The 64,631-nt window shown below is 41.7% G+C and overlaps 3 protein-coding genes across 5 annotated transcripts in view; all 3 read left to right on the forward strand.

Moving 5' to 3' along the window:
* LOC144528455 (uncharacterized) overlaps positions 1–8,641 on the forward strand; it is a 16,273-nt gene extending 7,632 nt beyond the window's left edge. The window contains exons 2-3 of one of the 2 annotated variants that reach the window (XM_078267032.1): positions 5,383–5,541; positions 7,865–8,641. In XM_078267032.1, coding sequence (XP_078123158.1) covers positions 5,383–5,541; positions 7,865–8,229 — 524 coding nt within the window. In that variant the 3' untranslated portion in view covers positions 8,230–8,641. The other variant, XM_078267031.1, reaches the window with a different exon arrangement.
* Positions 8,642–13,747: 5,106 nt separating this feature from the next.
* LOC144528453 (uncharacterized) lies at positions 13,748–20,902 on the forward strand. 2 transcript variants are annotated; one of them, XM_078267028.1, is made up of 5 exons: positions 13,748–13,913; positions 15,702–15,822; positions 16,250–16,481; positions 18,442–18,759; positions 19,250–20,902. In XM_078267028.1, exons 3-5 carry the CDS (start codon positions 16,394–16,396, stop codon positions 20,371–20,373), a joined length of 1,530 nt encoding a protein of 509 aa, XP_078123154.1. In that variant the 5' UTR covers positions 13,748–13,913; positions 15,702–15,822; positions 16,250–16,393; the 3' UTR covers positions 20,374–20,902. The 2 variants fall into 2 exon arrangements, with proteins under 2 accessions (XP_078123154.1, XP_078123153.1); XM_078267027.1 differs by lacking the exon at positions 16,250–16,481 and adding an exon at positions 14,015–14,449 and having other exon boundaries at positions 13,750–13,913.
* Positions 20,903–24,903: 4,001 nt separating this feature from the next.
* Positions 24,904–57,584, forward strand: LOC144529234 (uncharacterized). The gene is given in 10 exon segments (XM_078268239.1): positions 24,904–25,202; positions 25,304–25,361; positions 30,336–31,339; positions 36,071–36,224; positions 39,237–41,015; positions 43,104–43,375; positions 43,378–44,191; positions 49,748–49,951; positions 54,515–57,109; positions 57,498–57,584. Coding segments are annotated over 8 exon segments (5,157 nt in total). The 5' UTR covers positions 24,904–25,202; positions 25,304–25,321; the 3' UTR covers positions 55,405–57,109; positions 57,498–57,584.
* Positions 57,585–64,631: the final 7,047 nt, after the last annotated feature.

Consider the following 64,631-nt stretch of genomic DNA (forward strand, 5'->3'; position numbering starts at 1 on the left):
ATTGTAGTGGATAAACATGTTATTGTAACCCTGATGGCTGGGCCATTGTGCCACCGCCCGACACAGGAGGACACCTGTGATCCAGTGCACAGCCCACATCCGGAGCATAATCCCTCCGCCCCGGCAGTCACCTGATCCCGCACATCGGACCAGCAAGCTGCGGCGTTATATGGCGAGTTCAACCGAAGGAACGTTTGCGTTTGTGGCAGAAAAACATTCTGACAAGAGGATTGTAAAATCAGTAGAGAGCATACGCAGCACCAATACAGACTTTTGCTCCGTGCACCCCTGCACCACTTATACAATAATAAGCTACTCTTTTAATGTCTGTGTCTTAATCAGTTGCATGTTTTCATACAAAAGGAGGTTTTCTATGAAGTCACGATTATGTCATATCTCGCAAATGCTATAAAATATGCTCATTAGCAAATTATATAATTACACACGCGTAGATGTTGTCCTTCACGCACCGATTCAACAATCGAGAGTTGAACAGGCAGCTGTGAGCGTTAAAACAAAAACATAGGGAGAAGGAAAGAGCCTAAGCAGCACGCGTACAGAGCAGCCACCACGCGCCACAGTGTGTCCGCTCTGCGAGCGCTGGAAGGCATACATATTCTCGCAGGTAAACTCTGCTCTCCAAGTTGATTTCTGCGCGTGTGAATGAAATTGACTTTTGACACTTTGGCGGTGGAAACCAAGGAGGCACTGGCCCTCCTATGATTGTTCACTTTCAAGGCGATCTAACCCACGGACCTCTGTAGTTTACCTTGATTGACAGATGTTGGTTGCAAAATGCGAGCATTTGGTCGCAGTCTGGAGCCCTGCTGTCTGATCCGGTGCAGCAAAGTTATCTTATCTTCCAGTTCGGAGATTTTCTCAGACAGACCACGACAGCTTTTACAGCCGGAGCCGGGTGGAGGCATGAGTTGTTTTTTTAAGGGTTTTGTATGATGATCTTTGGGGACCTGGGATGAATCGGTAGCCTGACGTCATCATACTCAGATTCTAGTCAGAATATGAGTCTGATACAACTCTATTGGGCTGTGATTATGGGGCGTGTTTTAACCGAACCAAGAAAGAAAATGCCTCTGCACTCAATTGGATAGACCTACAACCAATCAGAGCAACGGCGTTGTCAACAGAACTCAACACCAATGAGACGAGACAAGACGGTGTATCATCTCCATAGCAACCACTGTTTGCACTTCCGTCCTAACTTCCGACTTTTAGACTTTTTTGTAGCTGGATATGTCATTTGTTTCGTGTAAATATGAATGTGAATACGTTAGTGATAGTGAGATGCTTGCTACAGTTGCATTTGTAGTGATGAATCGGCGAAAACACGTTTTATTTCTCAGATTTACGGCTTTGTTTTAACGCCGCTTTGCGCTCTCTCTCTTCAGTCACTCTCTATCTCTCACGACCATATAACGTTACGGTGCTTTCAGGCGGTCGTTGAGGCTCCGTCTAAAACATAAAAATAAAATGGATTATTGATAATTTTATTTCTATAGTTTATTGCTGACTTTACCAGCTGACTTATCTATTGACTGTTGAAACAGGAGAAGTCTCTTACGTTCTAAAACCAGCTTCTGCGACTTGAACAGCTGAGTCGCAGTGACACCATCAACTGGTTTGAGTCGAGCTGAGACGGGCCGGTTGAGGATTTTAAAATGAATGCGCTGTCGATATCTTCTGTAACAGACGCAATGGCGGAATCTTCACATCTCAATTTTCCACCGGCAGCCCTCTTTGTTGTAAACAAATTCAACCCAAGCGCTCTTTGGTGACGAGGTTGATTAGGTTACTGTTGATCATCTGTCCATCGTATAAAGCCCGCCCTGACAATGTGATTGGTCCGAATAGCTCTGGTTCAAGCATAGTTGCTCCACAACGGATCAAGTCCAGCCCGAACTTCCCGACCTCAAATGTTGTGGGGCAGGCTAATAAATCGGATGATTTCATTATGAAGCTGCGTCATAATCACAGTGAAATCAGCTAATTAGGAAAGTATTGTTGAGACTGATATTTAATGTATGTCTGTCTGTGTTTCAGCTTTACCTCCAGACGTTGTGGAAGTGATTGTTGGTGAAGAAGAGCAGCAGGAGTGTAGCTCCAGTGTGGACCAGCAGGAGCCAGAGTCCCCCCCACACATTAAAAAGGAACAGGAGGAACTGTGGAGCAGTCATGAGGGAGAGCAGCTTCAAGCGCTGGAGGAGGCTGATATCACCAAGTTCCCATTCACTCAGTGTGGAAAAATATTTGGATTCAAGGGAAGTCTGAATAGACACATGATAACTCACAACGGAGAGACACCTTTTAGATGCTCAGTCTGTAAGAAATCTTTTACACAGAGAGGAGAGTTACAGAGACACATGTTGATTCACACAGGAGAAAAGCCTTTCAGCTGCTCAGTCTGTAAGAAATATTTTACACAGAGTGGACATTTACAGTCACACATGGTAGTCCACACAGGAGAGAAAAGATTCAGCTGCAGTGTTTGTAACAAAAGATTTGTCTGGCGTTCTGATGTCAAAACACATAAATGTGTTGGTCCGATGGAAACAGAAGCTGATGGAGAGGACTGTGGAGGACCAGAACCAGCCAGGAATTCACATCTACTTTTACAACCAGAGACTGAAGACCAGACTAGAGACTCTTCTGAACCTGAGACTGATGACAGTGCTGATTGGAAGGAGACCAGAGAACCTCAGTCAGCTTTAAACTCTCTGAAACATGATTCAAGATGTAAGAAAACATTCAGCTGCTCGGAGTGTGGGAGAAGATTTGGAACAAAGCAACACCTACAGAGACACATGATAACTCACACAGGAGAAAAACCTTTTATCTGCTCTGAGTGTGGTAAAGCTTTCTCTGATAGTGGAACCCTGAAGAAACACATGATAACTCACACAGGAGAAAAACCTTTCAGCTGCTCAGTTTGTAAGAAATATTTTACACAGAGTGGAAATTTACAAAAACACATGAGAATCCACACAGGAGAAAAGCCCTTTGGCTGCTCTGAGTGTGGTAGAGCTTTCACTGATAGTGGAAACCTGAAGAACCACATGATGACTCATTCTGGAGAAAAACCTTTCAGCTGCCCAGTCTGTAAGAAATCTTTGACACAGAGTGGAGCTTTAAAGATGCACATGAGAATCCACACAGGAGAAAAACCTTTCAGCTGCTCAGTTTGTAACAGAAGATTTGCCCAGCGGTCTAATTTCAAAAAACATAAATGTGTTGGTCAGATGGTAACAGAAGCTGATGGAGAGGACTGTGGAGGACCAGAACCAGCCAGGAACTCACATCCATTTTTACAACCAGAGACTAAAGACCAGACTGGAGACTCTTCTGAACCTAAGGCTGGTGACATGGAATAATGTTTGTGCCTATTAGTCCAAGCAAAACTTCTCAAGTATCAAACAAAAATCTTTATGTATCAACATCTAGATAGAAGACATTATATTGTGTGGTAGGAAAAAGTACACTCTTATTTTTTATTTTAAATATTTTATTAGTCTGTTATATAATCAATTATAATCAAGAAATCAGACAAATGTAACCACCTGATATTTTATAGGCCCCACACATGTATTCACTTTTTTCTAAGTAACGTAATTTTGTTTATCATGTTTAAGCACAATTTAGGCCCAGCAGTCTCAGGTGTGTCAGGGAGACATGAAGTGCAGGTTGAAAGCTATCTTTAGTTTAAACAAGGGTGATATGAGGGAGGTAGCATAGGGAAGTTAGCCTAGCATGGTGTTTCCTGTCAGGGAGCGGAGGAGTTTTCTCTTTGAATCAAAGCTGAGATGGACATATTATGATCTGTATAAAACTATAAAAACTCATTTCTGCATTGTTATGTTCCAAGGTAATATGATCAGTGATACCAACATGATTAAGGTCTTTTGACATGTATAGTGTCTCCTATGCCACTAATTAGGCCATGGTAAAGCTAACAAAGTAAAGAAATATAATGGTTTGATATGACCTGTGTGGTACACCAGGACATGCTGAGTACCCTCCAGGATGAAATAAAGTTAAATCATTTGAAGTAAACCATCTGTTGACTAGCATGTACGTTAGTAATTATTGTCTGGGTCACAACGACCTAGGTGTACTTAAAAAAAGGAAGATGAGAGGACTGTTAGTAAAGATATCACCAGTTCAGCTCCATCTTAAGATGTAATGAACATGATGTAACTGTGAGCGTGAATGTGTCCAACTGGAACCGCCCAAAACGCTGTATAAGAAGAGAGTCATATGAAACTTAGATTCAGTTGTCTATTCGACTGACTATCACCGGTGGTCAGTTGATGTGTCTGAGGCAGCTTGGTTTGTTTGTTAAAATGTAACAAATAAATCTGCATGGAGTGAATTTCCAACAGTCTCATGAGTCTTCATGGTGTCCTCGCATAGAAATAAAATGGATAGAAAGGCCATTGGTGAACCCTGGGGGCTAATTGTTGATTTGTTTAATGCACTTCCTCAGTGTTTGTATTGAACCATAGTTCCCTGGTGATGTGGTTATATAAATGTGTGTCTGCATAGTATGGTAACTTTTTTTGTTGTTGTCCATAATCTGAGCCAGTGGAAGCATGTAGATGTTAAATACAACGGACCCCAGAATGGAGCCTTGGAGAACTCCACATTTCATATTTGTCCGCTCAGATGTTTATCTATAGACACAAAGTAGTCCCTGTTCTTTAAGTAGGATTCAAACCAGTTATATACCAAACAATGAAATAAGAAAAAGATAAGCCTTAGGTGTAATTGTCAGTCTTTACCAAGCCCCCAGGAACAGCGCCATGTCTTGAAGCAACCATGGGCTTAGCGGCCAATGGTGGAATTGCAAGGTCTGTCAACCAGCTGGCCCAGAAAGACATTTCCCATAGACTTTACATGGCAAAAAAGAAACGTCTATATGTCAGCGGATAATTCTTTTGGGGAAACATCAACTTAACAGTCCGAACACTTAAATGGTCCTTGTTCAAACATCATGTTTTAAATTGCACTAATAGCCAAATCCAGAATTATTTAACAGACATTTAGAACGCGAGCAGACCCGCGGGACTGCGCCCACGTCGTAAACGCTGTAAAATGGCTGTAATTCATGTGTATTATCTAATGATACATCAGAGTGGTGTATGCTGTAAAGCCTGTAACCTGGATGCAATGTTATAAACGTCTCTGTTCCCAAACTGCCAGGGCTAGCTATCTTCAGCGGTAGCTAGAATGAACAGGGCTTCAAGTCGAACACCCTAACCAGTTCTCTTAATACATCCATGGTCTTTACAGCTTGAGCACTCTGGAAGTTAGTATGCAGAAGAATGTAGTCACGGTTTTCCTCAATGTGTGTTTCCTGGTTTCCTGCAGATGTGCAGCAGCTGTTGGTAGTTAAAGAAGAGGTTCCCCCTGAGCAGCAGGCGTGTAGCTCCAGTGTGGACCAGCAGCTTCAAGGGCTGGAGGAGGCTGATATCACCAAGTTCCCATTCACTCTTGTCCCTGTGAAGAGTGAAGATGATGAAGAGAAAGGTAGGAACAACGTGGACGTGTTTATTTAACGTGGAAACACTCTGCAGAAGTCTAGGGCTGCCCCCTCTGAGTGGATTAGTCGACTCATCGGTCGTTTTTAAGATGTTGTATTGATGTCTAAACTTAACTGTCTTCGCTGTATGATGCTCACCTTTTGTTGGCTAAACTTGTAATGGCCTCTAAGAGGACTGTCACCTCCCGGTGCTCAGTATCCAGCGTCATGAGACCCGCCGGCGGTCGCTTATTTCATGTGGTATCATACGAACAAAGAATGCGTTTTCCAATCTGTGTGGGTATGCTAAATTACACTCTATAGATTTCCAACAAGTAACAGAGTCAGGACTAAGTCAATCTGATAATGATCTCAAGGCAGGGTCCAAAATAATGACCATGTTTAAAATTATGAATTAAAAGTCCACTCTCTGATTTGTGATGTTAGAGAGTTGTCAGCTTTATGCGCGGTTGTTTTCCCACCCCAAATACATTTTGTCCCAGTAATCAGTTGGAGGTGGTAAAGGTAACATGGAGAAGAAAATAATTTATGGTAGTATATCCATCTTAACTATTGACACTCGAGCTTGTAGTGATTTTGGGAGGTAAGACCATCGATCAAGATCAGGTTCAATTACATTATAGATGTCCTGGAAGTTTGTATTAGCAATACTAATTAATGAGGGCAAAATGTCCACCCCTGAGTAGTCTATATCGTCAATGTTCCACTTCCGGGATTGCTCCGGTGCCGATGGAAATTCCGCCGGATGGCCCTCATTTAGGCCAGATATCCGTCACCTTCCTCTTCCTTTGTGTTGGCATTCTAAACTCCGGTGGATTTATGAGGACTATGGTTAACTGCTCCTCAGATCTCTGCAGGGTAAATCCAGACAGCTAGCTAGACTATCTGTCCAATCTGAGTTTTCTGTTGCACGACTAAAACTACTTTTGAACGTACACGTTCCACCAAAACAAGTTCCTTCTTGAGGTTATTTTGCAGAGGCACTGAGGCTCCTTCGGCACTTAGCACCGCCCAAGATGATTGTGATTGTTTTAAAGAAATGCCAATAAACCAGAGCACGTTTTTCTCCCATCCTGGAATGCTGTGTGGACTAACCAGACCTTCCTTCGCAGGGCTGTGGAGGAAGGTCTGGCAAAGCGAGACTAATCCTCAATTGCTTAAATTGTTTGACAGTAGGAATAAGTTGGAGTAATGAGCTAGGGTCCAGTTTTGAATTTAATGGAAATAGTGCTGATTTTGTTGAGTTAAGTTTTATAACAGGACAGGGAACTGAATTCTGCAAAAGTATCTAAAATATAAGGTACTAAAATGCTAGCTTTGTTTAAGTGTAACAAAATATCAGCATTAGGACTGGGACGATTCCTCAACGTCATTGATTACAAAAATACGTTGATTTGCATAACTTGCAAATCAAAAAAGATCATAAAAGATGGCATCCCCCAACACATACACACCAAGCTGACGGCCAGGTACTAGTGGCGACGACGGCCGACTGTGGTGTCGCCTCACATAGTCACTCGTCGCCGGTCGTCTTGGCCAAAAAATAGCACTTCTAACAGCCAAGTACAACATACATTCTGCGCACGCAGTACAAAAACCAGATAACATTGCTATGATACCCAAAACAAACAGCATTTGTTCAAGCAGCATACAGAGCCTACAGTCCCTCTGCTTCAGTCCCCACCGGGAAGACAGCGGTAACCGGGAGATGCTAACCAGACTGTGCCTTTCCCGTTCTGTCATCTGTTCTCTCTGCAAAGAAGCCTCCCTATGTGGGAGTGAAGCAGAACTACCGAACTGCTGGATGCTGGCTCGTTAGCTAACGTTAGCTTGCTAATTTCACACACCCAAATTGCCTTCATCATACACTGGTTACAGAAAATTAGCCAAACAAAATTGTCACTTATCTGGTGATAGCAATGTGCTTTCCTTCCATTTGACAACAGCGTGTGAATTAACCACTAGCTAAATAGTACTAATTTAGAGGCTGGGCATCTGGCTGGTAAGCTAGCTAGCTTGCTTGCTAGGGGGCTAATTGTTTAGCGGTGCAGAGAGAGAGAAAGAGAGGTCAATTATGGTCTTTATATTAAATATCACAATATAGGATATTAGTTTGTTACAGTCCACTTTCAATGACCTCCAGACCTTCCTGTTAAGTTTAAATATTGTTCTCACCACTGTCAGTTACACTGTGAGTTATGAAAATGTCAGGGGTTGTGATTGTTCCTAAACGGAGGCAAATTGTTGAATGGTGCAGTTGTCTTGGTTTTGTCTGACGTCCCAGTTTTCCTCAATTTGTGTTTCCTACAGATGCTGCAGTTCAGCAGCTGTTGGTGGTTAAAGATTGGGTTCCCCCTGAGCAGCAGGGGTGTAGCTCCAGTGTGGACCAGCAGGAGCCAGAGTCCCCCCACACACACATTAAAGAGGAACAGGAGGAACTGAGTATCAGTCAGGAGGGAGAGCATCTTCAAGGGCAGGAGGAGGCTGATATCACCAAGTTCTCATTCACTCCTGTCCCTGTGAAGAGTGAAGATGATGAAGAGAAAGCTCAGTCCTCACAGCTTCATCAAAGACAAACACAACACATGGAAACAGAAGCTGATGGAGAGGACTGTGGAGGACCAGAACCAGCCAGGAACTCACATCCACTTTTACAACCAGAGACTGAAGACTAGACTGGAGACTCTTCTGATCCTGAGACTGATGACAGTGCTGATTGGAAGGAGACCAGAGAACCTCAGTCAGCTTTAAACTCTCTGAAACATGATTCAAGATGTAAGAAAACATTCAGCTGCTCTAAGTGTGGGAAAAGATTTGGCTTCAAGTCACTTCTGAAAAGACACATAATCACTCACAGAGGAGAAAAACCTTTCAGCTGCTCTGAGTGTGGTAAAGCTTTCACTGAACGTGGACACCTGAAGACACACATGATGACTCATTCTGGAGAAAAACCTTTCAGCTGCTCAGTTTGTAAGAAATATTTAGGTGGACATTTACAAAAACACATGAGAATCCACACAGGAGAAAAACCTTTTAGTTGCTCAGTTTGTAAGAAATCTTTTACACAGAGAGGAAATTTACGGTCACACATGGTGGTCCACACAGGAGAGAAAAGATTCAGCTGCAGTGTTTGTAACAAAAGATTTGTGTGGCGTCCTGATGTCAAAACACATAAATGTGTTGGTCCGATGGAAACAGAAGCTGATGGAGAGGACTGTGGAGGACCAGAACCAGCCAGGAACTCGCATCCACATTTACAACCAGAGACTGAAGACCAGACTGGAGACTCTTCTGAACCTGAGGCTGGTGACATGGAATAATGTTTGTTCCTTTAAGTCCAAGAAAAACTTCTCAAGTATCAAACAAAAACCTTAATGTATCAACATCTAGATAGAAGACATTATATTGTGTGGTAGGAAAAAGTACAAATAGTCATATAATCATTTATAATCAAGAAATCAGACAAATGTAACCACCTGATATTTTATAGCGCCCACACATATATTCACTTCTTTCTAAGTAACGTATGTTTAACAAGATTCACTATTAATCATGTATCAATATGGGAGTTTATTCAAAACACATTGGGTTCATGTTTTAATTTTGTGTATCATGTTTAAGCACAATTTAGGCCCAGCAGTCTCAGAGAGGAGACTTTTCTCTCTGTGTCAGGGAGACAGGAAGTGCAGGTTGAAAGCTATCTTTAGTTTAAACAAGAGAGATGTGAGGGAGGTAGCATAGGGAAGTTAGCCTAGCATGGTGTTTCCTGTCAGGGAGAGGAGGAGTTTTCTCTTTGAATCAAAGCTGAAATAGACATATTATGATCTGTATAAAACTATAAAAACTCACTTGTGCATTGCTATGTTCCAAGGTAATATGATCAGTGACACCAACATTATTAATATCAACAATCTCTGGAATTTTCATGGTGTCCTCGCATAGAAATAAAATGGATAGAAAAACAACAAGGAGTTTGATGCACCAGGATCGTTTTTTTAGATGAAAATGTATGTTTATGTATGTTAACAACCACAAGTAGATTAAGTGTCTAAGCATCTCCACACTGTATGAGCACATAGGGAGCGCAGGACCCCCCCTATCCTCCCCTCCTCTCAGAAGGTAATGTCTTTATTTCTCCCCGAACACACACTCACACAGGCGGGAGGCGCCGGCGTTAACCTGCAGCTCCTGCCTTCCATTAAGACCGGTTATTACTGCCACATTCACCCCATCAGGTCTCGGTGCTGCTGATTCGCATGACTCAGCATTGTGTGGAAGCGTCACTGTACGTTCAGAAACAATAGCCTCTTTCCAACCAAGTAGTTACAGGAACGTAGTTATAGGAACAGTCCACTTCTAAACAGTTCTACTCTCCCCCAAAACCGATTTTTTGCACTGGCCAAGTGGCTATAGGAACTGGTAGGAGGGGTAAGGGAGTGACGCAAGCACGGCAACGGTCTTTATAGCATCGTCACTTGACTTTAGCACCAAATACAACAACAAACCAGCATGGAGGAGGCCATTGGAATGTTACTGTTGTGCCTTGCCGGGATCCTCATAACGGAGTTCGAACGGCGGCGTTTAAAGACTAGGCTGGAGTACTTAACAGAGAAACACAGAAGACGAAGGCTCCAGCGTAATATGATCCTAATTAATATGATGGAAGATAGAAAAGCAGAGCGCCACAGGTGAACGAAACGATGGGTAAGTTTAATTAGCATTAACAGTTAGCTGGTTGAATGTGTGATGTTTGTCTTATGAGTTAGCATACGTAGGCGAATTGCAACAGACAAGGAAGAATATGTACTGTCTGTGTTTCAGACATTGCGAGGTCACTAAGGGTTCCTATGCGGAAAAGAGAAAAGACCCTGACCTGAAGTAGGAGCTGAAAAAGTTTCAGGAACTGCGGTCAGAGGAACTTAATATTCCCCAAATTGGTCCAGTCGGAACGTTATGTTCTAGGAACTGCAAAAATACCTCTGGTCGGAAAGGGACTTTAGAAAGTCGCTGTGGTCTCCGCACATGCTTCATATATGGTCCTACCTGAGCAGAGCTTTATGTGAGGGGGGAGATCAAGATTCAAAATGCTTTATTATTCCCACAACGGGGAAATTCACACTGTTGCTACAGCAAGGGATAGGGGGAAAAGTACAAGACACTCTAAAGATAAACAAACAAATAAATATAAGTAAAGAAAATAAATAGTAAAATGTATTTACAGGATTGATTCAATACTGTAAATACATTTTAAGCTATCATTTTATTGTCTGTCTGTATATGATGACCGCCTGGCAAAAATGACACAGAAAATAAGGGACCCTGGTCACCCTCTTCATTAACTTGACTTGTCATCGCAGTCTTAAAGCTTCGCCACCAGGGGGTGCTGCAGCACCTGCATCGCCACCAGCACTTCCCGCCCCTATGGGACCTGCGTGTGTTGATTCCAACGGGAGAAGTTGGAATCCTCTATAAAGACTTGTGTGCAATAGACCCCAAAACTGGAAGTGCAATAACAATATGTATATAGTGCCACCTCATCGTGTTTATTTATCTTGATTGTTGACACGCAACCACACAACCCTGTAGCAGAAAACACCGTCAAAATCAATCAATCGATCAAGTTACTATTCCATAATTTCCTGGGGGAAATAATATGTTCATGTATTCATTCTGTTACTGATATTTTAACTAGATATCTGATTATAGCAGTGTTACACCTGTAACATTATTTAAACACAGAAGAGCATAAATGTTGTTTAACCTTCAACTGAGAGGTCACACATTAAAATACCTTACACTTAACCCTCATGTTGTCTTTGGGTCAAATTTGACCAGTTTTCAAAGTTTCTATAGCAGAAATGTTGGTTTCCTTCAACCTAATTGCCCAAAAGAAAGACGGATGGTTCCTCGAAACGCTCTTCACAAGTCAAATTATCAGTTAACTTATATATTGACTTTTAGGTGTTTTACTCATTTTATAGCATTATTCTGACTTAACTTTGACAGTCTGTCATTATCCACAAATATCCTCATCTTAAATATTTCAAAATAGTTCATACATACATTCTTTGCTTTTTCAAAAATGGTTTATCATTTCTTATAGGCTAAATGAGCTTTATTGACCATAAATTCCAATAAATGGTGTAAAAATAGTGGTAATAAGTTGTTGTTAGTATATTGTAGTGGTAGTGGGGAAAAAATCCCACTAACTCATTTAAAATTGAGTTAAACATCGAAAAAACAAAAAACGTTTTTTTTTTGTTTTTTTTAAAGCGGCAAAATACGTAACAAAAACAATGAATTGTGCACATGCGCAGAACAGATCTTACAGGCATTACGGATCGTCTGCTCCGTAACGCCAAAGCCCGTCTACGGAAAGCCGTTCCACTCCCTATTCAGCCCCATTGTACCTACTTTGGTTGCAGTTCCACCAGAGTTCCACTGGGGGTGATCACGGTCCAGTGCTAAATGAATGGGACTCTATGGAGCTAGATGCTAAATGAATGGGACTCTATAGAGCTAGACGGCTAAATGAATGGGACTCTATGGAGCTAGACGCTAAATGAATGGGACTCTATGGAGCTAGACGGCTAAATGAATGGGACTCTATGGAGCTAGATGCTAAATGAATGGGACTCTATGGAGCTAGATGCTAAATGAATGGGACTCTATGGAGCTAGATGCTAAATGAATGGGACTCTATGGAGCTAGATGCTAAATGAATGGGACTCTATAGAGCTAGACGGCTAAATGAATGGGACTCTATGGAGCTAGACGCTAAATGAATGGGACTCTATGGAGCTAGATGCTAAATGAATGGGACTCTATGGAGCTAGATGCTAAATGAATGTGACTCTATGGAGCTAGATGCTAAATGAATGGGACTCTATGGAGCTAGATGCTAAATGAATGGGACTCTATAGAGCTAGACGGCTAAATGAATGGGACTCTATGGAGCTAGATGCTAAATGAATGGGACTCTATGGAGCTAGACGGCTAAATGAATGGGACTCTATGGAGCTAGACGCTAAATGAATGGGACTCTATAGAGCTAGACGGCTAAATGAATGGGACTCTATGGAGCTAGATGCTAAATGAATGGGACTCTATGGAGCTAGACGCTAAATGAATGGGACTCTATGGAGCTAGACGCTAAATGAATGGGACTCTATGGAGCTAGATGCTAAATGACTGGGACTCTATGGAGCTAGATGCTAAATGAATGGGACCCTATGGAGCTAGACGGCTACATTTGTCTCTTTCGCCTGATTGTCGTTGAGAAATCTCAGATTTAATTGTAGTTTTTGCAAATTCAACATGGATTATAAGTCAAAAGTTGAATGAACGAGTACTTGTGTCCTTTTGATTTCTTACAGGTTGAGTCGTTGTTGCCCATAACACGCTAGCATTCTGCTAATGAATGCTGATTGGTCAGTGAAGGACTGATTACGATCGGAGATCCCGCTTGACAGCATCCGAAGCAGAACCAGAATGTCAGAGTGAATATTTCGGCGTGGTCTTTAAAACATTAGCAAACCTCTTTCTAGCACGTGTATTAACAGGGAGAGTCTAACCTGTCAGCTGTGTTGTATTAACAGAGAGAGACTAACCTGTCAGCTGTGTTGTATTAACAGGGAGAGACTAACCTGTCAGCTGTGTTGTATTAACAGAGAGAGTCTAACCTGTCAGCTGTGTTGTATTAACAGAGAGAGACTAACCTGTCAGCTGTGTTGTATTAACAGGGAGAGACTAACCTGTCAGCTGTGTTGTATTAACAGAGAGAGACTAACCTGTCAGCTGTGTTGTATTAACAGGGAGAGTCTAACCTGTCAGCTGTGTTGTATTAACAGAGAGTCTAACCTGTCAGCTGTGTTGTATTAACAGAGAGAGTCTAACCTGTCAGCTGTGTTGTATTAACAGAGAGAGTCTAACCTGTCAGCTGTGTTGTCGATGCCTCGAGAGAACAAAGGAAGTGACTCAGAGCTTGCCGTAAAGCAGTATCTCTGGCCGTATATGTGTATGACGTCATTGACATTTTAAAAGGCTTTTTAGAACAAAAAAGCCTCTTTAAAATAATCTAACACCCAGCAGTGTGTATTTTCTTAGCCTCCCCTTTCAAATGCAACATTCAAATTACTAGACAAAAAATTGCTTTGATAGTACACAAACATTTGTCCGGAAGTTGTTGGTACGACCCGTAATACCGTCCGTCCCCGGAACTAACGTTAACCGTTTGTGTGTCACATCGTGGTGAGGACGGCGGAGTAAAAGGCGCCAGTGTTTAGTTTCTTAAGAAGAAAGAAAGGTCCCAAACTGCTGGATGTGGTTTTAAAAGCTGGAACAAAGCTACACAGAGCAGGTTTGTTTTCTCTTTTAATGTCGCAGGGAGTCGGTGCTAAAGCTAAGGTTAGCCGCTAGCAGCTAGCTCCTGCTAACGTCTTGTTGTATTTCCTGAAACAGGTCGGGCGAAACTGCCGCTGAAAACGGGCGAATCCCAACGAAGCTATTAGTTGATAGTTACAGGAGGAGGTCTCAGACACTAGTTGAGCTGCGCGCTGCTCTGTGTACTTCCACGGGAATCACATAGAAAAACGTTTGGTTCGTTTTTCAAGGATATTGAAAATGAGCCACGGTCGTAAATGCAGTGTTCCAGGCTGTACAGGGAATGGTGACACTTCTCATAGTCTTCCCAAGGAACCAGACAGTCGACGGGCATGGCTGATGTTTCTCTATAAGAAGATCCCTGTGAAGGTCGACACCCAGTTATTCATTTGCTCGAACCATTTCACCAAAGACAGCTTTGAAAACCTTGGACAGTTTAAAGCAGGATATGCTAAGCTGCTGTTGCTGAAAAAAGGGACTGTTCCGACCGTGTGGTCGTCACAACCGCCAGCTGTAAGTAGGATTCTGTCGCTAGCAGCTATTAGCAATGCTAACGTTTCCTAGCTGTATGTAGCATAGGTAGAATGTGTGATGATTGACTTCAGTGATAATGGGGCTAACGTTATTTCATTTTCCTGACTGTGTTTCATTTGAATAAGTAACCTGTGTTGTCATTAGGGGTTACATTGGGATTTGTTATGTGTGGGGCTCTCCGGGGGGGGGGGGTTATGCCTATATTAGACCATTAAATGGCAAAGAAATGACGATATCGAGTCTTACATGATATGTGCAAAACTGCAAGGTTAAGAGCCTGTACTTTGCTGTTGTTGTAGTATCAACAGGTATTAGGGCATTTAGCATTACTGTTAATCAGTCATGAATGAATTGGGCATTTTGTAGTTGACCCGCAGTGATGAATTGTAGAGGTGTGACTCTTCGCTGATCTCCCGATTCCATTACGATCATCATGTCTTCCATTCGATATCTCGATGCGTCAAATACATTTTTCTATTAAAGCCATATAGGATATTTAATTCGTAGCTTTTCAAGCTTCAAAAACCAAACATTCTGCAGTGCTCCAATACTAAATAAACTGGATACATACACATAAAACTACAGCACTGAGCACACGGCACTTCCTGAATGTGCAAAATATACCAGAATATATAAACAGAAAGGTTGTTAGGCATGCATTAAATTGTAAACAGAAATAATCGATTATGGCCCGGTCGATTATCGATGCAGCGTCGTCCACGTCCGTGATGCGATGCATTGATTATTTGATTAATTTCAACACCTCTAGTGAATTGTCTGCAGTGCTTCGCGGGTTGTTGCCGTGTTCCGATTGCTCTCATCTCAGCTCCCCCGATCCAAAATAGACATGCCATTTCAAAAATCTTTCATTTATTGTCAGAAATATCATGTTTGCAAAAGCATGAGTGTCATGCTTGAGTGGCTGAGCCCCGGCCCAATGAATCCACTAGTTGTCATGTAAATCTACAATTCACGATGCATGTTTGTCCAGATCTTTGTCAGGTTTTTTTATTTTATTTTTTTCCAGCAAGATAGCTAACTGAAGCTGAGTAGAATCACGGTAGTTTGGTTGCTAAGCTGTAACGTTACCCACCTAAGATCCCGTTTGCTTCGACAACAGGAGTGGAAACAACTAACAACGTTATCATTTCAAATGATAACTAGTCAGTCTGTTGAAAACAGTGTTGTGTGGATACAATCGATTTATTTGCACGTTTTTTTTAAATGTCAGAGTACATCACAAGAAGGACAACACACGAAAGACGCAGCATGCCAAACAGATGCTCCAGGTGTGGCATCTCGAGGGACACAACTGTCTTATACGACATTGAGACCTCACCTACGAAGCAAAGGTAACCGTTCTAATTATTCTTCCAAAACCAGACGTCTTATGGTGTTTGTGTGTTCCAAACATGTGTAGCATTATGACTGGATAGCATTTAGCAGAGCAGTGTTATCCAAGTATTGTTACCATGATGACTGGGTACTTTTATTAATTATGTGAGCCATTCACAACAAATTAACAAACTCTTCATAGTATGAATAGAACTACTCAATTCAATCAATTGCATTACCTTTTGTGGGGGAGGCTGGTGAAAATGATTTGGTCAGTAGGTATGAATGGGTTTATATACAAAAGATATGACTGAATAGTAAATTGTGTGTTGATGATGCCTTTTCATTTACTTGTGCCATTGTCTCACAGCAGTACATTGTCCTTAGGCACTAAGCAATCCACAAGACACCCCACTAAAATAGTCTCCCCCTCCCCCTTTGAAGGCATACAGGCAACAGTGCTATGCCAGAGTGTGGCAGTAGGCACAACGGCTCCGTCAGTCTCTGGGCCATTGTCTTCAACTCCTTTGAAGGGTCTGAGGCCAGCAAAGAGACCTCGCCTTGGATTTGAGGAGGAGGAGCTGGAGGATGTTTCCTATGCAGGCACTGATCTTCAATATTCCACATTCAATGCTGCACAGTCAGTTACAACGGAGACAGAATCATCTCAGCTTTTGTAAGCAAAGTTACAACTCTCCTAATGCAGCAGTGTTATTTACATACATTGTGACTGTTGTCAGATTGTGCAAAATACATAGTTTTTGAGCAATGCCTCCTCAGCCTGTTCGAGACCTGCCCTGTGTGCACAATGGTCTGTAATGTCCTGCCACGCAGAAGAGGGTCCTTCCTAGCTATTGACCATGTTGCGTCTTTGCTGCACAGCTTCACTCGTTGTAAACCAACCAATCAGCACGCAGCTCATCTAAATATTCATGAGCATACCATATAACCATAAAACCTCTCGTTTCATTCTAGGGCTATTTCACAGGGTTGCATTAGGGCGCATAGAACAGCACCCCGACCATTTTCAGCCCAACCAATGTTACATACGCTATTTGGAGACCTTAAGGAACAGTGTGAAATACCCTATATAATCATTCTATCACCCCTTTAACATGGCGTCAAAGAGGAAGCTGTCAGCGGACCAGGGGACAGGTTTAAATCGTTCTATATATAGAAGCTATGTGTGTATTAGGGATCTAACGGTATTATCGCAGTATTTTTAAAAGTGTGTTCAATATGTTCAGAAAGTACTAGTTTCAAAAAGTGTAACAGTGTTTATTATATTACAAAAATAGGCTTGTAAAACTATTGAAAACTGGCTACTGAAACACTGGCCCGCTGTAGGGGGTCCGGTAAGAACTTGAACCAGAGATGTCTGACTTTGAGATCCAGTAAGATTTATTTACAACTCCAACATGAAGGTAACTATGAAGTTGTATTTGACGTTACATGTAAAGTTGGATGTGGTTCTGAAATATAAGCAAATAGTAATGCACATTAATAAGCATCTGACTTACTATGAACATGATTTACCAAAACTAAATGTTATAGCCACCAGCATATAACAAGAAACAATACTAAAAACTACATTCATTTCTCTGTAATAATGAACATAAATGTAACATGTTATTGCCCAGTAACACAAACTGAGAATAAGCCACATCTATTACAGCAGACATCCATAACGGAGCAAACCGTGTAATACATCATTAATAGCTAAACACGTGGCTCCACAGGCTAGTCTGTTTACTGGCGATTGCACGTTGCTAGCAAAGAACCTGAATATCAACACGTGGCTGCACAGGTAATATTAAATAATCTGCACATCTATCAGCTATGCCATAAGAATTTCAATTAAATTGTATTCATAGTATCAAATCATAATGAGTTATCTCGAGACACTTTACAGATAGAGTGGGTCTAGACCACACACTATAATTTACAAAGCCCCAACAATTCCAGTAATTCCCCCAGGAGCAAGCATTAGCAGTAGCTACTGCGACAGTGGCGAGGAAAAAATCCCTTTTAGGAAGAAACCTCAACAGACCCAGGCTCTTGGTAGGTGGTGTCTGACGGTGCCGGTTGGGGGTGTGATGAACAGTGGCAATAATAGTCATAATAAAGATAATGGAACAGTGACTACAATGGTAGTCACTGTAGAATTGGCTCTTCTTTATGCTTTTGGCACTTTTTAAAACATTTCTGTCACTTTTTTCAACGTTTTGTTTTACATTCATGGTCAATAAACCTAATTTAAATGACATTATACCTATTTTTGAGTTAAATAGGCAGAATTATTAATTATTTTGACTTATAGTTAAGATCAAAGGATGTTGAGTGAATCACAGACTGGTTTATGTCAAAGTTTAGTCACAATACTGTTTTATATCAAACAGTATCATATCGGTTTGAAATCAAACTGGTTAGAACATTTTTACACCGGCCCAAACCTAGCATGAAACTGAGCAGAGCCTCATCCTCTCTAAATGCTGCAGCAAGTTATCTTACCTTCCAGGATTTTCTCAGACAGACTGGGACAGTTTTTACAGCCGGAGCACAGTGGAGGCATGAGGTTTTTTAAGATTCATTAGATCATCAAGATTTATATTAATAAATGTCTGTCTGTGTTTCAGATTTACCTCCAGACATTCTGGAAGTGATTATTGGTGAAGAGGCACAGCAAGAGATGGTGGTTAAAGAAAAGGTTCCCCCTGAGCAGCAGGAGTGTAGCTCCAGTGTGGACCAGCAGAAGCCAGAGCCCCCCCCACACATTAAAGAGGAACAGGAGGAACTGTGTGTCAGTCAGGAGGGAGAGCAGCTTCAAGGGCTGGAGGAGGCTGATATCACCAAGTTCCCATTCACTCCTGTCTCTGTGAAGAGTGAAGATGATGAGGAGGAAGCTCAGTCCTCACAGCTTCATCAGAGACAAACTCAACACATGGAAACCAAAGGTAATTTGTTGAAGGTAATACGTTGTGAAGGAGAGTGGCGAACCTCCGTCAGGTTTGAGAAGTCATGTGACTGTGTGTTGATGTGATCACACAGCAAACGTTAACGCCTATAGACAAATAATCAGTGCAACGGTCTTCTGTTTTCTGAGCCAGTGGAAGCATGTAGCTGTTAAACAGAAAAGGCCCCTGAACGGAGCCTTGGGGAACTCCGCATTTCATATTTATCCGCTCAGATGTTTATCTATAGACACAAATTAGTCCTTGTTCTTTAAGTAGGATTCAAACCAGACCAGAAAATTAAATAAGAATGAAATAAGCCTCAGGTATAATTGTTAGTCTTTACAGCACTCGGGCTGAAAATTAGAATGCAGAAACATGAAATACCAGGTTGTTTTTTTTACTACGTAAAGAGATTTGAAAAGAGACTCTGTACTGTTGATGCTGTCTCTCACTGTCTGTCAACGTCTCTCTGTCTCCCTGTTTCCTGCAGATGTTGAGCAGCTGTTGGTGGTTAAAGAAGAGGTTCCCCCTGAGCAACAGGAGTGTACCTCCAGTGTGGACCAGGAAGAGCCAGAGCCCCCCCCACACATTAAAGAGGAACAGGAGGAACTGTGGAGCAGTCAAGAGGGAGAGCAGCTTCAAGGGCTGGAGGAGGCTGATATCACCAAGTTCCCATTCACTCCTGTCCCTGTGAAGAGTGAAGATGATAAAGAGGAAGCTCAGTCCTCACAGCTTCATCAAAGACAAACTCAACACATGGAAACAGAAGCTGATGGAGAGGACTGTGGAGGACCAGAACCAGCCAGGAACACACATCCACTTTTACAACCAGAGACTGAAGACCAGACTGGAGACTCTTCTGAACCTGAGACTGATGACAGTGCTGATTGGAAGGAGACCAGAGAACCTCAGTCAGCTTTAAACTCTCTGAAACATGATTCAAGGTGTAAGAAAACATTCAGATGCTCTGAGTGTGGGAAAAGATTTGGCTTCAAGACACATCTGAAGACACACATAATAACTCACACAGGAGAGAAACATTTTAGCTGCTCATTTTGTAAGAAATCTTTTACACAGAGTGGAGATTTACGGAAACACTTGAGAATCCACACAGGAGAAAAACCTTTCAGCTGCTCAGTTTGTAATACATCTTTTACACAGAGTGGAAGTTTAAAGAAACACATGAGAATCCACACAGGAGAAAAACCTTTCAGCTGCTCACTTTGTAAGAAATCTTTTACACAGAGTGGAAGTTTACAGAAACACATGAGAATCCACACAGGAGAAAAACCTTTCAGCTGCTCACTTTGTAAGAAATCTTTTACACAGAAAGGAAGTTTACGGTCACACATGATAACTCACATAGGAGAAAAACCTTTAAACTGCTCAGTTTGTAAGAAATCTTTTATAAACCGTGGAGGTTTATGGGCACACATGGCAGTTCACACAGGAGAGAAAAGATTCAGCTGCAGTGTTTGTAACAAAAGATTTGCCTGCCATTCTGATGTCAACACCCATAAATGTGTTGGTCAGATGGAAACAGAAGCTGATGGAGAGGACTGTGGAGGACCAGAACCAGCCAGGAACTCACATCCACTTATACAAACAGACTAAAGACCAGACTGGAGACTCTTCTGATCCTGAGACTGGTGACATGAAAAAAATGATTACGGTCTTTTGACTGTCTCTTGTTCCACTAATTAAGCCATGGTAAAGCTAATAAAGTAAAGAAATATAATCATTTGATATGACCGGTGTGGTACACCAGGACATGCTGAGTACCCTCCAGGATGAAATAAAGTGAAATCATTTGAAGTAAACCATCTGTTGACTAGCATGTACGTTAGTAGTTATTGTCTGGGTCACAACGACCTAGGTGTACTTAAGGAAGATGAGAGGACTGTTAGAAGTAAAAATATCACCAGTTCAGGTCCATCTTAAGATGTAACCAACATGAGGTAACTGTGGGCGTGAATGTGTCCAACTGACACCGCCCAAAACGCTGTATAAGAAGAGAGTCATATGAAACTTAGATTCAGTTGTCTATTCGACTGACTATCACCGGTGGTCAGTTGATGTGTCTGAGGCAGCTCGGTTTGTTTGTTAAAATGTAACAAATAAATCTGCATGGAGTGAATATCAACAGTCTCTGGAGTCTTCATGGTGTCCTCACACATAGAAATAAAATGGATAGAAAGGCTATTAGGCTATTTGCCATGGTCATTTGATGGGTACACAACAAAATGGCGATTGTGGTTAGTTGTCACGGTAAAAACATGCGTCAGTGGGGCCGTAAAGTGTCGAAGCTCGCTGGGAGGAGATGAGGAGGAACAGTTAGACCCAGCGGCAGTTGGTCAGTGGACCCCTAATGTTAGACCCACCAGTAGTGGGTCAGCGGACCGCTAACCCTGCGGCATCAGCGGACCGTTAACGTTAGAACTAGCGGCAGTGGGCAGGCATGCAAACTCTTGCTACAGATTGGATTTGGAGTATTTATAAAATGAAATGTCCAAATTTTGCGTTCAAAGCTTGTCCTTTTGATGACTCAAATGTATACTATACAAAAATGTGTTTATGGTTAAATCGCTTACAAGAACACAACATTGTTTACAAGAGCACAGGTTCTACATAGATCTAGCCTCTTCATTTGGCTCTCAAAGTTCACCAGATTGATGCGTTAAACTATAAAATGTACAAGCTTTTCTTCTGGGGGAGCATACCCCCAGACCTCCCTAGATGGTCAGGGGTCCGCCGTATCCTTCTCACATATATCAATGACCTGTTTGTATGCCTGAGTGGATCAGCGGACCGCTAACGTTAGACCCAGCCCGCTGTTCAGCTCATTCTGTGTAACCGATGCAGCATTAAAGCACGGCGGAACCAGCCAGCCGGCCGGTGTGAGTTGGCTAACGTTAGCTTGCTAACTCCGCCTTAAACGTCACATTGTTCACAGAAAACGAGCCGAATGAATCCGTCACTCGGGGCGATAGCAACGTGCTTTGTGTGGATGAAAGATGAAGTTATTTGACTCATTGGGCAGCTGGCTCTCTGCCTCGTAACGTTACTATTCCACGGCTCGTTTGTCCGTTGCTGCAAAAGATTTACAAACTGGGACGTTTTGGGAGCGATTGGTGGGAGTGCTGTAATAATATATTTAATTTAAATAGCTCACGTTACTGTGTTGTGTCAACAGTTAACGTCATTTAATATGGTATGTGGCGTTTTCTTTTTACGGGGTGCAAATGTTCCACCAAAACAAGTTCCTTCCTGGGATTATTTAGCAGAGCCACCGTCGCTGCGTCCGGAGCTTAGCGCCGCCCAAGACGACTGTGATTGGTTTAAAAAAATGCAAACAACCCCGAAAGGTTATTTCTTTTTTCCCAGAATGCACCTGTAAGTAAGTACATTTTATTTATATAGCACCTTTCACAGACAAGAGGGGTCACAAAGTGCTTTACAGTAAAAACAAATAAAAACACATAAAATACAATACAAAACCATATGGCTAATTAAATACTTGTCTAAAAAGATGTCTTTAGGTGTTTTCTAAAAGTTTCCACAGAATCCAAGGCTCTCAAGGCTAAAGGGAGAGAGATCCAGAGTCTTGGAGCCACCACAGAAAAGGCACGATCACCTCTTATATAAAACGTGACGATTTTGCGACTTTTTGAAATGTCTCTACCTTTTACCAGAGACGGTTTACAACCGAGACGCGCCGACTCAGAGTAGTTTCCTGTCTCTGTGTCCCGTGGGCTCCGCCACGGCCACGCCTCTTTAGGAGACTAGCGGGACGTCCTGAGTGTGTTGATTCCAACGGGAGAAGTATGAATCCTCTATAAAGACTTGTGTGCAATAAACCCCCAAACTGGAAGTGCAATAACAATATGTATATAGTGCCACCTCATCGTGTTTATTTTTTTGGATTGTTATATTTTACTAATTGTCTTCCTGTCACCCATGCAACTTGTCCTCCCAGGTAAAAATAAAAAATGAACCCTTTTTTAGACGCTTTTTTCCACTCCCACCGGATTCACCGCTAACATGAACTTCTTACCTCTAGTTTTACTCTTATTTTTGGAATTCATAATCAGTAAACCTCATCTATTTGAAATTATACCTAATTTTTGAGTTAAAAAAAGCTGAAATTATGAATTATTTGAATAAAAAATTTGAGATGAGGGTTACATTTTATATTTCTATTTGTCTGTGATTTAACTGTCATTATTGAGAGCTGCTAAACGGTGTTTCATTGTTGAAAACAATGACAATAAAGAGCTATTCTAGTCTTAGTGAACGTGAACACAGATTATGAGCGATCCTTTCGCCCCGTAGTCATCAAAATAAATATTGGAGCCGTTCTTCAACAAGCCACATATCTCCAGAACATTCTGACACTAAAATAAATGATTCAAATATAACTTTTCATCCATCCACACGACGTTCACGACACGTTCAAACGAGGCCACGCCCCTTTAGGAGACAGGAAGTGTTTACAGGCTTCCATTGAAGCCCTGCTTGAAATGCCCTATCTTTAGTGTAGAGCAGGGGTCTCCAACCTTTCTTCATCTAAGGGTTACTTTAAAATAACGAAAGTGGCCAAGAGCTACCTGCATCACATCGCTTACATTTATTTACGTAACACACACAAGCTGAATGAAGCTACTGTTTGCTGAAATTACAATACCCAAAGCTTATGAAAAATCTTAGCTTCACGTCAAGGTTCATGTCTATTTAACACTTCTTTTAGCCCAAATAGTTAGCTACCCCACCGAAAATATTCCCATCACGGTCCAAGAAAACATTAACACTATACATGTCTATGGCCCACAAAGTTAGCTAGTCACCCTCTAGCAGAAAACACCATCAAACCCCCCCAAAAAAAAACAATTGCCAATCAATCAATCGATCAAGTTACTTCCATCGTTTCCTTAATGAAATGTGTTCATGTATTCATTCTGTTACTGATATGTTAGCTGATTCGAGCAGCGTATTTGAAAAAGTTAAGCAAGCTTTGTTGTCTTTTTGACATTTTTCCCCTGAGTGAAACGAGGCTATAACAGCAATCTCAACCAGCACAACTGCCTGTGTCACTTGGAGTGCAGCGCCGTGCTGTTGAAGTGCCTCCGCTCCCTCCGTCTTACCCTGAAAATTCACATCAAAACGCATCGAAAATGCAAACACAAGATTTTTGTGGAACTTCCATGGGGAATAAAGACTAACAAGACAGATAACAACATTGAACACTACACAAACAGTCATTTATTTTTTTCATTTAGGTGATTCATTTTTCATGGTGACACAGGAGGTGCCGGATCCAACGTCAGAGGTGCCGGAACATGTTCCGGCTCAAATTAAGCCCTGCTGAGTCCAATGGGGTCAGCTTTGCTTCAGAGCTCGAACCTCCTATGGCGCCATTTTGATGCTACCAAGCCATCACCCCCCGTTAGCATCCCGTTAGCATCCCATTGACTCCCATTCATTCTGACGTCACTTTGACAGAGAATACCTTTACATCTGAAGCGTTTAAAGACTCTATTTGTCCGTTGTTTATTTCTAAAGAAACACGACAATGTATAAAAGGCTCCATTACCTTGTAGCTCACGTTATAAACCAAATACTAAACAAATACAAATACAGTAAAGTGACCGGAATTTGGGGTGAAATGTCCAGCATTGAGCTACATAATAGTTAGCTAGGAGTTAGCTGGTCTCTCACAGAGATCTCATTTGTAGTCCTGTTTTTACCTGATACTTTCATCGAAGTACAAACACATGAAGTGAGAGGTATACACATGCTTACACTTTATTTAAAGCATGATTAACCTGAAGCAGGACGGAGTCATGACTTAAAACACCAAAGCAAGGCGTCTAGCTCAGGCTTATTACCTTATATCTCTGCCATCATAACGGTCTACTGTCACGGTCTAATGTTTTCTTCTGGTAACCAGAAATGTCCAAACGTCCTTACGCCAACGCGCGCATAGAGCTGTGAAGTCTGCCGGCGTTCGCGCAAGCGTACAACTGATCAGGCAGTGTCGTGAAACACGTTTTGAGTTTTTGCGCATGCGCAGAACGGATCTTACAGGCGTTACGGATCGGCTGCTCAGTAACGCTCAGCCATCACCGGAAAAGAGCTTCTAATATCCTTCACTGGTCTCCGTCCAGAGACACGGGAGCTGATGGTCCATTATATATACTGTCTATGGCTGAGTCTAGGCAACAGAAGAAACCCTCGGTTACATTAGTAAACAAACCTCTGCCCGGAAGTAGTTGGTACGACCCGTAATAGCGTCCGTCCCCGGAACTAACGTTAACTGTTTGTGTGTCACATCGTGGTGAGGACGGCGGAGTAAAAGGCGCCAGTGTTTAGTTTCTTAAGAACAAAGAAAGGTCCCAAACTGCTGGATGTGGTTTTAAAAGCTGGAACAAAGCTACACAGAGCAGGTTTGTTTTCTCTTTTAATGTCGCAGGGAGTCGGTGCTAAAGCTAAGGTTAGCCGCTAGCAGCTAGCTCCTGCTAACGTCTTGTTGTATTTCCTGAAACAGGTCGGGGGGAACTTTAACATGAAGTCTGAGAGGAAGCTGTCAGCGGACCAGGGGACAGGTGGGACACGTTTACATCTGAAATATATAGAAATATATACAAGATATGCGTCTATACATGGATATAGAAGCTATGTGTGTATACATGGATATAGAAGCTGTGTGTGTATACATGTATATAGAAGCTATGTGTGTATACATGTATATAGAAGCTATGTGTGTATACATGTATATAGAAGCTATGTGTGTATACATGTATATAGAAGCTATGTGTGTATACATGTATATAGAAGCTATGTGTGTATACATGTATATAGAAGCTATGTGTGTATACATGTATATAGAAGCTATGTGTGTGTACATGTATATAGAAGCTATGTGTGTGTACATGTATATAGAAGCTATGTGTGTGTACATGTATATAGAAGCTACTCTACCGGTCAAAAGTTTGGGGTCACTTAGAAATGTCCATTCCACTCCATTATAGACAGAATACCAGCTGACATCAGTTGCATTGTTTTTTAACCAGGGCAGCAGTTTTCAGATTACATTATGTGATTACTTAATTGCAAAAGGGTTCTCCAATGTTTTCTCAGTTAGCCTTTTAAAATGATATCAGATTAGTAAACAGAAGGTGCCTTTGGAACATTGGATGAATGGTTGCTGATAATGGGCAATGTCGATAATATTGCATTAAAGATCAGCTACTTCTTTCTACAACAGTCGAGAACCCTTTTGCAATTAAGTAATCACATAATTTAATCAGAAAACTGCTGCTCTGGTTAAAAAAACAATGATCTCAGCTGGTATTGTGTCTGGAATGGAAAGTGACCCGAAACTTTTGACCAGTAGCGTATGTGTGTATACATATGCATATGTAGCGTATGTGTGTGTGTGTGTGTGTGTATATATATATATAGAAGCTGTTTCCATGGCCGGTAAAAGTGAATATTCCACTCTTCACACACTCACACTTTTGCAACAAAACTGAAAATCTTCGAGCAACAAAACTAAACGGAAGAAAAAAAAGATTTCAAAAACAACAATAACGTGCCAAAAAATAAGAAGAAGAAAAAAAAGTGACAATAGTTGAAAACAACAACAAATGTTGAAAAAGAGACAAAAACGCCAAAAATGCTGGAATAATCTAAAAATATCCATGCGGAAAAACAACAAGAGAAACAGCTGAAATCTTCCCTAGGGCATTATTAATCCTGCACACAAAGCTCATTAACTGACATAACAAACAACAAAGTCTGTAAGTGTGTGTGTGTGTGTGTGTGTGTGTGTGTGTGTGTGTGTGTGTATTTTGCGTTTGTCGGTGTTTTAAGCCCCCAATGTCTCCTTCCAGGCTGCGCTGCCTGGATTAGGCTATGGTTATGGTTTTGGTTAAAGTTAGGGTTAGGTGCCTTGAAGTCAACGGTCGCAGTGCTGCCTGAAAGGAGACGTTGGGGGCTTAAAACACCATCGAGCACTCAGGTTTAGAAGTTATTTGTCAAAGTAACCTAGAATTTATCCACGGATGTTTCCGTTTACATGCAGCCGTGTAAAACAGGATGTCTTTTTAAAGTTTCCCAGCAGTGGAGGACATGTTGGAGCGTGTGAACACAGCGTCCCCTCTTTCATTCTGCAGTAAAAACCCTGATGGAGACCCACGTTCTGAATGTGCTCTATACATCTCCAAAGAATGCTTCTAAATCCTGAATATTACCGACATATCACACACATCTTAATCAGAAAATGCTAAATTTGGTAATATACCTTATTCTGAACATCCAAACAGAATATGCTGTTCACATGACCCGTATCAAATGCATAATATTGTCATAATCAGAATGATAGTGTAATAAAGTGTGCTTGTAAACGTAGTCGTCTCACTGTCCTTGTATATATGCACATGTAAGGGAGTTCATGTTGGCCAGCAGATGACATTCTTTATACTTTTACTAAGATATACTTTATTGTCCCCGAAGGGAAATTAGTTTTGGACTCTGTCCGTTCCGCAGCTTTACAAAGACAACACAAAAAACAGAAAATAAGCATCTCTCAACACATACTCTCATGCAACACAAAACATGCTCTCATATACATTAGACAGGTACCTATATAGCACATTAACTCCTTCTTGCGGTGGTAGTTTTTAATTGAATAACCCTGTACGTATTGCACAAAATGACACAATGCACAACCCCAATAGCCTACGTAGGTAGAGTTGCACGATATTGACAAAATGCGATATCGATATTAATTTAGACATTTTTAAACATACGTAAAATTACAAACGTTATGGGAAAACGCATCAAAATAGATTCATAACAAATAAAACGCAAGCTTTATTTCAACTGACAGTCAAATTGGACTGGTCCAACATGAATAAATAAATAACGACCATGTCTACAGAACAGGACATGTTCTACTGGTTGGACGGTATAAAATATATAAATAAAGAGAACGGGACACAACTTTTCTTTCGCTTCTCTGATTCGTTCCGTTTTGTTGTCTATCTATTTCTTCACTCACACTGTCACTCTGTCGAAATATGCACACACGTGGTCCGCTCCATACAGGTTGTCATGTAGGCCTGTCGCGATAGTCAATAAATCAATTAATCGCACGATTAAAAAAAATGAGCTCGATAATTTTTCCGGCAGCGATAATTTCCATTTGCATGCTTGTTTGTTTTCCTTGTCTCTCTCTCTCTCTCTGTCTCTCTCTCTCTCTCTCTCTCTGTCTCTGTCTCTCTCTCTCTCTCTCTCTCTCTCTCTCTCTCTCTCTCTCTCTCTCTGTCTCTCTCTCTCTCTCTCTGTCTCTGTCTCTCTCTCTCTCTCTCTCTCTCTCTCTCTCTCTCTCTCTCTCTCTCTCTCTCTCTCTCTCTCTCTCTCTCTGTCTCTCTCTCTCTCTCTCTCTCTCTCTCTGTCTCTCTCTCTCTGTCTCTGTCTCTCTCTCTCTCTCTCTCTCTCTCTCTCTCTCTCTCTCGTCTCTCTCTCTCTCTCTCTCTCTCTCTCTCTCTCTCTCTCTCTCTGTCTCTCTCTCTCTCTGTCTCTCTCTCTCTCTGTCTCTCTCTCTCTGTCTCTCTCTCTCTCTCTCTCTCTCTCTCTCTCTCTCTCTCTCTCTCTCTCTCTCTCTCTGTCTCTCTCTCTCTCTCTCTCTCTCTCTCTCTCTCTCTCTCTCTACCAAAGAGACTGGAGGACCACTCTCGGTTCCATAGCGTAACAAGGAGTGATTTGTGGTCTTTGTATAGGGAGGCGGGACTCCTGGCGGAGAGAGAGAGAGAGAGAGAGACAGAAGAGAAAACGCTAGTTGAAAGTTGGAGCACGGTTTACTTACGGTTCACTTTGCAGTTAAAAAAAAAAAAGTATACGAGCGATATCCGTCCTGTTTTCTCCGTTTCATTCCAAAGCACACAGTTGACAACCTGCAGGTGGAGGCGGTGGAGACAGGCTCGGACATACAGGCCGCTGTGGACTATGTCTCGCAAGCCTTTTCAGGAAAGTGGCGCGCGTGTGCGTGTGCGTGTGTGTGTGTGTGTGTGTGTGTGTGTGTTTGTCGACCCGCCCCCCATGAAGAGCAGGAAAAAAGTAGCTGTACCTTCGCCAAAATAAAGACTGAAAAACAGAACTATTTTGGTACAAACATTTACTCGCCATGTGGCAGATATAGATAGATATAATTTATTAATTATATATTATTTAAAGTTAATATTTAGTGTTAATAAATAATTGTTAAATGTAGTACAGAGTCTGTAGTCTATTGCACAAACACTCGACGAATGCTGCAAACATTTGACAGCCAGTACGAATGGCCTGGGAGAACATACGGGTCACATGCGGCAATTCCACAACTGTCCAACAGCGTGAAAGACGACATACTAAAGGAGATCAAAGACATGTTGTGGATTTAAAATGTCTTCCAGTTCCAGTGTTAAATATTCTTTAGAAATAAAAGTGTATTGATCTTTGAAAAGGTGTACCTGCATTATTATGCCATTATCATTATATTAGATGAAAATGATCTCGGAACGACAATATTATCGCTTATCGCAATAATTTCTGGGACAATTTATCGTCCAGTAAAATTTGTTATCATGACAGGCCTATTGTCACGTAGTGGACCCATGCGCTGACATGTACCAACATGTGCAAGTGGCATGGTAACTGTCCAATGAAACATGATCATTGTGTGTGGCTGTGTGTGTGTGTGAGACACTGTTTCTGCCACTGTATATGTGAACTATCATGCGGCATGTGTGTGCTGAAGACAACGAGTGGACGCCCGTCCCGTGTGTCGGTTCCCTGGATGTATAATAATAACGGTCGGCTCATTGTCCAAATGCTCTCCCGTTGTTTTTACGTTTATATGCGTAGGCCTAAAATTGTAGGCGTATCTATGTAGGCGGTGCGCAAAAACAGTTGGGCGCTGCGCCTAAGCTGTATAATAGCAGGGAAAACCCTGCATTTAGCTAATAAGCATTCAGCCAACCTATTTCTTCTACCTGCCCACCCTAATATAGCAGGCTAGAACCGGCCCTGGTGTTGAGCCTAAAGCAGCCTTTAGAAACTTGTCCAGGTTTGTGGTGAACCGTGGGCTTCGTCTTAGAGCTACGCACATAATCAATGTTGACCGCCACACATACTGCCGTATATGCTCTCTCTCTCTCTTACTTACTCACTCACTCTCACACACACTCTCACACACACTAACACAACAGACCCTACTCCTCCGTGCAGCAATGCAGGAAGTGTGAATGCAGCCTAAAGCAGCCTTTAGAAACTTCAACAGGTTTGTGGTGGACCGTGGGCTTCATCTTAGAGCTACGCTTCCTTCGGACTAACAACAGAAGCTTGTTAACTACTAACAAAAACCCAGATATATTTAGTCTATAGTCATTGAAGACAAACAAAATCAACATATCCTTAAATTTGAGGAACCGTCTTCTTAAAATTGTTGCTGAATAATTTTCAGTATTGGATTTTGCCACGTTTAATGGAATTGTAAACGGTAAATTGTACAAATATTCACACTGTCTGTGTTTCAGCTTTACCTCAAGATGTTCTGGAAGTAATAGTTGGTGAAGAGGAGCAGCAGGAGTGTAGCTCCAGTGTGGACCAACAGGAGTCAGAGCCCCCCCCACACATTAAAGAGGAACAGGAGGAACTGTGGAGCAGTCAGGAGGGAGAGCAGCTTCAAGGGCTGGAGGAGGCTGATATCACCAAGTTCCCATTCACTCCTGTCCCTGTGAAGAGTGAAGATGATGAAGAGGAAGCTCAGTCCTCACAGCTTCATCAAAAACAAACTCAACACTTGGAAACAGAAGCTGATGGAGAGGACTGTGGAGGACCAGAACCAGCCAGGAACTCACATCCACTTTTACAACCAGAGACTGAAGACCAGACTGGAATCTCTTCTGAACCTGAGACTGATGACAGTGCTGATTGGAAGGAGACCAGAGAACCTCAGTCAGCTTTAAACTCTCTGAAACATGATTCAAGACATAAGAAAACATTCAGCTGCTCTGAGTGTGGGAGAAGATTTGGCCAAACTGGAAATCTGAAGAGACACATGAGAACTCATACAGGTGAAAAACCTTTTAGCTGCTCATTCTGTAAGAAATATTTTACACAGAGTGGACATTTACAAAAACACATGAGAATCCACACAGGAGAGAAACCTTTCAGCTGCTCTCAGTGTGGAAAAGCTTTCACTGATAGTGGAACCCTGAAGAACCACATGAGAACTCACACAGGAGAGAAGCCATTTAGCTGCTCAGTCTGTAAGAAATCTTTTACACAGAGAGGAAGTTTACGGTCACACATGACAGTCCACACAGGAGAGAAAAGATTCAGCTGCAGTGTTTGTAACAAAAGATTTGTCTGGCGTTCTGATGTCAAAACACATAAATGTGTTGGTCCGATGGAAACAAAAGCTGATGGAGAGGACGGTGGAGGACCAGAACCAGCCAGGAACTCACATCCACTTTTACAACCAGAGACTGAAGACCAGACTGGAGACTCTTCTGAACCTGAGACTGATGACATGGAATAACGTTTGTGCCTTTAAGTCCAAGCAAAACTTCTCAGGTATCAAACAAAAATCTTTATGTATCAACATCTAGATAGAAGACATTATATTGTGTGGTAGGAAAAACTACACTCTTACTTTAAATATTTTATTAGATATTGTTTTGTCTTGTAATGTCTGTCCTATAATCAAGAAATCAGAAATGTTTTAATTTTGTGTATCATGTTTAAGGACAATTTAGGCCCAGCAGTCTCTGAGAGGAGACTTTTCTCTCTGTGTCAGGGAGACAGGAAGTGCAGGTTGAAAGCTATCTTTAGTTTAAACAAGGGAGATGTGATGGAGGTAGCATAGGGAAGTTAGCCTAGCATGGTGTTTCCTGTCAGGGAGAGGAGGAGTTTTATCTTTGAATCAAAGCTGAGATGGACATATTATGATCTGTATAAAACTATAAAAACTCACTTGTGCATTGCTATGTTCCAAGGTAATATGATCAGTGACACCAACATGATTAAGGTCTTTTGACATGTATAGTGTCTCCTATGCCACTAATTAGGCCATGGTAAAGCTAATAAAGAAAAGAAATATAATCGTTTGATATGACCGGTGTGGTACACCAGGACATGCTGAGTACTCTCCAGGATGAAATAAAGTGAAATCATTTGAAGTAAACCATCTGTTGACTAGCATGTACGTTAGTAGTAGTTGTCTGGGTCACAACGACCTAGGTGTACTTAAGAAAAGGAAGTTAAGAGGACTGTTAGAAGTAAAAATATCACCAGTTCAGCTCCATCTAAAGATGTAACCAACATGAGGTAACTGTGGGCGTGAATGTGTCCAACTGACACCGACCACAACGCTGTATAAGAAGAGAGTCATATGAAACTTAGATTCAGTTGTCTATTCGACTGACTATCGCCGGTGGTAAGTTGATGTGTCCGAGGCAGCTCGGTTTGGTTGTTAAAATGTAACAAATCTGCATGGAGTGAATATCAACAGTCTCTGGAGTCTTCATGGAGTCCTTGTATGGAAATAAAATGAATAGAACGGCCATTGGACTGTTTGCTGTGGTCATTTGGTGCGTAAACAACAAAATGGCGATTGTTGTTAGTTGTCCAGTGACAATATGCATCAGTGGAGCCGTAAACTGTGTCGAACTCGCTGGCCAAATGCACTTTGCGCCTTTACAGACTGCAGGGTCTCCATCACTGGGTCGAGCACAGAGGCCATTAGAGCTGTTCTTCTCAAAGCCCAGGAACATTAAATGTCCAAAATCAGGCTGCAAAGTTTGTCAAAATGTTAATTGCATCACCAATGTTGTAAAGAAAACTGCCGTTTTCAAAAAAAATGAATGTGACACAAATAATCTAGTGGGATGTAGAGCATGCCCAAGATGGTTGACGTTAGCGATATGAGGACGGATAAGGTTATGTAGCCTAGGCTGCATAACAGACTGGGAAGAAAAACAATACCGCTCAAATAGTTATCTGAAAATTAAAATGTCAGGGCTTCAATATCATCTCCCGACAACACCCTGCGAAGTAAAGCAGCTTCTTCATCAACAGGATCGTCAACACAAGGAAATGCCATGTTTTTAGAAAACAAAAACGTTTTATAGTCTACCTAACATGGTTAATAAACCAACACAATTGTTTTTATTCATGCCGATAACAAATGAATGAATGAGGAAATTAAAGAGTGTTGTATCAGAGGGAGGAGACTGAGAGAAACTCGAGGTTTCTTGAAGAAAACCTGCTCCCGACCAGGTTAGGTTCACAGACTCAGTTACCATAGTAACTGACTCTGAGGTTAAGTTCCCTCTCTTTCTGAAACAGAAAACCCAGAGTTACTCTCATCTCAGGGTTAACTAACTCAGAGTTTTCACTAAACCTGCTTTCTGAAATGGGGCCCAGGTTGGCACAGTTTGTTTTTGTTGCTGTTTGTGGAGCCTGGGCCTCTTTACAGAGACCACGTTTTCTTAGAGTGTGTTCAGGGGACAGGCAGCTAGCGGATAGTGAGGAGATGTTTGTGCTATGTGACAAAAAAAATGTTGTAGCCTAAAAAACGCGTGACATCGCTTAGAGCACCTTTAACTACCGCTCAACAGCACTTGAAACCCAGGGTGGCCGGATTAAGGCGTGCCCTGCAGCAGCGTACAATTGCTTTTAAGCCTTCAACAATGCTAATGCTACAGAATATACCTTGGATGTGAATGTAAATGTGTTGTGAATATCATTATTGAAATATATTATGAGAGTCGTCCTGTGTGACGTCTACATTTTTTTACTACTTGTGAAATCCCATGAACAGAGTAACTGATTTCCCAATGATTCATTATTACAATAACTCCCATAATAAACTCTGTTTACCAGTAACTAATCATTAGTGCTTGAATCACAGTTAGTCAGTAACTACTACTACTACGCATACAGTAACTGTCTATTTACCAGTAACTACTCATTAACTAACCAGTTGTTCCTTATTCAGTTCCTCTGTAACTACCTACACCTTTGTGTACCTTATTGTTAAGGGTTACCGAATGGGGAACAAGTAACAACTGGTTAGTTAATGAGTAGTTACTGATTAACTGTGATTCAAGCACTAATGATTAGTTACTGGTAAAGTATTTATACTGTCAAACTAAGAGCTGCTAAACAGTGATTCGTTGAAACATTGACTACGTTTACATGCACATAATATTCCGTTTTTTGCCCTTATTCCGAAAAAGACGATATTCCGACTAAGCTGTTTACATGGCTAATGAAAGTGAATATTCCACTATTATTCCCCTTTACATGTAGCCATGCAAAATACATTTTTTTCAAAGTTTACCAGGGGTGGAGGACTTGTTGGACCGTGTGAACACAGCGTCCCTCTTTCATTCCTTCAACCAGCTTCTTGAAGAGGTCAGCGTAGCGATGTGTGCGCGTATCCAAAAACCTGATATCCAAGTCTTTGATAACGTTTAAAAGTAGCTGTGTTTCTCCTTCTTATCAGGTCCGCAGCAGAGACGTGCAGTCTGGGTAGGGAAGCTAGGCACTGTTCTGTTCTGTTCTTAAAAAGGCCAGAATATGCTGTTTAAATGACCTGTATCAAATTAATAATGTTGTCATATTCAGAATAATAATATTATAATAATGGAATATTGGTGTGCATGTAAACGTACTCAATGACAAAGATGCTATTCTATCAACGTATAATATTCAGGAGCTTTTATTTTGAAGGGCGAGCGGAACTGCTGCGAGAATTCTCCGGTGCAGACGGTGATGTTTCAATCCTCCAAAAAAACACAAAGAAGATGAAGAAAAAGAAGCTTCCGAAGCAGAAGTCGCGCAGTGTTCGGTTTCCTACAGAAAGAAACATCCCGGACGGCTGGATGTGGTTTTAAAAGCTGAACCAAAGCGACGCAGAGCAGGTTTGTTTTCTTCCCTCTGACCGGAAACGCGTTTATTGCTGCTAATGTGTCCGTGCTAAGCTAGCGTTAGCTGCAGCTAGCTCCTGCTAAAGGCCTGCTCACACCGGGGCTCGAAAAGAAGCTACATATTCGCTAGTGTTGGTGACTTTAAAGGTTCGAGCTTTTCACACCGAGTCCGACACGAACATCCGCGTTCAGCTTCGACTAATGGTCGTGGTTAATGACGATGTGTTTACTATAAACCCAGCTGTACACAGCGGAGCCGGGCTCGTTAGGAGTTATACGGTAGAAGAGTTACAGTGGAGGCGGGTTTGCTGGGTTACTTCAGAGAAACACAAATGCTGCACAAGTTGTTGTAATTTGAAGACTAAACGGTGGTGGTCAGTGTGTGTAAAACAGGAGAACACACACTTCCCTGGCTCTGCCTTTACTGCTGCACATACCAGATGTGACCACAGGGTGTCGCTGTTGACTAAGCAGTTGAACAACAAGACTGTTTCTGGGTTAGAAACCGTTTCCTCACTCACTCAAAACATAAATGCTGCTGTGGTTTTCATCAGACCGGACTGAACTGAGTCCAGCAGGGCTCAGATCAGCGGCAGGTATCCTGGGAATACCCGCAGGAGACTGTTGTTTATATATATTTTTTTGATTTAACCTTTATTTAACCAGGTAGGCCGTTGAGAACAGGTTCTCATTTGCAACGGCGACCTGGCCAAGAAAAGCGTAGAGGTGCAAGACAACAAATAGTTTCACATTCAATACATTATAGTGGCTGAATGGTTTGTAGATTTAGTTGTAAAGCTCTACGTTTGTTGTTCGTTCATTTTATTTGATTACTTCAGCTTCCCAAGCTGCCACAGAGTATGGCATAGATAGATAGATACTTTATTGATCCCCAAGGGGAAATTCAAGGTCCCAGTAGCTTAAAGACACTGTGCGAGGCTGCATCAAGCAAATATATTTTAGCTACGTTTACGTTTCGCGTCCACACTAATTCGGCGTTTCCAAGCCCCTAAAACCTCAACATTTGGAATCACCGCTGCCCCCGTTTTGGGGTTGTGTTATAGTCTGGACGGGCGCAAACGGAGACATTTGGAAGCGAAGACGCGCGTCCATCAGTGTTATCCGTAAGATAGGCTTCCAGACCTTTCAGTAACAGTCCCACCTCATCCTCGGTCCAAGATACTAAATCCCTGCTCTTACTTTTCACCGTTGATGTTCTTTCTCCAAAGTATTTCCTGTATTTTCAACTTCTACGTCCGTGATTATCAACTGCAGAGTAACACGTGTTGTTTCTTCACCTCGTTGTGAGTTGCATATTCTTTTCTCCAATGCAGGCCCGAGAGAACTCGAGGAGGACGGTGCCAGACGGACGTTTGATTTTACGTTCAAAGAGAGTTTGGCAGTTTGCGGAGGAAAGTTCCAGGAAGCACTTTAACATGGACTCGAGCCGCACTGACCACACGTCCTCGCCCTGCTTCAACCATCAAGGTCAGATGATGATTGCTGTTAGATATTTTGTTGAATAGAATAGTCTTTATTGTCAATGTACAATGAAATTGGATGCTGTACTTTCAGTGCAAAACATCAGCAGCAGTGCAAAAAATAGGTGAATAACAATATTAAAGAGCCTCGAAAAGTCACTACAGAATGTATAAAAGAGGGAGGATTTAAAAAAGAAGGTAAAGACACAAAAACACAGACATACAAGACATACACTGCACGATTCATCCTAAAAACTTTTTGGATAAAAACTCTGAGTCTCTTTGTCTGTGATTTAATTGTCCTGAAACGTCTGCAGCATCAAACAGAGAGTCTGGGTTGAGATGGATCTTGTAGTTTGCTCTGGGCTTTTTTGAGGCAGTGGGGACTGTTAAGATCATCCAGGTGAGGGGAGAGGGCAGCCAATGATCTTCTGGGCGCTGGTGACGACCCTCTGGAGCGCTTTCTTCTCTGCTGCTCAGGGCCGGAGCCAGACATTGTAAGAAGCAGTCTCATGGCATCATTATAAGCCACATTTAGTCTCTGCATGTTGCTTTTTCTGTAAAAACGCCACAAGGAGACAGTATCATCCTTCAATCAAACAAAGTATGAGTATAATGCAGTTTAAAAGAAGGTACAAAAGATATATTTTTTGAAAAGTACATGTAAGGAAGTGTTCTATGTTGGCCAGAAGAGGGCGGCATTGGGTTATTTTAGATGCTCCAAACTATTCCTCCCAATACAATTATTTATTAATACATTATAATGTTGCTGCCACATCTGGCAGGTTACATCTGAGCCACTGACTCCCTCAATGTTTAAAATATAAAGACATTTTACAACTGTTCATGGCTCTAACCTCCTTCCAGAAGTCATTATAACTTTTATTTTGCAACTTACTAAGTGTAGCTTTAGCAATGAATGCATTTTTTGTATTTGAAATAGTGTTTATAACCTGACATTTTTGTTTTTATTTTTGGACACCTGAGGCCTATACTGTGAAGCAGGATTTTGGGTTAGTGATATAAATTCAGGTTTGTCCCTGTTTTTTTTTGGGAGGGTTATGACGTAGGTAACCTGTTACCTGCGTACATCACCATGCTCACTTATGCTGCACCCCTAACGTGCTCCAAAGCAGGTTATATTAAACGAGCTCAGTCTAATACTGTTAGCTGCTGAAAATGATAACCTAGCGTGACGTCTACAAATTACAACACCGAAAAGAAAGATACAACAAAAATATTTATGTATATATTAAGTAAGTGCTATAGTACATCTAGCAGAAGACAAGTTCTAATTGAGGTAACTTTGGAGACTACCTTATTTAATCATTTAAATTAATAAATATTTTTGTTGTATCTCTTTTCGGTGTTGTAATTTGTAGACGTCCCTAAGCACTCTTACTGCCCGGTAGCAGTAGCAGCAGAGAGCAGAAGCCAGCAGGCAAGTGTTATTTAAATAAAATCCTGGAGTACTTACAAACTTTCCAATCCATCGTTGTACTACAGTAGAAGTTTGGTATCATTTTGGGCATTATTAGTGGGGTAATTTACGAGATACAAACCTGGATCCGTTAGCGCCTGCACTAAACTAACCAGCTGATAACGCTAACTTGCCCAATGTTCGATCCAGGTGAAAAAAGCTTCTGGGGGGTTGTTTGGCTCGAGGTCTTGGTGCAAAGGACCCTAGGGTGAAATTACTCCGAACCATCAATCTAAGGCTTGTCCGCTTGGACAAATGGATTTTTTTGTAGGGGAAGTGGAAGAGAAATTTACTTAAGTTAAAACTCAAACAAAATAAAATGCCATGTTACTTCACGTTATGTGTCACTCATTATGTCTATGTTACCGATTTTATTTTACTGATTTGAAACAAATACATTAACTAACGTTAGACCCAGCGGCAATGGGTCAGTGGACCTCTAACGTTAGACCCAGCGGCGGTGGGTCAGCAGATCGCTAACGTTAGACCCAGCCCTCTGTTCAGCTCCTTCTCTGTAACCGATGCAGCATAAAAGCACAGCGGAACCAGCAAGCCAGCCAGCCGGTGTTAGTTGGCTAACGTTAGCTTGCTAACTCCGCCTTAACGTTACTCCGTCGCCACATCGTTAACAAAAAATGAGCCGAATACAGATGTCACTCGTGGCAATAGCAATGTGCTTTGTGTGGATGAAGCAATAAGTTAATTTGACTCATTTAGCGGCCAGCTCTCTGCCTCGTAGTGTTACTACTCCACTGCTCGTTTGTCCGTCAGTTATTTTAAAACCTCAGCTCCGCGACTTACCGGATTTAATGTCAGTTAATCATCAACTGTAAAGTAGCTACACCTTTTTAAAGGATCCCATGGTAAAAATCAGCCTCTGCCGGGTAGAAAGTGAAATTGTAGGAAGAAAAAAAAAAAGTTAACACCAACATTTAGGGGCACTATCCATTGTTATGTCTACAAAATTATTTTAGATAGGCTATAGTATATGCTGAATTGTCACCACTACCTCTGGTGATACACTGCACACCAGCGTGCAACACATTACTTTGTGTTATGGAGTCTGGAGATCCTTTTTTCTTGTTGAAGGGGAAATCTATTGTTGGGACACGTTTGTTTCTATTGTGTCAACTGAATTTTATTAATGTTGATAGTGTTTGGATGCTTTCAACGGTTTGTTCGAATTCTGCATTAGCAAAACACACACACAAACAAAAATTTATAAAATGATATATCTTTACCCGGACAAGTGACTTTTGTGCATGGACAAGTGAAACGTAAATGTACTTGTCCAAAGGACAAGTGCCTCAAAAAGTTAATGTCAAGCCCTGGGAGAAAAATACGCTCTTCCTCGTTTGCATTTCTTTAAGCCAATTACAATTATCTTGGGCTGTGCTAAGCTCCAAAGGCAGCAACGGTGGCTCTGCTAAATAGTCTCAGGAAGGAACTTGTTTTTGTTGAAAAGTTCAAAATATACAATAATAAGTAAATAATAAATTAAATTATTAAATAAATAATAATTGTATTTCTGTGTTTCAGACATAGAACAGATAGTTGGTGAAGAGGAGCAGCAGGAGTGTAGCTCCAGTGTGGACCAGCAGGAGCCAGAGCCCCCCCCACACATTAAAGAGGAACAGGAGGAACTGTGGAGCAGTCAGGAGGGAGAGCAGCTTCAAAAGCTGGAGGAGGCTGATATCACCAAGTTCCCATTCACTCCTGTCCCTGTGAAGAGTGAAGATGATGAAGAGAAAGCTCAGTCCTCACAGCTTCATCAAAGACAAACTCAACACATGGAAACAGAAGCTGATGGAGAGGACTGCGGAGGACCAGAACCAGTCAGGAACTCACATCCACTTTTACAACCAGAGACTGGAGACCAGACTGGAGACTCTTCTGAACCTGAGACTGATGACAATGCTGATTGGAAGGAGTCCAGAGAATCTAAGTCAGCTTTAAACTCTCTGAAACATGATTCAAGATGTAAGAAAACATTCAGCTGCTCTGAGTGTGGGAGAAGATTTGGCCACAAGGGAAGTCTGAATAGACACATGATAACTCATACAGGAGAGAAACTTTTCAGCTGCTCAGTCTGTAAGAAATGTTTTACACAGAGTGGAAGTTTAAAAAAACACATGAGAATCCACACAGGAGAGAGGCCTTTCAGCTGCTCTGAGTGTGGTAAAGCTTTCACTGAAAATGGACAACTGAAGACACACATGAGAACTCATACGGGAGAGAACCAATTTAACTGCAGTGTGAATGGTTCAAGATGTAATGCTGATGAGAAAACATTTAGCTGCTCTGAGTGTGGTAAAAGATTTGGAACCAAGGGAAGTCTGAAGAATCACGTGATAAATCACATAGGAGAAAAAGCTTTCAGTTGCTCCGTCTGTAAGAAATGTTTTACACGGAGTGGAAATTTACAGACACACATGAGAATCCACACAGGAGAGAAGCCATTTAGCTGCAGTGTTTGTCACAAAACATTTGCCTGGCATTCGCCGTTCAAAACACACAAATGTTGTCGGTCGTCACAGCTTCATCAGGGTCAAAGTGAGGAGAACGGAGAGGCAGAGCCTCAGTCAGGTTTAAACTCTTCAAAAAATCAGTCAAGATGTAGTGCAGATGAGAGACAATTTAGTTGCTCTGACTGTGAGAAAAGATTTGGAACCAAGGGAAGCCTGACGAGACACATGATAACTCATACAGGAGAGAAACCTTTCAGCTGCTCGGTCTGTAAGAAGTCTTTTGCACGGAGTGGACATTTACAGACACACATGAGAATACACACAGGGGAAAAGCCTTTCAGCTGCTCAGTGTGTGGTAAAGCTTTCACTGAAAGTGGACAACTGAAAAGACACATGAGAACTCACACAGGGGAGAAGAAGTACAGCTGCAGTGTTTGTGACCAAAGATTCACTTGTCCTCGGCATCTCAAAAAACATAAATGTGTTGGTCGTAAGTCGTCACAGCTTCATCAGAGTCAAACTGAGGAGAACAGAGAGGCAGAGCCTCCAGCCAGCAGAGAAACTCAACACATGGAAACAGAAGCTGATGGAGAGGACTGTGGAGGACCAGAACCAGCCAGGAATTCACATCCACATCCACTTTTACAACCAGTTATGGGAGATAGTGTTGTTAGCAATTCTCTGGAGACCAGAGAACGTCCGTCAGATTTTAACTCTCTGGAACATGATGGATGTAATACTCGCAAGAAATCATTCAGCCTCTCTGAGTATGGGAAACTATTTGGCAAGATTTGGTGTGTGAGAAGACACGTGAGAATCCACACAGGAGAGAATCCATTCAGCGGCTCAGGTTTGTTTTAGGGCTGCAACTGACAATTATATTCATTGTCGAGTAATCTGTGGAGTATTTTCTGGATTAATGGATTATTTGTTTGGTCTCTAAAATGTCAGAAAATTATGAAAAATGTTGATCAATGTTTCCCAAAACTAAAGATTACGTCCTCAAATGTCTTGTTTTGTCCAAAACTCAAAGGTATTTAGTTTACTGTCACAGAAGAGAAAAGAAACTAGAACATATTCACATTTAAAAAGCTGCAATCAAAGATTTACTTTTTTTCATAAAAAAAAAAGACTCAAACTGATTAATTGGTTAACAAAATAGTTGTGACTCATTTAATAGTTGACAAATAAATGATGACTCTTTTTAAGCTCCAGTTTATTTTATTTCTACAATAGCTATGCTAATGTTAGCCGGGGCTAGCAAAGAGCCAGTCTTTGTGTTAACTGTTGACTGTTGCTCAAAGACAACGGATACCGAGACAACAATATTAAAATGATGAACATGTGAATGGTTCCTTTTTTTTATTTTACCTTTTATTTTTACAGGCAAGTCATTAAGAACAAGTTCTTATTTACAATGGCAGCCTGACAAGTGACAAAACCACATAGGGGAAGAGGGCTAGAAGATAAATTACATTGGCCGTACGTGCAGTTTAAAATGACACAAAATGCAATTTAAAGTAACAACTTAAAGCGTGACTCTCGCCAAAATGCAACCTAGTGTCTTTTTGTGAATGTACCCGAGTCAAACTTTCGTTTAAAAGCATATTTAGGACGGAAGCGCCACTTTTAAGATTTACCGTATTTTCGTTTTTCGGTCAAATGGCCTTTTGAATGGGAGTAATAGGGACACTTTTATGCTAGCCTCAAAATAGCTATTTTTAAACACTAAGAAGGTTCGACACAACATGAAACTTTGCTCCAAGTATCACCAGGGTCTCTACACAGGAACTCGAGCATTGAGAACATTGTTTGTGTACCCAGAGTTTACTAAAAAGAGGTTTTAAACAACTCACCGTAGCTCTTGTTTCCGGCCACTACCACCTCAGCAGTCAAAACAAGTAGCCACAGATTTAGTATATCAATTGTGCACCGGTGTAGTTAAGGTGTAGAGCCCCTGGTGATACTTCGAGCAAAGTCTCATGTTGTGTCGAGCCTTTTTAGTGTTTTAAAAATAGCTATTTTGAGGCTAGCATAAAAGTGCCCCTATTACTCCCATTCAAAAGGCCATTTGACCGAAAAACAAAAAGACGGTACATCTTAAAAGTGGCGCTTCCGTCCTTAATATGCTTTTAAACGAAAGTTTGACTCGGGTACATTCACAAAAAGACCCTAGGTTGCATTTTGGCGAGAGTTACGCTTTAATTAATTTCGTAAAAGAGAACACAGACAGCAGTCAACACGTATAACAGGAGAAGTGCACAGGTACATGGGTGAATAAGAAAGGGAGAAATGTTACAAATGTGTAGCTGGGAAATTATGATGTCTTTTGTGGAGCATTCCTGTTGCAAGTGGCGGCAGATTAAAAACATGCGAGACCAGAGGCAGAGTTGGTTTTGGGATGGCTTATTTGAATGTGAAGTGAGGTCCCGGTATTGTATGTGACAGACATTGGCTGCAGCAAGCAAGTTAGGAGGTGATCTGCCAAGAAGGGTCTTGTTAATGAAAGTAAACCAGTAAATCTTACGGCGAGTGTGAAGATAGGGCAGGTTGACTAGTGAGTAAAGGGTGCAGTGGTGTTTGTTGAATAGGGTATTTGTGGCAAACCGGAAAGCAGAGTGGTATAGAGTGTCGAATTTTGATAGAGTGCTATTGCAACCCTGTATATTGTGTCACCATAATCTAACAAGGAAAGAATGGGCATCTGAATAAGAGTGAGTTTGGCAGAAAGGGTGAAAGTGGAGTGGTTTCTATGTAGGAAGCCAAGTTTAGCCTTGACCTTAGATTGCAGCTTTGAGATGTGGATGGGGGATAAAACCTAACTTAAAAAAAAAAAGTTTCCAGCCCTGGTATAAATATGATTTTTTAAATTATTATTGATTAGAGTCTGTCTTGATTCTGTTTCCTGACGTCTGTGTGTGTTTCCTGTTTCCTTTAGCGGTGCAGCAGCTGTCGGTAGTTAAAGAAGAGGTTCCCCCTGAGCAGCAGGAGTGTAGCTCCAGTGTGGACCAGGAGGAGCCAGAGCCCCCCCCACACATTAAAGAGGAACAGGAGGAACTGTGTATCAGTCAGGAGGGAGACCAGCTTCAAGGGCTGGAGGAGGCTGATATCACCAAGTTCCAATTCACTCCTGTCCCTGTGAAGAGTGAAGATGATGAAGAGAAGCTCAGTCCTCACAGCTTCATCAAAGACAAACTCAACACATGGAAACAGAAGCTGATGGAGAGGACTATGGAGGAACAGAACCAGCCAGGAACTCACATCCACTTTTACAGCTAGAGAGTGAAGACCAGACTGGATACTCTTCTGATCCTGAGACTGATGACAGTGCTGATTGGAAGGAGACCAGAGAACCTCAGTCAGCTTTAAACTCTCTGAAACATGATTCAAGATGTAAGAAAACATTCAGCTGCTCTGAGTGTGGGAGAAGATTTGGGACCAAGGCACACCTGAAGAGACACATGATAACTCATACAGGAGAGAGGCCATTCATCTGCTCAGTATGTAGGAAATCTTTTACACAGAGTGGAGATTTACAGAGACACACAATAATTCACACAGGAGAGAAAACTTTCAGCTGCTCTGAGTGTGGGAGAAGGTTTGGCCGCAAGCAACACCTGAATAGACACGTGATAACTCACACAGGAGAAAAACCTTTCAGCTGCTCCGTTTGTAAGAAATCTTTTACACACAGTGCAAATTTAGGCCCACACATGACAGTCCACACAGGGGAAAAAAGATTTAGCTGCGGTGTTTGTAACAAGACATTTCAGTGGCGTACTCAGGTCAAAAGACATAAATGTCTTGGTCGTAAGTCATCACAGCTTCATCAGAGTCAAACGGAGGAGAACAGAGAGGGAGAGCCTCCAGCCAGCAGAGAAACTCAACACATGGAAACAGAAGCTGATGGAGAGGACTGTGGAGGACCAGAACCAGCCAGGAACTCGCATCCATTAAGGACCTTATGCCGTAGCCTGACGTGCACCTCTCAAAAAACGGCAGACAAAATAGTGGCTTGTTGGTTTAATTGAGAACCCACAAAGGTGAGAAGCCGTATTCTTGCAAGAACTTTTATAGTTATGAGAAATTTTGTGCTATACACTTCTCTACACACTTGTGTTGTGGTAGTTGCTCAGAAACCCCCTTATTGTCATAGGAAGCCATACATCTTCTGAATGCCATATTTCTCTAGTTTGTTTTACTTGTGGATAAACATGGACCTTCAGGAGCTGCCATTCATCTGCATTTAAGGCTGTACACAGTAAAATCTGCAAACCTTCCCTTAAAGTGGACATATTATTTTTTGTATTTTCTGTCATATCTACAATGTTATAACGTCGGATTTTCATGTAAAACATGGCCTAAACTTCAAATAATGACGTAAATCCCTATGAGCTAAAACATTCAGATATCTAACTATTCTGAACGCTCCTGTTTCAACTGTTTTTCTACTCTTGGCTAAGTCTTACGCAACTCTAAGCCGGCCTTCTATGATTGGTCATCTGCTTCAGGTAGGCAGGACTGGAGTGGTTGTTTTTTAAGCACCTGCGGTGGTGTTAAAGGTGTAATATGTAATACTTACTGCTAGTGTTTAAAATAGTTACTGCAGTACAAATTCAAAATACTGGAGAGAGACTCGTCTCCCCCGCCCCCTCCTCCCTAGACTCGAAGTTCACGTTGGTTGCCAGGCTGACTGCAGCATCCACAACAATGTTGCTAGACGCTTGTCTCACATAGCCAGACATTACTTCACAGCACAGTGGAGTAGCTAACACACTTTTTCGGCTTAGAATTACGGTAGGAACCGCTAAAAACCGAACAACGTCGCCATCCTCGCCGCTAAAAATAACACTACCTTGCTGTCCTCTCCACCTGACTGAACACACTTTATTGGCTTATAATTACAGCAACAATCTCTAACAGCTCTCCCAGCCCCCCTCTCTTGGCTTAAAATAACTCACCGTTGTCGGCTACGGCCACTGAACAGGGTAGCTACATGTTATAAACAGCCATGGCCCGCTTGCCTGGTCCTCCAGTGACGTTAGCAGTTAGCAGGGCTAGCATGGTGGTGTTAGCCAGGACCAGTCGGGATCACTTTAGTGGCTGTGTCTCAGTTGTTTTTGCGAGAAACCAACTAGGGTACTCTAGCTATATAATTCAATGTGAGTACACAAATGTTGAAATGACATAAAATGCCCGTCCCTTGTAGCCGTGATAAATTAGCCTGAAGCTAATGCTTAGCTACCTGTTCAGGAGGAAATTAGCCAACTCTGCGTCCTTTTGGGCTCTAAGCTGTCTCCATCTTTCAAATACATCTCCAATATTTACCCAGGGTTTGTTACGTCTCTGGTCACGCAACTGTTAGAAACATGCCGGGTTTTTTTAGGTCGGGTAGAATCCATCTCTGTTGATCCTGTTCGTTTGTTTGCTGCTTTCATGGCTGTACTAATGTTACAGCTGTAGCGCACTGGGTTTACGTTTTTACAGGTATATGTGGCAACCCGGCCTGGCTGTCAAACTGGGCAGTTGATACCAACACGCAGGCCAAAACATAAACAGAAATTTCGTCACGGAACTTTCAAAAGGAGAAAATACTGGCATTAGCATTGTTGTCAGAAAAGATAGTATTTCAACTTAGCATGTTTCCTTAATATCTGATGACGCATTGTGGTCATTTTTGGATTTATTACAGTAAATATATTACATATTGGACCTTTAACATTGTCACATGTAGCTACATGCTAACGGCAGTAAAATGTCTTCTTGGCTGCCACTGTTGTTAAATTCTCCTCAATTCCGTGTCACATTACTCCTGAAACATTTCCGGTTATGTAGTTTTTAGTTTAAAAGCCTTTATCTGGTGCTATATTCTATTAGTGTCCACTGATAAGTATAGTAGCTACATGCTAACAGCAGTGAAATGTCATCTTGGCTGCCAATTTGTTAAATTCTCCCCATTTTTGGGTCGCATTAATGCTGAAACATGTCCCATTGGGTAGTGTTTGGTTCAGAAGCCTTCATTTGCGATTCTGGCGGGAGAAAGTGCTGCTTCGTTACATTACAATCTAGCATTAGCCTAGTGCTAAATATTAAGTAGCTGCATGCTAACACGAGGTAGCTGTAATCTTGGCGGCCAATGCTGGTCATATCTTCCCAATTTTGGGTCACTTTACTGCTGGGACATGTCTGGTTGTGTAGTATTTGGTTTAGGAGCCTTTATTGGTGATTTTACACGGTACACAGTCCTGCTATATACTCCGTTGCAGTAGCTCCAGCTTTAACTAGCTAGTGAAGAAACAGTGGAGGCTGCGGAGCGCAGACTCTAGGAAACAATCTGGCCAATCAGAGGAGACTGGGCTTTTTTGGAAGGGGGGCTTAAAGAGAGAGGCACTCCTACAAAGGGTGAATACAGGTGCAGCAGCCATGGGCAGTATGAGAAAAATAATGTTTTTTGTTTTTTTACATTACAGCATGTAAACATGTCGCATTTCCTTCTACTCATTTCCGTGTTCTCCTCCGTAAACAACATGAAAGTAAGGAGAGGGTTAAGTTTTCCTGCTACAGCTGTCTGACCCCGTCCATGCAGATGAATGGCAGTTCCCGGAAGTCCACAGGTAAGTAAGTAAGTAAAATTTATTTATACAGCGCTTTTCACAGTCAGGGTCACAAAGTGCTTTACAATGTGCATAGACGATAAAACATAGTAGAAAAATAGTCTAAGAATAGAATAAAGTACAATAAAGTACAAAACAGATAAAATGACCAATACATAAAAGACATAGGTTACCCAAAAGCTAGCCTGAACAAGTGAGTCTTCAGGAGCTGCCATTCATTCAGTCCCTTAAAACAGTCCACATTCTCAGCCAACCTAATGCTGGTTGGCAGAGCATTCCAGAGTCTGGGTGCCATAGCGGCAAAGGCTCTATCCCCACATGTCTTCAGACGAGTGCGTGGCGTGGATAGCAGATTTTGGTTGATAGACCTGAGAGACCGGGAGGTGGTGTGTATGTGAATTGGCAAGATAAGCAGGGGTCTGACCATGTAGAGCCCTATAGGTTTGGTGAGAATTTTGAATTGGATCCTTGCAGATGACAAAGGCCCAATGTTCTGCTTAATCAGAGGGATAGCGCTGTCTGGTGCTATGATTAAAACCTCTGTCTTATCTGGGTTCAGCTGCAAAAAGCTTTCAGCCATCCGTTTGTTTATGGCGTTTATACAATCCAGGAGCCTTGTCAGTTTGGATGTCTCATTTTGCCTGAAGGTCAAATTAAGCTGAATGTCATCTGCATAACAGTGATGAAGATATGTTAAAATTGAGAATAATCTGACCCAGAGGCAACATGTATAAAGTAAACAATATTGGGCCCAACACTGAACCCTGTGGACCACCACAAGACAGGGGCGATGATGCAGAGTGGCAATCCCCAATAGTGACATCAAAACTTCTGAGAGATGGGATGTAAACCAGTCTAGGGCCACTCCTGATATGCCCACCCATTCATGTAATCTCTTAGTCATGATATGGTGGTCAACTGTATCTAAGGCAGAACCGAGGTTTAGAAGTAATAGCAATGAGCATAGACCTACGTCTGAGGCCATCTGAAAGTCGTTATGGACTCTCACCAAGGCGGTCTCAGTAGAGTGTCTCTTCCTAAAGCCTGACTGAAATTTGTCATACAGCTCCAAATTCTCAGAGCTGTAAGTTGATTAGCCACAGCCTTTTCGAGAATTTTGGACAGCAATGGCAGCTTTGAAATGAGGCGATAGTTCTTTAACACTGTTAGGTCCAAATTAGGCTTCTTTATTATAGGTCAGATAGTGACATGTTTAAAGTAGGACGGGACACAGCCTGTGGCCAATGAAGAGTTGACAATAGCCACTACACTAGGGCCAATGGCAGGAAGTGCTTTTAAGAATAATGAGGGTGGTATTATATCCAGGTAAAACAACCTAGAGACCTATGGCATTCAGAAGATGTATGGCTTTCCTTTATATATTTACAATAAGGGGGTTTCTGAGCAATTACCAGAGCAGGACTGTGTAGAGAAGTATACAGCACAGAATATATCAGAACTATAAAAGTTCTTGCAAACGTACAGCTTCTCACCTTTGTGGGTTCTCAATTGAACCTACAAGCCACTATTTTGTCTGAAATCTTTTTCACGTTTTGCAAGAATATGGCTTCTCACCTGTGTGGATTCTCATGTGTTTCTTCAAACCTGTATTATACTTAAACTCTTTTCCACATGTGTCACATATGGAAGACTTTTGTACCTGTTTAAGTATTACAGTGAATCTCTGACAATATAGTGTTGTTTACATTGTTACTCTGACTTCTGCTCTACGGATGTCTCTACTTTGGTTCTGGCTCTGCATTTCTAGTTGAGTCTCCATGCACCTGAGTCCCCATTCATATTCAGCTAACATAATATGCTCCAGTCCAATTGTATACCACAAGAACTAATATTTTGTAATTACTTGAATGTCATTGTACAGTAGAGAAAAAGAAATTAGCTTTTTTTTATGATTGCTTCGCAGTGAGTATGTTCTAAAGCACAAATAAAGGACAATGTAGAGACTGAATCTGTAGTCTGAAGTACTTTAATGAACATAGCCAACTACTACAGATGTTAAAAGGTTGCCATTTAATTTTCACAAAATAAACATTTGAAGTATACTATACACATCTGTACAGGGAAACAAACTACCATCTTATGAATTTTGGTTCATTGTTTTTCAAAGTAATAAAATATTTGTTTTTATTCAAACTGAGTTGGTTGAAATAGTAACAAGCAGCGAGTGTTTCCCAAACTGAAAGGACTTAATAAAGGCAACACAAGAACTGAAAGAGCTGCTTCGATCATTCCACGTTTCTTTTTTCTCTGCTCCTTGAAAAGACATCACACCACTGTATGCCACGACATTAACAACATTTTATTTAATGACGTCTCCGTGACGTCTGAGCAATAGATTCCCTTAGGACGGCGCAGATTGTGGTTGAAATCTTCAGAAACAATTTATTGTGTTAAGAAATGTTTTGAAGCTTTTGTTTCCAAGTTCAAGGATGAACTGTCAGGCTCAAAAAATGTCATTATTTGAAAAGGTTTTTTGTTTAGTAAGCCTGTAATTTCTTAGACTTTTATTTTGAAACGTAGCAACTAATCCGCTGTGGTGTGTGGCATAGGTCTATGCTACATACTTGTCCATATACGAATAACGTAAAAAACAAACTAAAGGAAACAAACTACCATCATATTTTATATTTGGTTTATTGTGTTTTCTCAGAGTCCTGAAAATGTATTAAAATATTTACAAACTAAGTTGGTTAAATAAGTAAAAAGCAGCAAGTGTTTCCCAAAGTGATACTAGTGATGGAACTGTAAATTTCTTCGGATGTCATTTAAAAAAGTAATGTATTTTAATAATGTATCGTTCTTGTGTTGATCTGAAAGTCTGAGACACTTCCGGACTTTTATTTTGAAGCTCAGCAACTAATCTGCACCGGAAGCTGTGGTATTTACTGCGGCTGACTTCACACTTTGAACAAGATGGCGTCTAGCAGAGTGTCTTTGTTGTGTTGAGAAAGAGGTAAAATGTGTAAAGTCCAGATGCTGAGAGCGTTGGTGGAGCAGCGACTAACTGCGGCTGCTGAAGAGATATTTGGGCTGTTTGAAAGAACGATAGCAGAGTACGAGGAGGAACTTTGTCGTTCAAAAGAGGAGAACGAGCGACAACGGGAGCTACTGGACGCTGTTTTCACCCCTCAGCTTCGGTTACACAGAGCAGGTTTGGTCCCTTTACTTCGTCCTCTTTATCTCTGTCTATACCAGGGATGGTAAACATAAAGGCACTTAAATGTATATGCGTAGATACCACCTTCTGCTTGTGAGATGCGTCTTTGCCGCCGCCATCTTGGGACGGACACCTGATCCGTTCTGACCATAAAGACTAGCTAGCTAGCTAGAAAGACACTTTTGTCCTGCTTTTTGATGTTCATGCGAAAGAAATGCCAAAACTGACAAGCATGGACTAACATTTCACGGATGAAAAAGGTGTTCCACAATATTAATTTGTGTTATTTAGGGACTGTTCTTTATTTAGTTAAGGGGCCACCAGAGTAGTTTTGGGACCTTTAGCCAAAAAAGACATGACCCTCCCCAGTAAAAATATTTCTATGACCCTCCAAAACGATTTGGAAAAAAGGCCTGACCCTCCCCCAGCAATTTATCGATACCTTCTGTTCTGGTTTGCGCTTAGCAAATATATACAGATTCCCATTGTTTTTTAACAGCCATGACATAATGACTAAACCTCTACATTCTCATCTTACACATCCCACTCCTCTGTTATGGTGGGGGGGCCATTTCAGTAGATTTACTCACTAACATTGTACACACTTACTGCATTACTTCAAATAATAAGTTACTCCTCTAGTAAACAAGTATTCACATGAAATAAAACAATAAAACGTTGAGACTATTCAGCAAGGCACTCTGGGTAACATTCAACACACAAACTGGTTGCTATGGACTCGTCACTAGGCTTCCTCCACTTCGCCGTTTAAACAAAGTGGAATAAACGTATAAAAGTCCAAATCTACACAAAACCCGCAATCAGTTAGTAAGCTGACATCAAATGTGGCATTTAGGAAACCTGGTAAGATGTCCAGACTAGTACAACAGTCATTTTCATTTTTTGCGTCCTGCTGCTGCCATCGTCAGCCAGGTAATATTTCTTTTTACTAAAGCAGTATATGAAATCAGATGTATTACCTACCACTGTTTAGTTGTTTTGTGATATTTAAGATATTTATAAAATATCTGATCATGTCAGACGAATTATTCCACTCATTTTTTAAACAATGCAACTATCCGTTTCAGCCACTAGGGGGGCAGCTCCCCCTGCCCCCCAGCAAACTCATGGGTCAGACCCATCTGGTAGGGAAGGAGGGTCGAGAAGAGCTACATGGAAAAATATGCACCAAACAAGCCACTTTGAAATGTTGCTGTTTCATGAATACAAAAGTTGGGTCGCCACACAGTATTGCAACTACGGTAGCCTTCACGCTTCAAAAAGCGAAGGTGTACAAAAGGCCGTCTATCAGCCGTCATTGTTGGAGTTCGTACGTTCTCTTAATACATCCATGAATTCATGTCGGAGAGTGGTGCGGACACCACGAGCGGGCATGCGCGCCACCCGACGGAAAGGAGAGAGAAAGAAAAGGAGACTGCAGCGGTCCAGAGGATAATTAACTAGTTGGGATTTGGTGTGTGCCTCCAAAGCAGCTCCAATGTTCACTCTTTTTCCAGTCTCTTGCTCTTTTCAATATCCGTTTTCTTTTTCTGGACGAAGAAGAAGAGGACTCCTGTTCCTGAAATTTGGATTTTGAATACGTGTGGTCCTCCATGTTTCCTTCTTCAAACTTGCCGGGGCCGGGAAGCGACGATACCCATTAGCAGCAGCTGTGAGTCGAAAACGTGAAAGGCGGAGCAGTATGTCCTGCATGTCCCTCACCGGCTAACGTATTTCAAGATGGCGCATCATTATGGAGCGTCTACCCCAGTTCATGCAAACGCAAATGTAAAATTCCAAGCTAATAGGAATACTTGAAATTGATGGTGGAGGTCAATATTCATGAAAAAGGACACGTTTGTGAAGGGCAATACAGATTTTGATAATGAACTACAAACGTTACACACTGGGGCTCTAAAGTAGGACAAGGGGAAGATTTACAAACTGAGAATTAAGCAGAGGTGCTTGTGTGTATGTGGTGAACACTCAGGTTTGATCTAAATGAGATCTCCTGAATAATGTAGTCTTAACTAACTAAATAAACGACCATACGTCCACTTAGAAACCATAGAAAACGAGGCTGCATAACTTCATTGTAATACCTATGTTATGTATTTTGTTGTTGTCGTGTACTTGTGTACTATTATCCCATATGTTTCCAACAGTGTTGAAACTCAGGGAAATCTGTAATTTTAATGACACGAGACGTTTTCGTTGGGTCATATAACTTTTGACCCCTCTAAGAATAATACTACTCTTACTTCCATCAAAACGCAACAAACACTAGATGATACGTTTGAGAGTAATTGTAAATCATACAACGTCAAAACATTATACTCTGTAACAGTAATACCGATTTCTGTCACGCAGCATAATTTTTTTCATTAATTACATGCTACCTTGCAACTCATTAATAGGCATAATTTATTGATGTGAGTTTTTATTCCCAAATTCCAGATTAACATTTGACAAGTAGCTCATTGTTATATTCTTCATGTTACTAGATATAACAATGATAACACGGACTACGATGGATTATTAAGCGTTTATTAGCCCAACGGCATGTCTTTACAGCAGCATGGCTAACACCAACGGAAGCTAAGGCCTCCTGCACACTGCCTGCATGACACGCACGTCCCAGACGTCGCCGAAAACGTGTTTGTGCTAGAAATGGGGCCGATGCATATTTTTCACGTGACACGCAAGCGTAGAGTATAGAATACGAAAAGATGTTTAAACAACACACAGTTATTGTAAAATACCCTTTTCCAATCTGGTGCTTGTTTTTGTCATTTACCAGCAATTTACTGGTGAAATAAGTCATTGTTATAAGTTATAGTTATTACATTATTAATCAATCACTTAATTTTGACCATATGGCCTTAGCAATAAACAAGCCGTTCTTTAATGTCGCCAACTGTCGTTTTGTGCTCCTTTTTTATATTTTATATAATATACATTATAAATATATTATTTATATTTCGGTTCAGGCAGCGTTTAGGCACCGGCACCGTTTTAAAAGTATCATTTAGGCACCGGTATCGGAAAAAACCTAAACGATACCCAACCCTATGGATGGTGCAGTTGTCAAATCACTGTTAGTTCGCCCCTTTTTACACCCAGTTACAGGGGAACTATGGGGAATGCAGGCTGTTATCTCAAGCAGTGTTAGTTCCCCTCGTCAGTGTTTTTCCAAGGTTTGTGGAAGAATTAGGTGCACATATTTGGCGGGGGGTTTAAGGGTCCTCCCTCAAGCAAAATGTGATGTTTATCAACGACAACATTTGAGTTGATAGTTTTTTTGTGATTGTTGCGGGCAAAAATCCTTGATTATGCGGCACGTTTTCTTAAAAAATGCAATGGAATATGCGGGATATTTACGCAATATTATGCGATGAAATTGCGGGAACTTGCAAAAACTGTGGTTTGATGAAAAAGAGAAACACCCCAACACCCTGTTCTCACTACGCTACTACCTTTTAATGTAAAGAGTCATTTCTTATTACTTCCTATGATAAGCAAGCATACTACATCACAGAAAGTGCTGGGAATATTTAAGTTCTCATCTTGTTTTATTTCAGACCTTAATAAACATATGGCTCAAACTTACAAAACATTGATGAGTAAAACAAGTTCTGTAGCTTTACAAAAGGAATATGCTACAATGTGTGCTTCCTGTTTTACAGAGGTAGCTATACAAAACAGACATCTTTTGCAGCTTTTCGATTATGTTCACGTCGCGTAATTGTGTTACTTCATAACGTTCCCATGGCAACAAGGGAAAATGGCTGCTCTTGTGTGAAGTAAACGCAAAATCTTTCAACTTTCTGCTAAGATATGACTTTTTTTGCAACGAAAATGCGGGGATTATGAAATCATGAAGCATATTTTGCGCGGAAATCTGCAATTTATGCGGCGAAAGTGTGGTGTATTTGAAAAAATGCGGCCCCCGCATAAATATGTGGACTTTGGCTGATTATGCATTGAATTATGCGATCGCATAATCGCGTTTTTCTGGATGGACTGACTTATGACCATTGTTATTACCATGTCTGTGTCTGTAACGTTAGAAAAGCTTGAACAGATAATAAATAAATAAATAAATAAATATCACTCCAAAAGTTTAAAGACACTGGGGAGTGACTACAAAACAATAGATGCATCCATTTGGCTTAGGTGCTGTGCCTAAGTCTTATATTTAGTAGTAAAAATCCTGCTTGTTAAACATAATCACAGGGAATGTTTTCTTAAGATCACAGCCCTATTTTCGTTGCAATTTCAAACTGTAGTGGGCTGCCCTAGACTGTAGGTCAATAAAGGGAAACATGGCGGGGGAAATTACTTTCTTTTTTTATGAAACAGCAATAGAGTTGTAACATGATGTGTTAGGGTTAATTTGCCTGACTTGACATTGCATGTCCTGAGATGTAACTATTGCATGTGCACATCGTGATGTTGAGTTTTAAAACAATTTATTTCTAGAACACGCACACTGTTCTACCCCTACTTAGCATTAAGTCTCGGTTTTCCTTAGTGTGTCTTTCCTGTTTCCTGCAGCGGTGCAGCAGCTGTCGGTGGTTAAAGAAGAGGTTCCCCCTGAGCAGCAGGAGTGTAGCTCCAGTGTGGACCAGCAGGAGCCAGAGCCCCCCCCACACATTAAAGAGGAACAGGAAGAACTGTGGAGCACTCAGGAGAGAGAGCAGCTTCAAGGGCTGGAGGAGGCTGATATCACCAAGTTCCCATTCACTCCTGTCCCTGTGAAGAGTGAGGATGATGAAGAGGAAGCTCAGTCTTCACAGCTTCAACAAAGACAAACTCAACACATGGAAACAGAAGCTGATGGAGAGGACTGTGGAGGACCAGAACCAGCCAGGAACTCTCATCCACTTTTCCAACCAGAGACTGAAGACCAGACTGGAGACGCTTCTGAACCTGAGAATGATGACAGTGGTGATTGGAAGGAGACCAGAGAACCTCAGTCAGCTTTAAACTCTCTGAAACATGATTCAAGATGTAAGAAAACATTCAGCTGCTCTGAGTGTGGGAGGAGATTTGGCCGCAAGGAAAATCTGAAGAGACACATGATAACTCACACAGGAGAAAAACCTTTTGGCTGCTCATTATGTAGGAAACGTTTTACACAGAGCGGTAGTTTACAAACTCACATGAGAATCCACACAGGAGAGAAACCTTTCAGCTGCTCAGTGTGCAGTAAAGCTTTCAATGAAAGTGGAAACTTGAAAAAACACATGAGAACTCACACACGAGAGAAACCATTTAGCTTCAGTGTTTGTGACAAAGGAGTTGCCTGGCATCAACAGTTCAGCAACCATAAATGTGTTGGAGGTCATTCGTCACAGCTTCATCAGAATCAAACTGAGGAGAACAGAGAGGCGGGGGTTTATCAGAACTTTCTAGGATCATCCTTTACGGGATTCAGCAGCTGACCCCCTAACCCCAATTGGACATCGTTGGATTTTTCTCTTTGGATTAGAATTGGACAGTGCATGTTAGCCTAGCTACTAGGACCAACACCGATACAGAAAACGATAACATTAGTTCTAAAGTAATAACATAGAAGTCTATCCGCATTAGCCTTTTATTTCTGACAATTTGATGAACAAAAATGTTAATTATTCTTGAGTTAGTAAAACCCCAATCAACAAAACTGCTTAAAAAAATATTTATATTGAAATACCACCGTTTAGCCTAAATCACCGGGAGAGTCCAACACAGCCAGACACTGGATGGTAAAACTGAGATGTTTGGTAAATTGCTATTAAACACAGTTAAAGAGGATTCAAATAGCTATTTTTTTCACTCGATTCTTATTTTGGCACCGATTTTCCTCTTAGGGGTGCGCCAAAAATTCCTCTATGCAGGAGAAATCCTGGAATTGTAAATCATACAATGTAAAAAAAAAAAAAAAGTATACTTGGTAGCAGTGGTATGTGCCACTTTGCAACACAGTAATACAGCAGAGACCTCATTTATTGATAAGATATTTCAATATTGATCGATCCAGCTCAAGGTTACTACAATGGACTATGTTGACAAGTAGCTAATGCTAATACTTGGTGGGGAAGATTGTTCAACACACTCATTAAGTTATTTTTAATATGACTGTTTTTGACCACGGTTAACAACACTGGGCTAACCTAAAATTGGCCAGCGCCTGTTAGCCTAGCTGCAGAGGCCAACCCTGCGGACGATCTGACCCGAGGCAAGCTCTTAGCCGACCTAGCCAAACCAAACTGGTAGCGTAATGGACCCCCCTTCCTGTTGCGGACCCCAGATGAATGGCCCAAGCCGCCAGTGGTTCTCCAGCCAGACAAAGACACCTCCAGAGTTCCGACAATCCATGGGTTACCACCACTGGCCCAAACCCATCTGTGCCTGATCCAGAAAAATACGACTCCTAAGAGGACCTGTTCAAGCTAGTGCACAACAGCTTCATGGGGCGGCCAGCCAGGATGGACCACCCTCAGCAGCCATGTACCAGCAGGCACCACACATTTAAACCTTCAGAGATCCCAGATGGACTGCTTCCCACGTAACTATGCCTTCCTGCGAGCGGACAAGCCTGTGCCTGCTAATATTCGTCTTATCGCCTGAGTTTGATACAGACTCCTGGATTCTACATGGGGGCAAAACAATTAAGAAGCAACATCATGCATGTCCAGAGTGCAAAAGATGGTGAGCACAATTCATGACCAACTTGCCACCTGCACGTCTCCGTCTCTTTAGACAACCATTCCAGCCTGATGGTGCGGACTGCTTCGGCCCTTTTCAGGTGAAAAAGGACGGTGGACAGAGAAGAGCTGGGGCCTCATAACAAAATTCAGAGCCAGATCCTGAAAAGACCACTTCTGGTCTAGGTTCAACCGGGTACTACCTACCAAGTCTCCAACTATGGCATAAATAGCATAAGGCAATGGATAACCTCACCTGCACCGTCGCCATGCTAGCTGACTCTCAGCTGCCCCGACTCTCTGGTCTAGCTCACACGGTCAAATCAGAGCAGCGGAAGTACAGGTTGGGGATGAAGTTTACACACGCCCTGTCGTACGGCTCATAGTCCCTGAACTTCTCGACAACAGTACCCCTGCCTAACCTAACATCTGCCTGGTCTACGCAACTGTGCGGGCTGCTGTAATAAAAATTAAACCGACTATATAATATTAATATTAATAGAAATATAGTACAGGACACAGAGATCCATCTTTCGCATGCAAGGTTGTACTGCCAGATCCTTTTCTACATTTTATATAGAAAAAGTGTACCTTAAGTTCATAATCAACATTCAGTCGAAGAAGAATTCAGACCAGATAAACTTAATGAACCACAGTCCTCCATTTTAACCCGATCCTTCATTTACCTGCAGAAGTAGTTTGTCTACACTTGAGTTCATCAGCTGTACTCACTAGAAAAACAGTCCATCACATCATTAATGGTTATTCTCTATTTTATTATTATCATTGGTTTGAGTTTAGTTAGAAGGGTGGTCAGTAATGTGTCTGTTTCATTTTGTTTCCTGCAGATGTGCAGCAGCTGTCGGTGGTTAAAGAAGAGGTTCCCCCTGAGCAGCAGGAGTGTAGCGCCAGTGTAGACCAGCAGGAGCCAGAGCCCCCCCCACACATTAAAGAGGAACTGTGGAGCAGTCAGGAGAGAGAGCAGCTTCAAGGGCTGGAGGAGGCTGATATCACCAAGTTCCCATTCACTGCTGTCCCTGTGAAGAGTGAAGATGATGAAGAGAAAGCTCAGTCCTCACAGCTTCATCAAAGACAAACTCAACACATGGAAACAGAAGCTGATGGAGAGGACTGTGGAGGACCAGAACCAGCCAGGAACTCACATCCACTTTTCCAACTAGAGACTAAAGACCAGACTGGAGACTCTTTTGAACCTGAGAATGATGACGGTGGTGATTGGAAGGAGACCAGAGAACCTCAGTCAACTTTAAACTCTCTGAAACATGATTTAAGATGTAAGAAAACATTCAGCTGCTCTGAGTGTGGGAGAAGATTTGGGACCAAGGAAAATCTGAATAGACACATGAGAACTCACACAGGAGAAAAACCTTTCAGCTGCTCAGTCTGTAAGAAATCTTTTACACAGAGAGGAAATTTAAAATATCACATGAAACGACACACAGGAGAGAAATCTTTCAGCTGCTCACTTTGTGATAAAAGATTTGTCCAGAAGGGACATCTGAAGACACACATGATAACTCACACAGGAGAAAAAGATTTCAGCTGCTCAGTCTGTAAGAAAACTTTTACACATAGTTGGAGTTTACGGCCACACATGAGAATCCACACGGGAGAAAAACCTTTCAGTTGCTCAGTTTGTAAGAAATCTTTTACGCAGAGAGGAGGTTTACAGTCACACATGGCCGTCCACACAGGAGAGAAAAGATTCAGCTGCAGTGTTTGTAACAAAAAAATTTCCCGGCGTTCTGAAGTCAAAACACATAAATGTGTTGGTCCAATGGTAACAGAAGCTGATGGAGAGGACTGTGGAGGACCAGAACCAGCCAGAAACTCACATCCACTTTTACAACCAGAGACTGAAGACCAGACTGGAGACTCTTCTGAACCTGAGACTGATGACTTGTGGTGTAACGGACCATAGTTGATCCGATAGTTGAACACTCACGGTTCGGCCCGCGGATCATTGCAAAGTTTAACAATAATAATAGTGTAAAATACCTTTTTACTGTTGCTGTTACAGTAAAGTAGGCTGATAAATCTCCATGGATGGTTGCCGTGAAAAGATACAGGCAACTATATTTTCTGTTTACGTGAACGGCGCATGTTAAAATCCGGTTCTAATATGGTACCAGTGCCTAAACGACCAGTACCGGAATAGCCACTTAAATGCTTGTGCTGCTCTCTGATGCTCCGAAACAGACGTTGGAGGCAATAGAAGCATTGCAGCATGTCACACTAGTTAACACTAACGTTACACTTGGCAGCAGGTAACGTGTATGTTAGACTACCGTTAGCTAGCAGATGGATTAAACACGGTTTAAAAGTGTGACAGTCTGCCGCTAAAGCTATGAGCTAACGGACACAAACTAGCACTATGGTCACTGCTGTGGTCGGTAAAACAACACCAACGTGACTAGCTAAATGTTGCGTTTACTGGTAAACTGGCAAACCTCGTGATGCATTCAAAGTTATTGTAAAATACTCTTTTATCCTCTTTTTTTTTGTCTTTTAACAGTGATTTGTTGTTGAAAGAAGTTATTACATTTTTAATAAATCATTTAAATTCCGCCCTTTTTTTGTGCTGATCCGAAAATGTATGCGATCCATGACTCAAAACCGTGATCCGAACCCTGAGTTTTGTGATCCGTTGCATCCTTATTGATAACAGTCCTGATTGGAAGGACACCAGAGAACTGCAGTCAGCTTTTAACTCTCTAAAACATGATTCAAGATGTAAGAAAATATTCAGCTGCTCTGAGTGTGGGAGAAGAACACACGATTTCTCACACAGGAGCGAAGCATTTTCATAATGTAATAGTAGTGTAACTATTTTTGATGACATTTCTAATGTTAACATCAACTGTTAACCATTTTCAGATATCACGTTACCAGAAGGTTCATGTGTTCATGTGAGTGACGAGATGATGTATGGCAGAGTTAGTCTCAAAGAAAACTAAAACTGAGCTGCCAAGATGGAAAAATTTGGAATTTCAAGCCGACGAATGAAGTGAGCTGAAAAAGACGATGCAAAGTGTAAACACTGAACCAAACAGTTATAACCAAAGATACTAAACTGTATCCGTTATAACTACACTGCAGGTAATTTCCCCTTGCGGGACTAATAAAGTATACATCATCATTATTGTTATTGTAAAAAGTCCTGGCTTAGGGCTCCTGCACACTGCCTAAGTGGCGTGAGCATGGTGATTCTGTTGCGTGTTAGTTGTGTGGCGTTTTTCTGTGCCTTTGCACACCAGAAACGTGTCTCACGCTGCTGCTGCTGCTAGCCTTGTCTGTACACGTACGTAATGTAATTTACTACACTCAAACAGTAGTATACTTCATGTTAAATATAAATATATACTGATTTGATCACAGCAAAGACAACGTCGGCAGTATTGACGGCAAAATAGGCTACAGAATATTTCTTTCTATATTGACAGGTGCAGTATTTGAAAATTGATTATTTTTTAAATGACATTTATATCTGCATTTATGTGAAAACCTGGAGACTTTCAAACCTCAAAATGTCATTTATTAAATGTATTCGTGTCAAAATGACATTTTTGTATTCTATTTTGCCTGGAAACGCTTGAGTGTCGCGTGAAAAATAGGTGTCGGTACTATTTCTAGCATTTTAGCTTTCATCTAGTTTTTTCAAAACCGCGCCTGAGACGTGCGTGTCACCCAGGCAGTGTGCACGCTCTAACCTGTTAACATGGGAGCCGAAATAAAAACGGACACGCCACGCAGCTGACACGCTCACGCCACGCAGCCAATGTGCAGGAGCCCTTAGAGACGCTTTACCGCCACCGTGTGGTCTGGAGTGTCTCACCTCTCTCACTCGAGAGCGGCTGAGAAAAGGTGTGATACCTAGTGGTAAAGTTCGGTACACCGGTGTGATCCGGTGTTAGGCTTGATATCAAACTGGTTTGTAAAATGTTACACATGGAACATTTGGAAAAATAAAGTGCAGTAAACGTTCTCTTTTGTCGAATTTCTGTTATCAGCCCCTATAATACAAAAAATCATATCGGCCCTGAAGAACACATATCTGCTGGTCCGTGTTAAGGAAACACTGATAGTTCAACCGGTTCTGTTTCATGCTGTAAGTGCCAGCTATTTTATAAAGAAAGGACAATGTATGTACTCTGGCTGTAGTATGAAGTATTTTGAAGTTGATGTGATCAAAACCAACACATTCTAATGCACACGTTCGTATTCTATCGTATGATATCCTACGAAATTACGGCGACCGTCGCCCGGTGATGTGATGAAGTTTAGCCTAGAAAAGGTGACTGTGAGCCGGGTACCGAGCACCGCGAGGGGGGCGGTCCTTTCGGAGGCTGTTACAGTTGAGTTTAGCCGAGAAAAAGTGAGCGTCATGCGGCAATGACAGTTAGGTTTAGACACCAAAACGACTTGTTAAGATTAGAGAAAAGATTGCGGTTTGGATTTAAACACTGCAGGGACATGATCAGTTTCCTGGGTGAAAGTCTTGTGTTTTCTCTTTAACTTCTTCAGGACATGAACACCTGTTTCCTGGTGAAAGTCTTGTGTTTTCTCCTTAACTTCTTCAGGACGTGAACACCTGTTTCCTGGTGAAAGTCTTGTGTTTTCTCCTTAACTTCTTCAGGACATGAACACCTGTTTCCTGGTGAAAGTCTTGTGTTTTCTCCTTAACTTCTTCAGGACATGAACACCTGTTTCCTGGTGAAAGTCTTGTGTTTTCTCCTTAACTTCTTCAGGACATGAACACCTGTTTCCTGGTGAAAGTCTTGTGTTTTCTCCTTAACTTCTTAAGGACATGAACACCTGTTTCCTGGTGAAAGTCTTGTGTTTTCTCCTTAACTTCTTCCGGGACATGAACTCTGCTCCTCCTCTTAAAAGCCCTGTGTTTTAGGAGCCAAACAACCCCCTATGAGGATCTTCACGCTCTTATACAGCAGCAGTCAATGTGCTGCTGACAGTAATAAATCTGAGGAATACATAACAATTACAGAGCTTTACTTTTTCAGAGATATATGTACGAATGCTTTATGAGAACAGGCTGATTTAATTTGTACTGAACTGTTAGAGATGCTTGAAAAACTATGGAAAAGTTTCGAAATTTTGTCCATGAAAATGTGAAATGCGTGGGAACACATACACACACACACACACACACACACTCCTCCAGGTTCTGAGAGGAGTCACTCTGCTGAGAAGTTTAAAAAACGTTCGCGAAATGTTGCTTCATGAGGTCATAAATGAAATCCTATCATCGGGAGGACGAGGCTGGTGTCGATACACCGAGAGAGCGGAGGAGAGAGGGAGAGGCAAAATAATGAAGGAAAGGAAGAGAAAGCAAGGAAAGAAGGGAGCGAGGGAAGGAACAAAAGAAGTGTGCTTACGTAACAGGTTTGGATTTAATATTGGTCTCCTTGTTTCTCTGTCCCAGTGAAACCTTGCGTCCGATTGGTCGGCGTGAAACAAACGAGACTCTGAGGAAAGTTTAATTAACTTTCTGGTTTTTTGGCAGCGAGTCGTTCTCCCGCGGCAGCAGCAGCAGCTTTTCTTCTCTCCTCCGGCTGAAGAGGCCTCGATGGTCTCAAGTGTTTGTGAGCAGAAACCTGCAGCTCCAATGGAAGGTCAGTGAATAAACAGAGTCACTGTCTACGTTCACATCTGCATAATATTCCGTTTTATGCTCTTATTTTGAAAAAAAAAAACCTATATTCAGACTAAGCTGTTCTCATGGCTAATGAAGTAGCATATTCCGCTAATATTCCCGTTTGCATGCAGCTGTGCAAAAAAAGGATTTTATATAGAATATTAATTTTTTTAATATTTATATTTATAAGAAAAGTTTTTTTTCTTTCTAAGATGTTTTGAGAAAATGTGAAATATTTAGAGTTTCAGCGGCGGTGGACGTGTTGGAGCTCTATGTGGCGCTATCAGTTTGTCGGGTTTTTTTTCTCAGGGCGAAGTGATCCACAGCAGTGGTATGTGGTTATTATATCACAGCTACTTTTTATAAACGGACATTTTCAGTATTTGGAAACCAGTAAAGTGACTGTTTCCTGATGTACAGTTATTGTATATACAATACATAAACTACGTATATAACATATTGGCACAGTCTGTCTGATGTGACATGAACATACACATGTAGCCTGACAGACACACACACAGACATACACACACAGACACACGCATCCACACAGACAGACACACAAAAAGACAGACACACATGCACACACACACACACACACAGGCACAGACAGACAGACACACACACACACACACACAGACGCACATTTAGCCTTTTGACAATGTTCACATGAGTCTCATAGGCACAGACACACACGCTCTCTGACCCCTGCAGACTCTCACGGCGTCCTGAGCTGCGTTCAGCTGCGTTCAGGAACATTAAGTTAAATATAGAAGGCATGAGAACACCACGACTTTCCCAGCGTGCTCTGGAGCAAGGCAGCGACGCCCCCCGAGGACGCCGGCTGATCAGCTGGGAGATGCATGATGGGAAGAGTTTCAGTGGGGGACAGTGTGACCCCAGCTGGGTTTAAATTTAGTTTCAGATTCCGAGATCAAACCTGAGCTCAGAGACAGTTAGCTCCAACGCTAACGGCCGCGCAGTGAATGGTCCACTAATACTCCTGTTGACATGCAGCCGTGCAAAATAGGATTTTGTCTCGATATTTTGAGACAAAAGTCTGAATATTTTGAGAAAGAAAGTCAGAATATTTTATATTATAACTCCAAAACTTTGTGTAACCAATCAGTCAGTTATAACTGTGGCTGAAGATGAGAATAATTCACGTATGTATCGTGATACATCGTGATTCCCCAGAATTTGTATTTTTTATTTATGTATTTTACCGATGATAGAGCTACATGTGCTCATCATTCAGAATACATACGAGCTAGTCGCTCAAATGACGGCCGCCATGTAGCGCCTCCACCTTTATAATACATTAACCAAAGAGAGACATACCTCCATCTTTATAATACATTAACCAAAGAGGGACATACCTCCATCTTTATAATACATTAACCAAGAGGGACATACCTCCACCTTTCGCCCTCTTACACTCAGTGGCACCGTGATGAATGCCAGGGGGAGATTACTCGCCAGGGAAACAAAAAAGAAAATGAAAACGACAACACGGCAGGCAAAGCAACAAGACCAACGTTAATATTGGAGCGGCTAGAACAGCTGTGTGTAAACCATGGAGATACTAAGAGATCATTTCGGGTTCGGCCACCGAAGGAGGAGGGGTTAGAAAGTAATATTCAGCTGGTTGTCATATACAATTTCACCGCTAGATGGGAGAAATTATTACACGATGGAGCTTAAAAGAAGGAGAAGACAATCCCAATACTTCTAGAATCACACGAAATGAAAATCACAACACAAATCCAATCGGGGAAAGAATCCAATCGGGACAAAAGCACATCGTCCCGGCCCGAGGAAATACTGTTTTAAGTATAGAGCGTGGGGGGGAAAAAAAAGGCATAATAATAAGTGAAGAAAACGGTCCCAAAAAGTGTCAAAAGCTTTGGGGAAAAAGCGAAAGAAATAACGAAATAAGTGAGAAAAACGTCGACGGCAAGTCGCAATGAATGAAAATCACGACAAATCCTATCGGCGCACATCGAATCTGGACACGAGCATATCGTCCCAGCGCTGATGTGATGTATGATGTGTGTGTGTGTGTGTGTGTGTGTCTGTGTGTGTGTGTGTGTGTGTGTGTCTGTGCGTGTGTGTGAGTGTAACGTTATAATGTTCAGACGCGTAACCCGATCTTTCTCCGGTTAAACCTCTTGTTGTCCTCGGGTCAAATTTGACACATTTTCAAAAAGAAATTTGGATTTCGTTCAACAAAATTGTCAAAAAAAATAACGTGGATGGTTCCGTACAGCACTCTTCACGAGTCAAATAAATGTCTGGGAGGACCAGG

This window comes from Sander vitreus, chromosome 14, assembly GCF_031162955.1.
Source record: "Sander vitreus isolate 19-12246 chromosome 14, sanVit1, whole genome shotgun sequence".
Lineage (NCBI taxonomy): Eukaryota > Metazoa > Chordata > Actinopteri > Perciformes > Percidae > Sander > Sander vitreus.

What these genes read in the sequence shown, in the direction of transcription:
- LOC144528453 (XM_078267027.1), top strand. Translation starts at nt 14,177, where the DNA reads ATGAGCCACGGTCGTAAATGCAGTGTTCCAGGCTGTACAGGGAATGGT. An exon ending in GGTCGTCACAACCGCCAGCT is followed by an intron (nt 14,450 to 15,701) that starts GTAAGTAGGATT and finishes TTTAAATGTCAG; the next exon opens with AGTACATCACAAGAAGGACA. An exon ending in TCAACACATGGAAACCAAAG is followed by an intron (nt 18,760 to 19,249) that starts GTAATTTGTTGA and finishes TGTTTCCTGCAG; the next exon opens with ATGTTGAGCAGCTGTTGGTG.